Source organism: Cricetulus griseus, chromosome X (assembly GCF_003668045.3).
Source record: "Cricetulus griseus strain 17A/GY chromosome X, alternate assembly CriGri-PICRH-1.0, whole genome shotgun sequence".
Classification (NCBI taxonomy): Eukaryota; Metazoa; Chordata; class Mammalia; order Rodentia; family Cricetidae; genus Cricetulus; species Cricetulus griseus.
This window is the reverse complement of record NC_048604.1, coordinates 35574409-35646497: the sequence shown is the minus strand read 5'-3', so window position 1 is coordinate 35646497 and position 72089 is coordinate 35574409. Positions and strand designations below refer to the sequence as shown.

The 72089-nt window shown below is 39.6% G+C and overlaps 1 protein-coding gene across 1 annotated transcript; it reads right to left on the bottom strand.

The window, feature by feature from the left end:
* Positions 1-24159: 24159 nt before the first annotated feature.
* Positions 24160-69258, bottom strand: Lhfpl1 (LHFPL tetraspan subfamily member 1). Its single transcript, XM_027433673.2, has 3 exons — positions 68644-69258; positions 49160-49258; positions 24160-24858 (listed from the first exon to the last, which is right to left on the bottom strand). The coding sequence occupies exons 1-3, from the start codon at positions 69023-69025 to the stop codon at positions 24677-24679; spliced, it is 663 nt and encodes a 220-aa protein (XP_027289474.1). The 5' UTR covers positions 69026-69258; the 3' UTR covers positions 24160-24676.
* Between the last annotated feature and the right edge of the window lie 2831 nt (positions 69259-72089).

Sequence of the window (72089 nt, the reverse complement as noted above, 5' to 3'; positions counted from 1 at the left end):
CTCTCTGTTTCTGTTAGACTGTTCTATTTTCTACCCTTACACTCTAAGCAGTGAGAAACTCAAATAAGAATAAAGGGCATTTATCTCACTTTGAGAGGCTGGGCTTTTTTTTTTTTTTGGTGCTGCTCTGGAACTCTCACTCTCCAAACTAAACAGCTCCAAAAAGGTATGAAAAGGGAAGCAATGAAATTAGGAATAAAGCACAGAAGAGCAGAAGGAAGAAGAATGGAGTTGGAAGGAAAGCATGAGCAAAGACTACAGAGGCCACTCACTGGTGGCCTCCTTTCTGAGCACAGGAAGGAACCTGGATATATTTTGCAGAGTGTATACAAAGATAGCCTGTCTCTGGACAAAGACCCTGATGGGAACTGAAAGAGGAGTGTGCTCATTTCTACTCTCATGGTTGTATTAAATGTATAACTTCATCATCTGGCTCCTAATCAGCCCAAGAATGAGGTCAGCAAGTGCCTAGTGGTTTATTTTTATTTCTGATATCATCTTCCTGATCCCAGAGGGAGCCCAGCATGGCTTATTTAAGACCACACGATGTGGCTGTTAAACTCGTGAATGCCTGGGGGACTTTTCCTGTCCATTGTAGGGGGAAAGAGAGAAGCTTAGCTGAATATTGCATCTCCATGGCCTTCTTCCACATTGAGCAATTGCTTCTCACTCATTCATCATGATTTAACAGTTCTGGAATACTAACTAAACTCCAAGACTTTGCACAGGGGACTGTAAATCTATGCCATGAAGAACATAATCTATTGTTCCAAGATCTCCATGATTTTAGGACAAGATGAATCAAGAATGAATTTAACCAATAATGACAAATGTGGCTCAAAATAGCACCCTCAAAAGTGCAAGATGAAAATTAAAAAACAACAATGCAATACAAATGTAAGCAAAGCAGAAATTTTTAGCAAAAAAGAAAGTGGAAAACCCCGGCCTCATACTATATATTCTTCACCTTCCTGCCACCAGAAAGCATTTTAAGGGTTTGTGTGATTAGATTAGGCCACCTGGAATAATATTCCTATTTCACAATCAACTGTGCTATATAATATAACTATGGAAGAGACAGAACTGACAACCAGGGAACCTGCATGGATGGGACTGACCTAGGCCCTTTGCATATATGTTACAGTTGTGTAGCTTGGTCCTCTTGTGGAACTCCTAACAGTGGGAAACAGGGGCTGTCTTGTGACTTTTTTACAGGCTTTTGGGACCCTATTCCTCAAACCAGTGGCCTTGCCCAACCTTAACACAAAGGGAGGTGCTTAGTCTTACTGCAATGTGATATGCCATGATTTGTTGATACTCATGGAGATCTGCCATTTCCTGAACAGAAATGGAAGAGAAGTAGACTGGGAATGAGAACAGAGATGTGGGGACTGGGAGGAGATGAGGAAGAAGAAACTTGGACCAGGATGTAAAGTACATTTATTTATTTATTTATTTAACTATCTATCTATTCATTTAAAAATGAAGTACATGCAAAATTATGACAATAAAAAGTACAGGATGGTGTGAGCAGCATCTCTGTTTAGCATCTTGGAAGGTCAAAATCAAGTTGTCAGCTGAGCTACAATTTCACTGGAAGGACCAGGGTTCTTCAAAGCAAAGAAGGGTAGCTGTGGAGCAATTCAGTTTCTTCCAGGTACAAGATTTATTTGCTGGCTGTCAGCCATTAGGCCACTCTTGGTTCTCAGAGGCAAGCAGCATTTTTTCTCATATAAACTCTTCCATATTCAAACTGAGAACAGCACTTTATGTCCTTCCCAATTTGTAAAGTTGATTTACTGTATCTTCTTCCCCTCCCTGCCACCAGAAAGCATTTTAAGGGTTTATGTGATTAGATTAGACCACCTGGAATAATATTCCTATTTCACAATCAACTGTGCTATATAATATAACTGTGGAAGTAATATTTTATCATACTACATAGTAACATTTGTCTGGGAGTATGAGAGTACAATTTTAGAATTAAGCCACAATAGACTTTGATAATCGCCCATGGAAGGCCACATCCTCCCTGGAGAGTGGATGGGGGTGGGATGGGGAGTCAGTGAGGGGCATGGGAGGATGGGAGGGAAAGGGAACTGGGATTGATATGTAAAATAAGATTGTTTCTAAATTAAATAAATAAATACATGAAAGGAAAAGAGAATTATGCCACAACAAGTAATAAGAAGAAACTTGCAATAAATATTTAAAAAACAAAAAACCAAAATCTTATTATTATTGTAAAGGGGGAAAAAGCATTGAGGAAAAACCAAAGCTTTCAATAAATGGAGAGATATGGTCTCAGACAGAAAAAAAACTTGCCTACATGCATGTATGTAAACTTACACAGTCTTCTACCTTTCCAAGTTAGGGTTATCCCCAACCTCTCATTTTTTTTGTAATGATTCCAGAACCATAATAGGTCTTACTGTTCCCATCATTTCAGAAAACAGTGTTGCCCTTGAATTGAAAACACAAGAGTGACTGAATTACAACTGAGTCAGAACATTATTTTAAGAACATATTCTCCTTTATAGTTGTTCAGAATAATAATAAAAAAAACATTTTCTTTGCTTGGTTTTTTAAAAATGTTCAGCTATACACACTGCTGGTATGGTATTCATTTATGCATAATAAACAATCTGAAACCCCAAATCTCTTTCAGTTGCAGATATTTCTATTCATCACAAGGCTCATTGTTTTCTAGTAATTTAGGAATAAATTACTTTCTGAATGTTGTCTCACTTGGTAGTCTAAAATATCAATACAAAGAGATGGCAGTATACATGGCTGAAGAGACCAATTAGGATAGGCTAGAAGTAGTGACACGGCTGAAATTGAGATTATGTAGGGACTGAAATGTATGCACAGTGATGAAGAGTTACAGAAGAATAAGAGGTAAGGCTTATTCTTTGCATTCTAAGATGCAAAATAAATATGAGGATGTTTGTGTGGCTGTATGAACATTGAGTTATATGAGAATCGTTGTCCTTTCCTTTCTAACAGCAAAGGAATGAATTATAGAATCTCATCTCTGTCATTCTTCCACCCTATATCCACATTATGCTTTACACTTAGCACAGTATGAGATAGGAATATTGTAATTTTCAGCCCAGTCTTTCTCAAAAAAATGATGTGGGGGACAGCGACAGAAGAGGAAGAGGGAAAGAAGGAAGAGGAGGAGGAAGAAGAAAGGTGAGGAAGAAGAGGTGGAACAAAAGGTAAAGGAGGATGTGAGCATTTTATGGACTCTTTTGAGCTTTTCCACAAAGCTCAAAAGATTCCTATAAAAAGAATGAGAATGCAAATTTAAAACAATCTCTTTCCAAATTTGCTAATTGAAAACAACCTAGTTTGGCAAGAGTTTAAAGTAAAGAAAGATAATTGCATTGTTAATGAGTTAATGTTCTACACAACCGCTGACTCAGACTTAAAAAGATAGCACTACAGGACCACGTGCTAGGGCTGGCTTGGCATGCAGAGGTACAAAAGAGTTTGGCAACTTGAAAGGAAGCAGAGTGTCAGAGAAGAGGAAACTTGCATAACCAGAAGAAAGATCCTTTTTCTGAGGTTGGGTGCCGAAGGTTCAGAGCTTGGTTCAGGATCCTGGAATGCTACTGAGTCAGAATTCCGTACAAATAATGAGAGCATGTCTGACCTGGAAATGAAAGGTGAATTACACAAAGTTTCAACATAAAGCACTTTGCATTTACAGAGACAATATAGAGGAGGCAAGAGATGTAGCATGTGGGGAGGGCACACAAGGAAAATTAAAGAACCAATGAAAACGGTTAGAATATTATCGTATCTCAACATACAGTAAGCTGAAGGCAAAATTCTAATCAAGTGTCTTTTATTTAATTAATTAACATTTACCTTGGACATTCTTATTGAGAAATGAAGTATAATTTGAACCCTGAATGGTGGCACACACCTGCAGCCCCAGCACTTGGAAGGCTGAAATGGGGAAATTACTAGTTCTAGCTTAGACTGCCTCAAAGAAAAAGGAAGGCAGGAAGGCAGCCAGGAAGGGAGGGAGGGAGGGAGGGAGGGACGGAGGGAGGGAGGGAGGGAGGGAGTGTTGGAGGAAGGAAGGAAGGAAGGAAGGAAGGAAGGAAGGAAGGAAGGAAGGATAGGGGGAGGAAAAGGAAATGAACTGTGTGTACTCTATGATAATCTGCCAGTTACATATGTCTCATGATCCAAAATCCTTTGGAGGTTTATTAAACACAATTTCTAGGACATGCTATAAATCTATGAGTTTGAATTCTCACAGACATTCTTTAACAGAAGCACCGTAGAACTGAGGGAAGAGCTGGGCCCTGGAGCATGGTTCTCCAAAGAGGCAGAAAGCTCAGTAACATAGGAAATAAACAGTAATTTATACAAGAGGTTCTAAAGCAGTCAAATGGAGGCAGATATCATTGTTTTTCTTTTCAGGTAATAAAGCAAAGATACTGACTAGTTGACCAAAGCTACATCTAATTAGTGAGAACCAGAGTTGTCATTCTTGAAAGGCATTTTTATTTGTAGACCCACTATCTTGATTATATTTTATTGTAAAGTATTAATGATTAGTTCAATGATTCAGAACATTAAAGGAGAAGGAAAGGGGTCCCTCTATTAAGTTTGTCAGATATACATGTATGAATTAGTATTGATTGTTAATTTGATCTAGACTTGTCAGGGAACAAAACTCTGGTCATATATGAGGATTGTCTACACTGAATTAACTGAGGTAAGAATACATACCATAAATGTGGGTGGCACCAATCCATGGGTTGGATCCAAGGACTAGAATTAAAATGAGAAATCTAGAGGAGCACCAACATCCATCACTCAGTTTCCTGACTGAGTGCAAGGTGACCAGCTTCCTCAAGCTTCTGACCCCATGACTTTCTTCCTGTGAGGATTATATTTGAAATATAAGGGGAAATGCATCCTTCCTTAAATTACTTTTGTCATGTATTTTGCCTCATCAGTATATAAAGTAACTAATACAGAAAAGTAGTACAATATTGTGACAAACCTAGTGGTGTGATTCTTAGGCTCTTGGACTTGATTGTGGAAGGAATGTGGAAAAGTTTGAAACTTGAGGCTAAAATGCCCATGTAGCAGACCTTAATTGGCCATTCTGGTGGGAGACTGGAAGATCACATTGCTAAAACAATAAAGGCCTGCCTCATGAGGTTATAGAAGGTAATGAAGACACTATTGGAAACTGAGATAAGAGGAAATTTTTGCTACATTCCAACAAAGAACCTGGTTGCAATCTGCTAGTGTCCTTAGAAGTTATGTGAGGGTAAATGAAATAATAATGGACTATTTTCTTTAGGAATGATACTTTCAAGAAAACATAGCATTGAGGTTGTATCAGGGCTACAACTCAGTGTTCAGATTCATATCTGTGGCAAGAAAGGGCAAAATCAAATGAAATTGTGATGGTTAATGAGGAAAGTTATATGAGAAATGTTTAAATCTTGGACAAGAAGTGTGCAGAAGAAAAGTGTCTGAGTGCTCCAACATATTTTACTCCCTGCATATTGTTGTATGAGACTCTGTGTAAATTCTCATCTATTATAAGAAAAACACTCTCTGATGGAGGGTGAGCAGGCACCACTGTGTAGTTATAGCATTATATCATCAGGAGTTACTTTATTAAAATTGTTAAAAAGAAAATTCACCCTTTTCATTGGGACAGTAGGAATTGTACCATGAAGGCAAGAGGATAAAATTAAAGGCTTATGAAAACAGAAATTAGTTTTAATGGAGAAAGCCTGAATTTATAATGTCAATGAAGATGTTGCCTGCTTGAAAACTAACGAGGACCTCAGAGTTCCAGCCTTAGTGTCCTTCCACGTCAGAGTCTAGACTTGGCTAAAAAGATCTGGGGGCAAATGAATTAATTCATACATGTGTCATTCTCATAATGTCTCTTTATTCTTCAAAAATTCTGCCAAAAAGTTCTCTCTCAAAATATCTCTCTTTAAGATTTCTCCTCAAACTTCTGGAGGCATCACTATCCCTGACTTCAAGCTCTATTACAGAGCTATAGTCCTGAAAATAGCTTAGTATTGGCACAAAAATAGACAGGTAGACTAATGGAAGAGTTGAAAACCCTGATATTAACCCACACACCTGCTAACACCTGATTTTTGACAAACAATCCAAATATATACGCTGGAACAAAGAGAACATCTTCAACAAATGGTGCTGGCATAACTGGATGCAAACATGTAGAAGACTACAGATAGACCAAGCCTTTCTCCCTGCACAAAACATAAGTCAAAATGGATCAAAGACCTCAGCATAAACCCAGCCACACTGGACCTATTAGAAGATAAAGTGGGAAATACCCTTGAATTAATTGGTACTGGAGACTGCTTCCTGACATAACACCAGTAGCACAGACACTGAGATCCACAATTAATAAATGGGACCTCCTGAAACTGAGAAGTTTCTGTAAGGCAAAGGACACAGTCAGCAAGACAAAATGGCAGCCCAAAGACTGGGAAAAGATATTCACCAACCCCACATCTGACAGAGACCTGATCTCTAAAATCTACAAAGAACTCAAGAAGCTAGTCTCCAAAACACCAAGCAATCCAATTAAAGAATGAGAAAAGGAAGAAAAGGAAGGATATAGAGGTCACGAGGAAGCAGAAAGGTTGAGTCAGATATAGATTAGAAGAAAGGACATATGATAGACATGATTTTAGTTGAGGGTGGTAGGGGAGGAAGGAAGGGAGGGATAAGGGAACTGGGATTGTCATGTAATTCAATCTTGTTTGTAATTCAAATATATAAAAAATAAAAGTATACAGTAGATTTTTCTATGTGTAGTTATCTAGTTGCTTAGCATCATTTGTTGACTGCTGTTTTCAACAATATGTATTATTGGCCTACTTGGGGAGGTGCTTAGACTTACTGCAACTTGATATGACACATTTTGTTAGCATTCATGGAAGACCTGCCATTTCTTAAATAGAAATGAAGGAAGGAAGAGTACATTAGAGTATGTGGGAACAGAGCGGGTGGAGGGAAGGAACTGAAGGGAGAGAAAGGAAGGGAAACTGAGGCATGGTTCTAAAATTAATTAATTAACTAATTAATTAATTAATTAAAATTTGGTGACTGTAGAATGTAGGTTTATATCTGGGTCTTCAATTCTCCTCCATTAATGAATGTGTCTGTTTTTATGACAATTCTATGCAGTCTTCTTTAGTATTACTTTATAGTATAACCTGAAATCTGGAGTACTTGTTATTGTTAGCAATTTTGTCTTTGTTTTGCATTGCTTCAATTGTCCAAGATTGTTTTGGCTATCTTGAGTCTTCTGCATTTCCAGATAATCTTTCATATGGAGTAAGAATGAATACATTTTATTTCCAATAAAATTTAAGACTTTTTTTTTAAAAAAAGATTTTTCCTCAAAAGTCTCTAAAAATTCTCCCTCTAAAAGCTCTCTCTTAAAGTTCTCTTTAGAGGTTCTTTTTGATCCCACAATGTTTCCAGTTTATATACCCATAGACACAATTAGCAATTCTCTGTCAAAAGCAAGGATACCAGACATGCATATCTCCCAAGGACAGGAAGATAAATAAGGTATTGAAACAAGTGGGGCAACTCATGTCTCCGAGGATGTGTCTTGTAAAATGTCTGGACCAACTTAAGTCTCAGAGGATGTGACCCATAAAACGTTTGGGCATATCTTAAGAGGTGGCAAGGATTAACGGATTAAAGGGCTATGATTTCTAAGAAGGAAGAAGAGGAGTTAGTACATAAAACTACAGTTGTCTGGTTAGTTAAGCTAGAAGTTTGTAATTCATAAATGTAGAAAAAGAGGAGGGGAAGCGAAGGTGGGCATAAATGAGTTCACAAGACCCAAGATAAATGATTAACAAGTATTTATTAGGGAAGCACTTACACAATTAATGGTAAATAACCACTGTGTTCTTCCTGCTCCTGAAGATGCAACCTCTACCCTTCTGTAGTTCCGACTACCATCCAAGAGAGCACGCCAACCCCTCCTTTTGCTTAGAAGCGGTCACATCTTCACACCTGAAACCACAACCCTAGGATGTGGCCACCATCATATGTCTCCTGGTGAAACAAGATGACACTACATTTCCCCTGTTGGTGTAAATAAGAGGCTTTTAAGCCTGATACAAAACTATTAACAATAATAACAAATATCAAGTGTAGTCCAGAAATGTTAAAAGATGTACAAATTTATAATACAACCAACAAGAGCAACATTAAGCTAGAAACACATACTAAATGTCCAGACCCAGGGTAATGGCAATAACAAGGCTACTCTGATAGCTGTCTTATAATGGAAAGTGTGTCTTGTGTCCAAAATGTTATAGCTAAGAAAAGAGAGGACATAGTAATGACTATCTAGTCTTCAACCTTATCAAAGACCTGAGAAGGAAAATAACATTACTAGGGGAATTAGGAAGTACAAGCAGGCAACTTCCTAAAGGTGCAAGAAATGAAAAAACTTTAGGCTATCTGGACAATCATTCAAGGTCTCACAGTAACATTGGGGCAATCTACAGACTAGCGTATCTGATAGACCATATCAGAAGCAGGAAAATTTGAAAGACTGTCATTCCCTGACTTGGCAAGGTTCAACAGTCTGCTTTTATTTATCTCTTGCTTGTCCAGTTAGGACAGTGTGCCCAAAGTCAGTGTTCAAGACAAGGGCTATTCTTTGCCCAAAAGGCCAGTATTACCAAGAAGAAAACAAACTCCAAATGGAGTATCATTGGTGCCCACCATATGCACAAGAAATGTTCAGTGTTGCCAGCAGAATTGTGTCAATGTCAACAGAGTTCTAAATTTTTTTTGCTTTTCAAGACAGGGTTTCTCTGTGGCTTTGGAAGCTGTCCTGCAACTAGCTCTTGTAGACCAGGCTGGTCTCGAGCTCACAGAGATCTGCCCGTCTCTGCCTCCCGAGTGCTGGGATTAAAGGCATGTCCCACCACCACCGGGCCAGTTCTAAATTATTAAAACACTTAAATGTCATATTCTGTAGGTCTTTGAAATGTTTTAAGATCAAGTATCTATGCTGAGTACTTCTCTGAGCATATAGAGAACCTGACTAACATAACTAGGTATAAGAAACATGGGTGACTATAATCTGTAATTCTCAAAAACATACATTGCTTATTGACTGAAGATTCCCATATATAATTTAAACAATCTTTAAACAGATGTGCAGCATAAGAATAATGACCTCAAATTTGTAACTATATACATATATATGTAAATCTCTAGATCAGAGGTAGAGCTAAAATATCTTGATCAGAGGTATAGTACAGAACTATATAGTACAAAATGATGAAAATATCCTAAGTTGTATCACTATAAAAGTATCTTAAGTTTATGTAGAAATATACATGTATACAATACGATATTTCATGGAAGGTTTACCAAGATTGGAAGAAAAGATTGTGTCTAAAAGAGAAGAGGTTAGTATTCAGAACACAGAACATTTGGAGACGCTACCGTAAAACACTTTTCACAAATATCCAATCTCACTTACATATCATAAACAGCAGAAAACAGGGCAAAACTGTAAGCCCAATATTGCCTTTGGAACTAATTTCCTCACTTTTCATAACCCTGTTGGGAGCTCTAAAGTTCGACATTTGCCTAGAAATAAAGACAACCAAGATAGCATGTAAAATTAGTTTCACTGAGCACAATAGAAAGTGTATCAATGAGGTTGATTAGCATCTTAAATGGACAAGACAATCATGACATTCAAAATAAAAAGGTCAAGTTAGCTTTGAAGGTACTATTTCACTAAAACTATCTTCAAATACTCTTTTCCAATTTCATGGTGTATATTTGTCTGTATGTTCCCTCTTACATGTCTGTGGCTTTTTTCTGGATGTTAGGTTTCTCTATAGAACCAACATCAATACTATCATCAAATAATGCAATCTGTTAAGTTTTATCATACTATTCCAATAAAAGTGGTGATGCACAAATATTCTGAAAAAATTAAAATCAATGACAAAACAGTATTTTTATGTATTTCCAAACTTTGTATAAAAGGTACACTGACACCATTCTGCAAGTTACCTTGCTGAAAATGTTTACAGTTACCCCAACATGTGACTCCAAGTCACTCAATTTTTTATTTTTTTATTTATTTAAATTCTTTAATTGCCACTCATATTTACATATCCATCCCCCCATTCCCTCACCCTCCCATCCTCCCATGTTCCCCACCAACCCCCCAACCAATCCCCCAACTCCTCCCCAGGAACAGAGAGGCCCTACACCAGGGACCTTCAAAGTCTGTCATCATTTGGGGGAGGGCCCAGGCCCTCCTTGCTGTATCTGGGATGCAACAGTATCCCTCCATAGGGAATGGGCTCCCAAAGTCCATTTGTGCTCTAGGGTTGAAGACTGACTCCACTTTTAGAGGTCCCATGGACTGCCCTGGCCTCCTAACTGGCACCCACAGTCAGTAGGCTTGGTTCGGTCTGATGTTGTTTCTCCAGCTTTATGACTAGGACCTCCATTCTATCAGTAAATCAGGTCCACTGTTTCTGCAGGTCTCTCCAGCCCTGTCTTGGCTCCTTTGCTCATCCTTATTTCATATGGTTTTGGCCTCTTCTACTAATTCTTGTACAGGATGTTCATGAATATAAAACTTCCAGCTTTAGGTATATTTGTACCCTCATTTTCAACTTACCAAATATTAACATTTTTCCTGTGCAAGGTCTATAGCAATTGTTGTTAGCTTTTGCAATTAATTTGGCACAGCCTAGAGTCACCTAAGAAGAAAGTATCTATTGAGAGATTTCCCAAATCAGTTTGGCCTGAAACTTATTCTTAGGGGTTTTACTTCATTGTCTATTGCTGTAAAAGCACCCAGTTCACTGTAGGTGGTACCATTCCCTGGGCAGGTAGTCTTGTACTGCATAATGATAGCTAAGAGTGAGTCTATAAGTAAGTCAACAAGCAGCATTCCTCCAAGTTTCTGCTTCAACTTCCCTCACTGTATTACTTTGACCTGAACAAATAAGGTGAATAAACCCTTTCCTTCCCTAACTTGTTTTTGGTTGCAGTGTTTTATTACAGAGCAGAAAAGAAAATAGAAAAGCAATTTATATTCCAACTAGTTTGGATAATTATTTCTCATCAATAATATCAATATATTTTCACTAATTTACCAAATGAATGATTATAAAACAATGCTTCCTTGAGATTAAATCAGTTGCACTAGTCACTGACTTACTGTTACATTAATTTGTATTTCCTGAGTTTCAGACAGTTAAGCAACCAATAAAGTTTTCTCATCACTAAACTTCTTGATTATATACTTTGCCTGTGCTTTTTATTGAATTGTTCATTTTCCTTTTTGGTATGTGGTTCTTTAAGTACATTAGGTAGATTAAGCCTTTGTTGTAAATATCTTCTTTACAAATATTATTTCCAGCCTTAGGTTGGCCCTTTATTTTTGTTTATGAATATTCAGTACTGGTTGGCCGGAAGCACTCCTCTAACTCATCCTCATTGCCTCAGGCAGCCTTAAGTAGAATGCTGCCTAGCAACATGAGAAAATGGAAAGAAAGATTTGCAAGGGCTCATATTGGCAAAAATGCAAATACTTCAGGTTGGAAGTGGCATATGTCACAACTCTGGCAGCACACTGGCCAGAACTAATCACATTTCCCCCCCTCAGCACAAGGGGCAGAAAAATCAATCAGACATTTTCATTGAAGAGACTTTTATTATTTATTTAGCAGAATTAGATATATTGTTTCTTAGATATACAGCTTCTGCCTTTTGTGTCTTATTTGGAAATCCTTTTCTACTGATAATTATAAGTGTGTTTTCTCTTTTATTTAGTGATATTTTGAGTGTGTACATTTCTGTGTTTCTCTCTCTCGTGTGTGTGTGTGTGTGTGTGTGTGTGTGTGTGTGTGTGTGTGTGTGTGTGTGTGTGTGTGTGTGTGTAATTGTGTATGGAAGTCAGTGTCGAGTGTCTTCCTTGATTGTTCTTCACCTCAGTTTTGAGAGAGAATTTTTTACTGTACCTGGAGTTTGGCCATTTAGGTAAAACTGCCTGACCAGCTGCCCTCCTGTTTCTGACTACTCAACAGTAGGATTGCAAACACACACCACCGTGCCCAAATTTTACACACATGATGAGTATCTGAAATCAGGATCCATGCTTTTTCAGCAAGCACTTTACCAACTGAATCAACTTCCCAGACCCTTATAAATGTGTTTTCTTATATTTTCTTTGTAAATCAAGGATTATTTTGATTTGAGCTGTTAAATTGTTAGAACTGGTGGCCATCATGTCAAACAAAATAAACCATACTGAAAAAGACAAATATCTAATGTGTTCTCTCATATGGGAAATTTAAAACACACATGCACGGGCGTGTGCACTCAAACTCAATCACACACACACACACACACACACACACACACACACACACACACACACAAGCATGTACACACATATGCACATGCAAACATGCACACACCATGAAAGTAGGAGAACTATTCAGGAAGAGCATGGACACTAACGGGAGGAAGTGAAAATAAGAAAGGGTAATGGAGGGAAAAAACAATATTATTTTTCCTGTCCATCTGGACTTGAAATTTTTGTAAGTAGATATGTTATGCATATATATTTTTCTGTTTTATTGTGCAAATGAATAGCATCCCAGTATTTGCTGATTTGTCTAGCCTTCAGTGATTTGAAATATTTTTCTCATAGATCTATTTTCCTATAATCATGCATCTATTTCCTGATCTTCTAATCTCTTCATCTATTTGTTTATCTGTGGGTTAATATTATATTTGCTAATCATTAAAGCTTTATGTTGTCTTGATATCTGAACACAAATGTGGAAATTAGAATGTAAATTACACAGAACAAAAATGGGTATTTATTGGAACTACATTTAATTTACATATTCATTTGAAAATAACTAATATGCTTTAAGATGTGAAATCTTTCCATTTTGAAACCTCCTCTTTCTTTAATGCTTTGTAAATTTTGATGCATTTTGTGTAAAATTTCCTCTACAATGACTTAAGATTTTGGTAGCTATTGTAAAAGGAAATATTTTTCATTCCTTTTCCCTTATTTAAATTAAAATGTTTCTAAAATTGTATTTTTTAGCCTGATATTTCTTGAAGGCTTGAGAGAGAGGTTTATCAGGATAGAATTCTCCAATTGAGTCTGAGCTCTACTAAGACCTCGTTTTATCACTCATGTCTTAGGGTGTTAGTAGTACAGATAAGAGAGGTAGGCAGATAAGAAGCATATCTTGAAAGAAAACTTGATAGGCTTGCATTCGAATAGGAGGACTCATAAATTCCTCCTAGCATTTTTAAATTGAGAATTTTATACATGCATATAATGTGTTTTGATGAAAATCACCCTATTGCCTCCACTATAATTCCTCCTCTATCCCACTACTATACCCTACTAACATCATTTTCTTTCTTTTTTAAAAAACCAATTGAATCAATTTAGGGCTGCTTTTATGTACATGGATGTAGGGCAATCTACTGGAGCATGGGGAGTGTCACAATCACTGAAGGAAACTTACCTTCTGTCTTACTTAGGGTTTCTATTCTGGCAATGAACGCCCTGACCAAAACGCAAATTGGAGAGGAAAAGGTTGTATTGGGACTACACTTCAGTATTGCTGCTCATCATTAAAGGGAGTCGGGATGAAAACCCAAACAGGGGAGGAACCTGGAGGCAGGAGCTGATGTAGTGGACATGGAGGGGTGCTATTTACTGGATTTCTCCCCATCATTGCTCAGCCTGCTATCCTATAGAACCCAGGATTATCAGCACAGGGATGATACCACCCACAATGGTCTGGAGCCTCCCCCATCAATCACTAAGTAAGCCAATACCTTACAGATGGATCCTATGGAGGCATTTTCTCAAGTGAAGGTCTCTCCTTTCAGAAAACTCTAGTTTCTGTGTCAAGTTAACATAAGGATAGTCAGCACAACTAGCCCCTTATCAACTTGACACACAAACACATAACTATTAAACTGCAACCTTTCCTTTATTATTCATCCCCAAGATCTCACATTAAAAACATAAATAAGTTTAATAAAAGTCTCATAGATTTTACAGATTTAACCACATTAAATTTTCAGTCTCTTTCATATATGTGATATGTCAAAGTCCAAAACTCTTTTGTCTTTCAGATGTGGGCTCCTTTTAAAAATCAAAATTAAATTAAATACCTTCTCACTTCAAGAGGGAGAACCTGGGCACCATCACAATATGAACAAAGCAAGACTGAACTCAAGCAGTATATATAACTCAATGTCTAATGTCTAGGATCAACTCATGATCTTCTAGGCTCCTCCAAAGAGCTTGGATCACTTCTCTGGCTCTGCCCTCTGCAGCACACAGCTTGTCTTCTAGTCTTTGGCTGGCTTCACACCACTGCTGTTGCTGTCAACGGTGGTCACACCATAGTACTGGAATCTCCATAATGCTTGCATCTTCTATCACAAGTGGGCTGAACTTTCATCAATATCCTCTCCTTGAGTCCCTTTGTGGTGCAAAGTCTCAACTTTTCCTCATGACCTGTTCAATCCTGGGGCTCCCACTGCTATTCTGGCTGTAACTTTACCAATGGCCTCTCCTACCATCTCAGAGTGTCAAACCTCAGCCCCTCTCCATGACCCCTTCATTCCTTCAAAACCACTACTACCCAGATGACTTTTATATTGCCAAGTTCAGCTGCCATCTTGAGAGACTATCTTGGCTGCCTCTAGAACACAGTGTCTGTATGCTGACTCTCAGGAAACATACAGAAATCTTCTCCCAAAAGTTTTCACCTCAATGGCACTGGTCTCTTCTAAATCACAGATAAATTCTCAGCTCCATCTGACCAGCATGGAGCATCTCAGCAAAGCAAAGGTTTTGGTTTAGTGGTTCTGCTTTCTTCATATTCTTAGCAGAATCTTAAAGCAAAATTGCAAACAGCCCTGATAGAGTCTTTAAATTTTCCTGTGAAACTTCGAAAACTGGACTCCATATGCTACATTGCTTCCAAAAATTCTTATTATCCAGGTTCCCATAGAACATCCCACTGAGCTCTCAACACCCAATGGCTCTTCTAGCCCAAAGTTACCAAGTCCTTCCATGGTCAGGTCTGCCATACTTTCACTCCCACGACAGCCATTAATTGCCAACAGATTCTCAGATAGGGGTGGGAGTCCTGAGCCCTTCCTATGCCCTTGCTGGGATGTTGTGTATGTTGATCTTGTGCTTGTTGCCACAATCCTGTGGTTTTATGTGTGTTAAGACCTTATCATATAAGCAAATCATGTGTTGCTATAATTGTTCAATCCCTCTGGCTTTTACTATCTCTGCCCTCTGTTCCATGACCATGCCTGATCCTCTGGAGTTGGAAGGGGGTAGATGTTCTTGTAGGTATCCAATTTAGAGCTTCATACTCCAAAGCCTCACATTCTTTTCACACTGACAAGTCACAGATCTCTATATTAGTCTCCAGCTACTGCAAAAGGTTTGATAAGGGATGAGAAATGCCCTAATCAAAGAATATTATGATAACAGCTTTGGGACTATTTAAATAATAGGTACATTTCATAGAATAATAGTATTTGGTTTTCTCTTAGAGCCTCCAATCTACCTATCCAGTCATAGCTTTTAGACCCAGTTAATACTATCAGACATGAGTTCTATCCTGTGGAGCAGAATCAGAAAGTGGTTGGTTACTCCCACACTCATGCCACTCTTAAACCAGTGGGCATATCTTACCAACTCAGTCATTATTGTACTTCATAACTGGGTGTGACTGATGACATTTCTCTCCAGTAGTGCACACAGCATCTTCTAGAACTCTGAAAGCTAGCCAGTAGGAATGAAGCTTCCTGACAGTCACTAACTTAATTTCCCCAAGTCCTATTATTCAAATATGTGCTGTCCTCAGCAGTAGGTTCTTTCTATCATATTCCTGAGGATCACCAAGAACAGTGATAATAGCCTCTAATATTGAAGCAGTTTGCTATGGGACCTTTGCTGGTTAGGTTTTTGTCAACTTGATACAGGCTGGTTTCAGCTACAAAGAGAGAACCTCACTTGAGAATATGCCTCTATCAGACTGGTCTATGAGAAAGTCTGTAGAGGTATTTTCTTGATTAATGATTTATGTGGAAGGGCCCTGCTTACTGTGGATAATGCCATTTCTGGGCCTTTGTTCCTGTACTATACAATAAAGCAGGCTGAACAAGTTACAGAGAACAACCCAGTAAACAGAACTTCTTCATGGTCTGGACTTCAATTTGTGCCTCTTGGTTATTGCCCAACTAGAGTTTCTCCATGGGCTTGCCTCTATGATGGACTGTGATCAGAACATTTAAGCCAATTCCTACCATTCCTCCACAACTTGGCTTTGGTTACTATGTTCATCACATCAATAGGAAACAAACTGAAACAGGACCCCAGGCATCAACATCTTGAAAAGAGTTAACACATACCAAGCACTAGGGCTTTTATTTGACAGCCTAAGATGTCTCCTCTCAACCTTTTTTTGCAGCAATAACTACAAGGAATAGTGGAGAAAATTACTGACTTCCTTTAGCACAGGTTAACATAATATATTTAAATCATTGCCTCATAAGCATGTAAATGAGATATCCTGAAGGTATTTTGTATGTCAAGAGGAACTATGTACACTGGAAATTTTCAATATGAGGATGTTGCACACAGAATGTAGCTCAGTGACACAGTGCATGATTAGCATGAACAATCCCTGGATGTGATCATCAACACCCCTCCCAAAAAAAAGAAGTTAAGCAGAGACAGAGTATAAAAGAGAAGTGCTGTGCAATAAGGTACCCTGGAAAACCAGCTCAGATTCGTGTCATTTACTTATAAAGATAGCGCTAAATAGAGAGGAGTTTTAGAAAGCAAGGTGTGGTGACTTGAAAAAATACACCTCATCTTATAATAGAGGGAGACATTCTAGGTTTAAAGAGAAATCAGGCACTAGGGAAATGTCTGGAGAGCTACAAAGATGACACCAACTAACAATCTAAGCAACAGAGGAGAAGCTACCTTAAATGCCCTCCCCTGATAATGAGATTGATGACTAACTTATATGCCGTCCTATAGCCTTCATCCAGCAGCTGGTGGAAGTAGAAGCAGACACCCACAACTAAACCTTGAACTGAGCTGGAATCCAGTTGCAGAGGAGTACTGATGAGCAAAGGGGTCCAGACCAGGCTGGTGAAACCCACAGAAACAGCTGACCTGAACAAGGGGGAACTCTTGGTCCCCAGACTGATAGCTGGGAAACCAACATGGGACTGATCCAGATCCCTGAATGTGGGTTTCAGTGAGGAGACCTTGGAAATCTATGGGGCCCCTTGTAGTGGATCAGTACTTATCCCTAGCATAGGAATGAACTTTAGGTGTCCATCCCACATGAAGGGATACTCCCTGAGCCTAGACCCAAGGGGGTGGGCCTAGGACCTATCCCAAAGACATGACAGACTCTGATGACCCCCTATGGAAGGCCTCACCTTCCCTGGGAATAGAAAGGGTATGGGATAGGAAGGGTGTTAGTTGGGGGCGGGGGCAGGGGAGGAGGGGAGGGAGCGGGAACTTGGATTGACATGTAAAACAATCTTTCTAATTCAAATTTTAAAAAATTAAAAAAATACACCTCATAGACTTACAGGAAGTGGCACTATTAAGAGGTGTGGCCTTGTTGGAGGAAGTGTGTCACTAAAGGGTGAGTTTTGAGGTTTCAGAATCTCAAGCCAGTCCTAATGGCTCACTGTCTCTTCCTGCTGCCTGTGGATCTGAGTGGTGGTGGTGCACACATTTAATCCCAAAACTTGGGATGCAGAGGCAGATGGATATCTGTGAGTTCGAGACCAGCCTGGCCTACAAGAGCTAGTTCCAGGATAGCCTACAAAGCCACAGAGAAACCCTGTCTTGAAAAACAAACAAACAAAAAAGATAGTCAATAGAAAGCCGCATGTTTTAGGAAGTTTAGAAATGGAGAGAAGTTAAATAAACTAATTATAGGTCACACAACTAAGAAATACTTAGGATTAGACCTAGATCTGTCTGGCTATAAAACCTGAGCTATGCTTGCTTTGCCTTGTTGCCTAAGAGGACAGTCTTTTAATGAACATAATAGCAAGAGATGCCTTATCAAGGAAAACTGCCCCAAATGTGATTCTGGTAGAGAAGGCAGCACGGTTTTTCTGAAAGGAAGATGTTTAATTCTTCGTTTACCCTGTTTTGTTCCTCTTGAACTTTTTCCTGCTTCCCATCAGTAACTTCCCAGCAACTCTTAAACAGTAGAGGGACTATATAAAGGGGAGCCAATACCAGGGTGCGGTCCATGTGCAATCAGCCTGGCATCAATGTCACCCTCCCAAGTGCTGTCTTCTAGGGCTTCCCTTTGGAGATGGAGAAGCAGCAGCATACAGCACTGCAGTCAAAACAAGGCAAACGTTTTTGTCTCCTCCTACTTCTGCCTCTTTACATATCAGCTGCTCCATATAATGAAAGTCTAAATCATTTGTGTGCACACATAGCAACTATTTATTTGCTGTTAGCTTTGAGGACTCAGTGGGGGTTTGATGCATTTAGAAAAGAGATCAACCCTGGGAGAGTCTAATCTCATAAGTAGACAAAAAGAAAATTGAAGCTGAAAGTGCTTCTCTCTACATCTGAGGGACAGGCCAGGGATAAATTATCCTTCAGATCTACCCCCTCCAGTTTTGAAAATTTTCTCAATCCAAGGACATGGAGTGGAGATGACTCCTTGGAAGGATTCTGCTTACTAGGCCTGGCTGGAGATTGATTGTAAGCTCTAGAAATAGCATACCTTTCCCCCCAGGCCACCAAGTAGGATACCTTCCACCTCTTATAAAATGCATCCATGATTACTTTCTTTGAAACTTCTTTTTTCCCTCATCACTAAGCTGTCTTGGGATAAAATCAATCTTGAAACTGATGCACATTTGCATTGCTATGGAGAATGAATCCTAGACTCTAAAAGAAAACATTTGCCATGGATAAGATGTGGTTTTTCTCTCAACCAAAGGTTCATGAATGGAAAACTTGGTTTAAGGAGAGGGTTCTCTTTCACAGGTTGGACCCAGCAGGATGTTCTTGGGTGTTGTGGTATATATTCTTGGAAGGGATTAAAGTGCTTCTCTTTTGGTTTCCATGACAATAAATTACTATCAAAACCTGAGTCCAAATTTTGAGTCTATAGATCCTGTAAGAAGGTATCCTCTAAGTTCAACTGTTGCCATCCATCTTCATATCATACTGCCAACAGAGCCTTGAATAGAGCTGAGCCAAAGCAGGCATCATGACCTTGAACTTTGACTACTGTGAGCTGAACATCTTTCCTTGACAAATAGTCAGGCTCAGTCTTCTTAATATAGAGATGTTGGCTACTAATATACCCCGGGAACATTCTGAAGGGATCAGCATCCTCTATAATGTGGCTCTTTTGACAATTTGTAAAGTGTCTGATTTACAGAAGCCTTCTTGTTTAAAGTTTGGGGTCTGTGAGGTCCCTATTTCACTGTTTCAGAATGCCACCAGACCTATGGTTTCTTTTTCCTTTCCACACCATTGTAGCTAGGAGACACAAATTTAGTATCCAAGAGTATTCCAGACCACAGGTGAGGGTAAGGGGGAGGGAGAAAGTAGGCAAGTCCAACGTTTATAACAAAAGCATGCGTGGTGGAATGGAACCAGGTATACGGAGGGAAACTTTAAATTTATGCTGACAATGTCGTTGTTCAGGACTGATTGCCTCATAAGAGGAAAAATCCTTTACAAATATGTTTCCATTTTCCTAGAAACATATGGAAATGTTCTGTCTTCCATCTACAACGCATTTTTATGGAAACAGCAAGCAGCATGAGGCTTTATTATAGTTGTTTAACGAGCTAACCCCATGTTAGCTCTGGTCTTTCATCCATCCACCATGGCAGATGCCTAGGAAAGACAGCTCAAGGCGTCTGCATAGGGATCTTATAAGGCTGCGTGAGGGGAGTGTCTAGGGGTACGCACATGCTCAGGATTGGTGTGGCTCCAGGCTTGGAGAGTTTGCCCTGTGTTGATTGGTGAACTGGTTGTTATGGCCCATAGGCCCTCCCAGGGTGGTTGCTATGATCTGCATCATTGATGTGCGCTTGTCCATAAAGCACACCCAGAGCCGTAAAGCATAGCACCACCAGCTAACTTCTAATTGTTTCCTTGTCACGAGGCAGGCATCTGACCTCCTAGTGACTAAGACAAGGTCAGACAAGCATGCTACAATGCATTTTAAAATCTTCTTTTTCTTTTTGCTTTCAATACATCCCCACTGCAGTTTTCTCTCCCTCCATTCCTCATAGTCTCCCTCCTCAAGGTTCTTTCAAATTATCACCCTCCTTCTCAGCACTGCCCTCCAAACCCTACCCCAGCCAGTGCAGCTACTTCACTGTGTTTGGATATCTGGGCTGAAAAGGCAGCTAAACGATAATTCTTTGGAGGCAGTGTGATAGGAAATGTTAGCTGGGGTAGCACAACCCCCCAACATAGAGTAGAGTTGTTATTTTCCATTTACCCAGATATCACCAAGCACCATTCTTTGACCTTGCCTGCCACACTCTGTCCCAAAGGAAGTTGACTTCAGTGGACAATAGCAAAGATTTCCTTGCCATCTAGCATCTGGCTAAGACTGGCTAATGGTGAGCACTGGATGAATATCAGAGAGCAGGAAGAGAGTGAGACATGTATTCCTTCCCTTTGTGTTCCAGTCAGGCAGAAACTGCATTGTGCTATCTAAAGCCACAATTCCTGTCAGGTGGCCCCTTCCTTTTCTTCCAATACAGTTATTGCCGGGTTCCAGTAATGTCATTTCTTCCCTTTACTTCTTCAGTCTTAAAAATGGGGATGACAACCCTTCTATTGCTAGAAATTTTATGCTTGTCAATTTTTATTGCTTGCGGGTACCCTTTACCCTACACATAATATAAGTGGTTCTTTCACTACGCTTATCTCACCTGTACTACTTGTTTATTGCCAGTGTCTGTCCCAGGATACTAGTGTATACATTCACCTGCACACATTCTATCTCATAGAATTCCACACTTTTCCATAGCCTGAAAAGTGAGGTCACCTAGTTGAGTTGCCCTTTCTAAGAGAATGATCTGTCTTTTCCAGACAATTTAACATGTTCTCCATAGATTTCACTCTTATAAATTAAGATTGAATTACAATGTTTATAAAATACATATGAAGATTGAGCTGGTTAGTTTTGTTGTAGCTATACTAAATCACTTTACTTGGGTAAGTAGATGCTATGAACTCAGGGTACACTGATTTCCAGAAAGTTTTGTCAACATGCTTTACCTCAAACTTTAAATCAATCTGTGTTCTAGGAGGAATTCATATTCAACATGAATTTAAACACCAGTTGTTTATGATCTATAATCTCCATCTTGATATCACCCATATATCAGAGTGATCATTCTGAACTTTTACATGGCCTCACTTACATATGTTGATGAAGAGTTGACTTTCTAGGCACAGAATTGAGCATCTCTTATCCAAAATGCTTGAAACCTTTTTTCAACTTAAGAAGTTATTTATTAAACAAGTTAAATCCAACTAAAAGTGTATTTAAAAACGGTGTTGTTGGATCATTTTGAAATTTGTACTTGAGAACAAAAACTAATGCTTTAGTGACATGGGAAATCATAAAAACACACAACCATATAAACTATTGAAATATGAAACCAAAATACTGCACATATGTTTTAAGATGTCACTAGTATACTTCAGTGAGGGCCAAATTACCTATGTCCAAGATAATAAATAACAAATAAATAGTCCTGTTTAAGGTATCATATTTTGTTTTGTATAGTAATTTTTGTTATTTTGCTTTTCTGAGACAAAGTCTCATGTATCTCAAGCTGGTCATGAACTCACTATGCAGCCAAGGCTGGCTTCAAATTTTCAGAGTTTCTTGGGTTTGGAATGTTGGCATAGATTATATAAGTTGCTCATTCTTAATCATCCCCCAAAAATCCATAAAATGGGAAAATAATCTGGAACTTACTTTTGAGGACAAGAACATAAATTAGTAGACTCAATCTATATATTTTGTTGTATTCATCCCCTCTTTCCATCCTTCTGTCTCAGTTTATTTATTCATTTTGCACCTAGATTATGTAATTATCTTTAGCATCTCCCTATCCTCTTTACTTCTTTGCTCTAGATCTTTGAAAGAACACAAATGCACTTGTGTCACTTACTTTTCATTGCCATCCTTTAGGTTTAAATTCGAAGTCATTACCTTGGGTTGCACAGAATCTGGCTACTGTTCCCTGCTGACAGCCTCATCTTTGTCAATTTGCTTTTAAGCTTGGTTTTCATCCTCACACTGTCCCTGTGCTTTTGCACTTTTACCTCTTCATCTTTCAAATCATCACTTTAAAAAAAATTTCCTGCTTTCTGCTGTTCCTCTGAGAAAGCAGGCAGGTCTCTCTCTCTCTCTCTCTCTCTCTCTCTCTCTCTCTCTCTCTCTCTCTCTCTCTCTCTCTTTCTCTCTCTCTCTGCCACGCCCCTCCCTCCCTCCCACCTTCCCTTCCTCCCTCCCTCACTCCTTCCCTCTGCCTTCTCTCCAGTCCCTTCTCTCAGTAAACTTCCATGTTCACAAGGACAAAACTTCCCTATGATCCTTAAGCCACCAACTTAGTTTTGTGGCTTCTCTGTGATCCTTTAGCTCCTCAGCCCCCACCTTACCTTTCCTAGCACTTAACACATTGACAATCATTTATTGACATGCCTGTTGATAACTCACCACTATTCATTGTGGGCTGAGAAACCGTTTTCATCATTTAAGCCTAGTGCTTGCACAGAATGTCCAATATTTAAGAAATTCTTCCTAAATGAATGACTAAATGAATCAATTATGAGTTGAATGGAGTGTATGTTTGAATTTAGTTACATACATGAAGCAAATATAAGAACTCTGACTCTTTATGGGATGGTCTACAATTAAACAGGGCAGGGTTTTTTTAAGATTTTCCCCTCTAGATGGACCAAATCCAAGGTGGAATATTTACGAATAGAAACAGATGAGCTGGCCTTTTGAATTGCAGTCCCTCCCTAGTCCCTAAAGCTGGAGTTAGGGAATAATAGCACTGGCCTTAATTAGCTGAAGGAAGGGGTGAGACTAACTTCCCCCTGGGAGACACCAAATCTACACCATCCATCAGCCTTGATCACAGATGGGATACAAGCCAGGCCTAAAAATACTTCAGCTCTAGGTGACATCATGGCTGTATTCTTTCACATCTAACTCACCCCAGATGGCAGCGAGATGATTTGAAGAGCAGTCATAAAGCAGGCAGAGAAACTTATATCACACTACAGATGATTACTGTGACAAATATCATTGCAGACTTCCTAGTCACATAATAAACTTGGGTAAAATTTTCAAGGAGAATACAACAAAAACATCCTTGCCATCATTGCCATGATTGCATATTTATTGAACACCTCACAAATGTTAGACTTTACTCAATATATTCAATGAACAACATTTCTGTGTCTAGAAGGGATTGGGGAACACTCACCGTTATATTTTGATATCAATTGCTCAGGACTGTTCCAGACCCCCTGAATGAGGAGGTTAGTTTGGAGGTCTGGGCAATCTATGGGGCCCCTGGTTGTGGATCAGTATTTACCCCTAGTACACAAATGGACTTTGGGAGCCCACTCTACAGACTGGGATACTCTCTCAGCCTAGACACATGGGGGAGGGCCTAGGCCCTGCTCCAAATGATATGACTGACTTTGAAGATTCCCCCATGGAAGGCATCACCGTCCCTGGGGAGCAGAAAGGGCATGGGATAGGGGGTCGGAGGGGGGCAGGAAAGGAGGGGAGGGAGAAGGAACTGGAATTGACATGTGAAACAAGCTTGTTTCTAATTTGAATTTTTTAAAAAAGATTAGAAAATTAACTCCTATGACTATTCTAAAGCATAATGTGCAAAGTTTATATGCAAGCAAACATGATTAGTGTTTTCCCCGCTGGAAGTTACCCTTCCACTGAGCTTTCTCATGCATGAGGAGAGAGGAAAATGGAACAAAGTGTAGGCCTGAGAAAGTCACAAAAGTTTTGCATAGTGATACTTGAGATAGTGGGCAACCATGAATATCAGAGGGAGAGCCATGCAAATGAATGGATGGGAACCAGCTTGGTCCATCTCCTAGTGCCCCTGAATACAACTGCTCTTTAATAACATCTAAGGTTTAAAGTAAAAGGGAAGTAAGGGTTATAAAACTAAGGAGTAGCTTGCTTCTACAGTTACTTTTCAAGAAAGGATCTTATTTTGCATAATGGGTCTCAATGGGACTTGGGTGGTCAGTGGAAACTCTTGTCAAGTGACTGAGACACTCATTGTGCTAGATGAACTGTATAAATCAGCATGGGCTTGTGGTTTTATGGAAACATGAAAATGAATGCCAAGTGATTACAAAGCATGCAAGCAGTAGGCTACACTACTAGTAGGTGACTGCCTTGGCTTAGTACCTCTTTATGGGTTCACTTTCCCCTGTTCCCACCCTCTTCAGTAAATCCTCTTTCAAGGCTTAAGGTTTGAGGCAGTGATCAAGCTCCATGGCATAAGAATTGGTATTCCTCATGATGCTCTCCACCAACATGACTGGCTTGGGATTTCTTCCAGCAAAGCAAGAGAGCCAGGTACAGATCAACATGGCTGCAGCAGCTCCGCCTCCAGCACAGTAATAGGCCCAGCCAAGTCTACAAGTTCCTGTGGAAACAAGGATAAAGGTTGATTTGTCTTATCATATATCTTTTTGTTAATAAACTATAAACATAACCTCCTGAAAGTATATTTTAATTAAAACATCATTACATAATTTCCCTCTATCACCTTTGCTTTCTTGCAAGCTCTACTTCCCCCTCCTTTCTGGCCTTTTCCCTCATTTCTACTGGGGTGTGTGTGTGTGTGTGTGTGTGTGTGTGTGTGTGTGTGTGTGTGTGTGTGATTTCAGTGAGGACCACTTGGAATTGGATAACCAACTGTGAAATTGCTCCATGGGGGAAAGACTATTTCTCCCCTACCGTCAATATCCCTCAACATCCCTTAGTTCCCTGCAGTTCTTTGTCTAAGAGTGGGGCTCCATGAGCTTTTACCCTTATAAAAGTATGTTCTTGACACATATTCTTTGGGATATGATGGTTAAAGTGAGGACAGAAAATAGTGATGGAAGCTTTCTGTTTCCTTCTTTCCTCCATGGTTGTTTGCTGGTCTATGATTTAACAAGACTGTACAAAATTATATTTCCTATTAGAGTAGGAACCTGGAGGTGACTGGTGAAGGAGGTACCATTGCTGAGATACTAATTGCAATGATGACAGGAGAAAGCTAATAGAATATCAAACATTATACTACATTCTTTACACGTGTACCTCATTGATCATCACAGCAACCTCATAACCCAGATACTCTTGTTATCTTGTAAATGATGTCACAGACACGACACATGCTGTGAACAGTTACACAGCTAGAAAGTGGTAGTTGGACAATGGCCCATGCTTAATGATGCTTCACAAACATCACATTTTTAACCAAAGAGATATATTACCATACATGCGCTTCTCTAAAAGATCCCTGTCCTGAATCACAAGGAGATGAGACAGACAAAGTCAATTCCCTTCTTTCTTACTATAGGTCTCTATTTTAACCTAACCTTTTAATACTTATTAGAAAGTACACATTGTAATCAAAGTTAAGCTTAAAATGGAGTAGTTTCCATTTGAAAGGTAAGAAGGAAATGACACATGCCTAAACACATCTACCTCACCTCTTGCCATTTTATAAAAGTAGGTCACTTTGTTTGACAGATCTATGCTTTTAGTAAAAGTCTTTCAGGAAATACTAATGCCCAGAGAAGGAGCTATTATTTAATGAGTTATTAGAATGACTAACTGCTGAAATGAAATGCTCAAGCAAGTAGGACTCTAGAAATGGTGGTAGGTACCTGATTATACAAATTTGTGATGAGGTCCTGAGGAGAGAGATAGGCAGTGATCCTTATCCCTATAATCTTGCAGAAAGCTAGTGTGACTACATCAAGTCCAAGATGCCAATACTGATGCTTCTAACAATTTGTATTTTCAAGCCTACATTTGAACAAATACCAATTATTTTTGTTCATATGGTACCCAGTACATCTGACATTTCACATCAAAATTGTTGATATGTCATGGAAAGAGTCTCAGATGGGTTCAAGTTTTCAAGCTTTGCATTTCCATTCATGCCTTCTAGTTCATAGCAAATTTCACCTCAATTGTTCTTACACCACCAAGTAATTGCTTGTACTGGCTTGTTTTACATCAATTCGACACAGCTGGTGTCATCAGAGAGAAAGGAGCCTCAGCTGAGGAAATGTCTCCATGAAATCCAGCTGTAAGGCATTTCTCAATTAGTCATCAATGTGGGCGAGCCCAGCCCATTGTGGGTGGAGCCAGCCCTGGGCTGAGCAAGCCAAGGAAAGCAAACTAGTAAGCAGCACCCCTCCATGACCTCTGCATCAGCTCCCGCCTCCAGGATCCTGCCCTGTTTGAGTTCCTGTCCTGACTTCCTTGTATGATGAACACATATATGGAAATAGAAGCCAAATAAACCTTTTTTTTTACCCCAACTTGCTTTTTGGTCATTGTGTTCCATCACAGCAATAGAAACCCTAACTAAGACATTGCTTGTGCCGTCTCTTCTACAAAAAATACCACCTTTTGTCTCCTTGTTCACTGATTCATATCTTATACAGAATACTATTCAGGAGTTTCCACTTACTGGAAGCCTTCCTTGATTCATTGAAGGTCCAAGTTTTCTCAACCAATAAAGATCTATGAATCCATCTGAGTATCTCATATATTGCAATTTCTGTTAAAGAAAATATTGGAAAGAAACCTTTTTCTGATGATTGCAGTGTTTTTACCACAGTGAGTATAATTTCACTATGTCAGATCTACTCTAACAGTATTTTGGAGCCTGGTACACTTTCACTTTCACACATCAACACAAAACACTCTTATCTAAATTTTCAACTGCCATTGAAACCCCAGAGTGATATTCTATTGATGTCTTCCTATCATATTCCTGTTTGTTCAATGTTCTATAATTCATAAGATCTCATTAATTACTTCTTAGAAGTTTTTTGACCTACCTAAGTCAAAGTTCCTCACAAGAGGATACCATACTACCACCTTTCCTTTATACTGTTCTTGAATAGCCATTCCCTTATCTCCCATCTTGACATGTGCCAAATGTCAGTCATTCCAAGGAATAGTACTTTGCCAATAGACCAAGGAAATAATGAAACTTTTCCTAAACTCCTGTGGCCCAAGCCAAAATAATAATGAAAGATTACCAATGCTATCAGAGAGGTGAGAGGGGAATTTTAAGCACTTTTTAAATTGCTATTTTAAATTAGCTCTTATGGTTTGAATGACATGGCCCCCATATGCTCATATATTTAACTAGTTGGTTTGTAGTTTTAGTGGAACTTTTTGGGAGTGATTAGGAAGTTGGCCCTTGTTGGAGGGTGTGTGTGACTGTCGGTTGAGCTTTGTGGTTTCAAAAGCCAATGCCATTCTCAATTAACTCCTATGCCTCACACCTGAAGTAAGTTCTCAGCTACTGCTCCAGAATCATGCCTGGCTGATTATACCCATGCTTCCACTGTAATGGTCATGGACTCAAATGGTCATGGTCCAGATTCATGAGCTTGCACATTAAATGCTTTCATTTTTAAGTTACCTAATAACTAAGATATTAGCATACAAAATAATTGGCTTTATTATGATATTTTAATACATATGTATCATTATACTTTGTTCTAATGTCCACATGTCCCACTACCCTCCTCAAGGCTCCCTATCTTGATAGGGCATAGCTTTGATAGAGACGCCTCCTTAGAGAAAAGAATGCATCTATCTCTAAAATGGTTTCAACATGAAAAAAACAACAGTGAACTGTGGGTAGAGTACATGGCAGTTTATTTTGACGTCATCTGCCAATATTTCTATATTATTTCTTACTTTATTTTTCCATAGATGTGAGGGGGCCTTCTGAAATTCACTCACACATTCTAAATAAATGCATTGTAAATTACAATGAAAACTGGAGCTGGGCAAACCTTCTTCAGCTATCATCATATTACATACATTGTTGTAACCATTTTAAAGACTGGAATAAGGCTTAGGCATTGTCTCAAATGCAGAAAAACACAGCAGGAATTTAGACCACATCTCTAATCCCCAGTCCCATATTATGCATCCTTATGGAGATTTTAGCCTTACTCTTAATCTCCCACAAGGTTACCTCTTATGGCTTGATCAGATCTAAAGAGGAGACCCAGTAATCAGTTTACAAAATACTCCTGGTGAACCTTTCTTCTAGCTTCTTGAATTAAAATATGCTAACATTGCAGAATAGGCAGGAACCATCACTGAGATGGAGCCTATCCCTGAGGTGTACCCATTAATAAGCAACGTCACACCCCTCCACATCTCCTTATCTAGCATAGAAATGGCATCACACTTCTGTTTCTTCACTCTCCTGTCAGGTCATCCCCTCATTAGAGCAGCAGGAATATTTTTATTAAGCACATGCACTCTGGGACCAGAAAAAGACTTGTTTCTTAGAATGAGAATAATATATGCATGGCATGGCATTACTCTAAAGCCCTAATCAGTAAGAAAATGGACAGTGTGAACAGCTCTACAGGGTAAAGATATGCCAAGAAAGGGCCTCAGTAAGCCTTTCAGAAGAACCAGTTACCACTGGCTGGTAAGCCAATGCCAAGGTGCTTTTATAACCATCCCAAGTGCATTTTGAATTTCCTCTCACAGTCTTCTAAGCCACTGAATAATGTCAAAGTCCCAGCCTTCTGCTGTGCAGGAAGCTAAAGAGAAACAAAAGAAATAGATCTTGCATCCCCTACATTCCTCATGATCCTACATCATGTTATTTCCCTGAGTGAACAGGGAAAGTATATATCTGGAATTGCCAGAAAAGAAAGAAATATTCTAATATTCATATATATGTATATATATTGGAATTATTATTCCACTTTACTAATCATTGTCAGTTACTCCAGTAAGTGCTTGGACAATGATAGAAGAGTCCAACATGGAAAGATGAAGATATAGGGTGCAATACCAATGGGATGCCACTCTTCACTTCTAACCATTTTTAAGGAATTCCACCAGACTGTCATCAATTCCTAAACTCTATTTCTAGATATACTGTTGATACTTATATTCTGTTAACCAATATTTACCTAATAGAGACTATGTATCAACTTTTTAAAGACATGGTCTCTCTTTGCTGCCCATGCTGGCTTCAAACACTTTATATGGATCAGGCTTGCCTCAAAATTGCAATACTCCTCCATCCATCACCCAAGTACTTGATCATAGGCATACACCATCAGTCTTAGATAGTAACCAATATTTTGAATTCTGTAATTTCACTTGATTCTCACAGCTATCATACTTAAGTCTGTTCAAGTGAGTTCCAAGAAGGCAATGACTTAGTAAACTTAAAAGTCTCAGAGGCAAGGTGTCAAGGACAGGCCTGATTTAAAGTTCAATAGATGCTTTCAAGTTATACCAGGAGAAAAAAAGTTAGAAGATACAAATTAATATGATATTAATTTTATAGGAAGGAACAATCCATCATGTCATTTTTCTCAGTCCTAGTAACCCCCTTATAGTGAGTATGAAGGCCAGAAGTCAACATAACTGTCTTCCTTAATCACTTGACACTGAACCTAGAGTTTGTCAGCTTGGAATAATTTAGAGATCCTTCTGTTTCTGTCTCCTCCGTCTAGTGGGAAGTAAGCACTTTAGGCAGAGAGAACAAGGTTTCATGAGTGAGAAAGAATACAATGTGTTTAGAAGTAGTTTACCTTCCAGACATGGGGTAAAATTGCCAATGGCATCCTACTGTAGATTGAATTTGTAATATCCTTCACAGGATTGGGTGTGTGTGGTCCCCGAATTATGGTGTTATTTTAAAGAATTTGGAGACTTTAAGAGGTAAGATCTGACTGACAAAATTATCATTAGTGGTGGGGTTTGGAAAGCTATCACACCTAGTTTCTGTCTGTTCTGCCTGATTTCTAGGTCTTGACAAGTGAACAGCTGTCATGGCAACTCTACTTTTGCAAGATGATGGACTGACTCTGTGAGACAAAGTAAACATTTATTCCCTGAACTTGTTTTTGTAAAGTATCTTGGTTTAGCTAGGAAAACGTAACTAGTAAGATGAGCCAAATGGATAGTAAGAGAGAGGATAGCTCTGACCTTTCTCAAAAGCACTGTGGAACAACGGACTATTTTGTTGTTGTTGATGGTGGTGGGTTTTTTTAAACTAAGGGATGATTTTATAGAGCAAGCCTTCTCAATTACATTGTATATTTATATTTCAGGGTGGAAAATTCTTTGTTTAAAGAAAGGATGTTCAGAGAGCAGTTGCTCTAATCACTGTACCACTCTGGCTTCTACCTATTCGTTGTGCACAATAATTTTTTACTTCCTCTACTTCAGTTTCACTCATATATATATAATATATATATATATATATATATATATATATATCTGTATTTGTAAATATCTGTGAATATATATATACATATATATTTGTAAATATATTTGCATATACACACATATATATTTACAAATTTAAGTGGGGGAGAAAATTGTTGCTTTCCATTGAGAACCATTATGTTTGGGAACCTAAAAGTATATGGAAAAGGCTGAAAGTACGTGGGGACTTCATAGAATAACCATTAACGTCCAGTCTAGCACACTGTACACAAGCGTCTAACGATACACAAATTCATTACCTATAACAAAAATCATCTAGCCAAAATATCAGTTGTTATTAATACTGAAGAACCCTCACCTGTGTTCAATACTTAAATTTTCTTCCAAATGCATCTTGATAACTGAGGGATTAGCCCAACAAGATGGTATGTTCTCAATTCTGAATAGCTATGCTTGGTTCTGTCTTGACTTGGGAAGTAGCTGCACAAGAATGACAGCTGGGAAACACCAGATAAATTTCTAAAGGTATTAAGGGAAAAATACCAATTTCCTTGGAGCTAGGAGACTTTAGACTTAGGAAAACATCTTTTAATTCCACTGGGACTAAACTCTACATTAAGATGGGGGAAAGTAATTAAGTAGCTCCCTAAAGATGGGACACTGGAACTGGATTAGTTCTTAAAATCTCTTGAGAAACAATGACGCTTATTGTTCTTTGCCCTTGAATCGAATGTGCTGCCTCTGAACCTCTGTTCTAAACTTGTTCCAGGGCCCATGTCCTCAGAAAATAACTCTAGTGAGTCGGCATCACACCTAGAGTTTTTCTGCACATCCGTACATGGGTGTCTGTGAAGAGGAAGCTTGGGTGGCAGGATAGGGGAAGAGAATAGGCTCTTACTGCAAATTAGCTTTATGCAAAATTTCTGGATGAGCACTAAGATACGTCTGTTCCTTTTTGTGTGCTCCTGCATCAGTTCTAACACCCTTTCTGAGTCATTCTATTCCAGTGTTGAGTTTGCTGTGACAGAATCCCTCATCGAAGTTATTAAATCATCACTCAGCAGTGGGCCTGACATTTAAATAAAGACATGTTGCTTTTATTCCAAGTTGCAAATCAATTTGGATTAGAGTTTGAGACTGTTTCCTTTGATTCAGCATTGAATTTCTAGTGCAGAAAAGAGGGGCAGGGAAAGGCAGTGTATGCCACTTAATCTGGTCATCCTCTATAATACCCCAGTACTATGCTTTTTAGGAGAATGATGCCTGACAGAGCCCAGGAGTTATGATGAGTCACTGAGAGAAGTTAGATCCCAACTAATGCTTGTAGTGTGGATTAGCAATGGGATTGTAGATTAGCAGTAAATGCTATAGATTATCAGTGGGTACTGTGGATTAGCAGTGGATAAACAGTCAAATGTTCTACCCCTGAGCTATACCCCCAGTAGATACTCTGGATTAGCAGTGGGTACTGTGGATTAGCAGTGGGCAGTGTAGATTAGCAATGGGTATGGTTGATTAGCAGTAGGCAATATAGGTTAGCAGTGGGTATTGTGGATTAGCAGTAGGTACTACAGTGGATATTGTAGATTAGCAATGGGTGTTGTGGATTAGCAATGGATATTGTGGATTAGTGGTATAGGCATCAGACTTTGGAATCAGAACAGGACAGAATCTGAAAGTCTGCTCCTTCAAGGAGCCATATTCAGAATGAAAGTTTAGAAGTAAAAAAAAAAATCTCAAAAACTTGCTCAAAGAAAGATGTCCTTAGAGGGAGAAGGGAAGAGTGGTGATGGTGGCAGACATAAACATCAAGCAAGGTTAAGTATGTCTTTTGAGTTTCCTGTGTCTAGTCTTGTAGAAAATTATCTGATGCTATTCAAGACCCTGAATGGCTACAGAAGCAGTGATATTGCAAGCACATAACAACAACGAAAATCTTAAAATCTGACTAGGGCTATGAGATATACAAAACTTTCAGATAGACTAAAGTTTGACTTGGTGTAAATGTTACTAAGAGTTAAGCTCTGCACTTTGATTCTAAGAATGACTACTATAGGAAAAACCATGATTGTGACCATGCATCAGTTGTAAAGTCCTGAGTATCAGTGTGGTATCAAAGAACTGGGAGGAAGGATAAGATTGTAATCAAGATGGGAGCTCCAGAATAGAATGTGAAGGGATAAAGCTGTGTGGAGAAGGAGAATAATTCAGGAATATAAAGAGCAATTCATGTTTCTGTACAAAAGAAATTTATCTGGGTGTGGTGGCACATACCTTTAATCTCCACAGTGGGGCAGCAGAGGCAGACAGCTCTTTTGAGTTTGAAACCAGCCTGGTCTACATAGTGAGTTCCAGGCCAGTAAAAGCTACATAGTGAGACCCTGTCCCAAAAATCAAAACAAAACAAAAAGATGAAATCCAAATTGTAAAGATTCTTGGCATCAGTAGAATGAGGAAGTGTTTCAGGGAGATTGCAAAGAAAAACATTGACATCTTTTTCCCCATTTGATATACTCAAAAGATTTGGAAAATGGTAGAGATTATGTTTTAGCTGGAGATGAACATAAAACGTGGAAGAAGGTATACAATAAAATTTACATATCTTCTTCACCCTTGTCTCCAGTATAAAGGGGGGGGGGAACGATAAACAAGAATTTTGTTTGTCAGCCAACTCAGATCCTTTAACTGTGTTCCCAAGGTCAAACTGGGCTGTTAATATTGATCTCAAGGGAAAGACTCTCCCTACAAAGAGACTCCCAGACATCCCATAGACATCAGTGAAGTAGAAAGTGAGGAGGAGGACTTGAAAGGGATCAAAGAGTAGAAAGAGAATAAAGATCTCAAACGAGGCAACCAGAAGAGGGTTAGAACACCATGACCATGGTACATGAGGACAAAGAAGGGAAAACTGAGTCTTATAACAGACCTCTTCATAATGAGGACATTATTTTTCCAAATCAAATTCAGCTCAGGAAAGCTAACTGATCTTCCTATGACTGTGGCCCACCTAATTTAATGACATTCAGTCACAACTTCTCTTCCAAGCTGCTGCTTGACGTGTAGGGTAGAGATGAGGAAGACAAAGGCTTGCCATTTTCTAATTTGGTATACTCTTGCCACACAGGCCTGTTTCTTATGGCAATAGAAGCAGTGCAGTTTTGAAAGAAGCCAGTTGTCTCCTTTGTCCCATGATGACTTTAGATATCAGACTTTCAGGGTTTCTATAGGAAGCAACACAAGGAGATTTTTCAATGGAGCCAACGCTAAATGAGCAGAGAACTTTCTCCACTAGGTTTGAGCAAACAATGATGAATAATCTTCAAAGAGAATACAGACAATGAATTCAAGAACAATTTCCAAACACCTTACCTCTCCCACCACAGTTCCCAGTAAAAGCCAAGACTATGAAAACATCTCTTTACTCACACTCCAAGCTGGGTATGCATGTCACCAGCAGCCCAGATTGGAGGCCCAGAACCCAGTGAATATTCCAGAATTCTGCCAAACTCCCTTGGCAGAGAAAAAAAAAAACAACAGAAAATCTCATTTGTTTAGGTATTGTTTAGGTAAGCACATTATTGCTGATAGTACTAACTTTAACCCAATCAGATCTGCTAATGATTAAGATATTCTGGGCTCACAAACCGAATGCTCTAAAGGGGAAAAAGAAAAGACCAGACCTGTGGCACTTTCAAAGAAGCCAAATGCTCATGATGAAAGAAATGTTCTTTTGTCTGTTTTTTCTCTCCCAGACGCACATTTCAGCCAAGCAAATTGATTCCTATTGAAACCTCCCTTGCCAACCTGCATTTCCTGTTATTTGATTTCTTATATAGTTATCAGTTTCTGTGCTCTCTGCTCATCTTTTTCTTCATTGGCGAGAAGCATGCCTCAAACCAATTTAAACTTTGCTTCTCTGTATTTCTTCAGGCTAAACCCCCACTCCTTAAAAATTGCCCATATCATCATGTTGCCCTTTGTACAGCTCATTAAGTCTACCTAAGGCAGCTTCTTAGAAGAGCTTTGGACATACTCCCTAAGGAGAGAAGTCAAAAACCAGCTAAGCCAATATTGGACAGCTTTCATTCAGCATGAACTCTCTAGGACACTTGGCTTCCAAGCAATTGGTCCCTCTCCTCTCAGACCTGCTCAATAGCCCTCTGCATGCATCCACTCGAACTTTCTCAGCACCCACCAGTAACTGAAACAGAAGTCATTAATATCGGTCAAATACTTCCACATGCCAGGCACTGTGGTAAGCTCTTTAAACGGGTTCTTCCATGGGTAAGATCAAAACCAGTGAGTAGCAAGAGGAAATGTTCTACTCGTGTGGCAAGTGCTGTGATGCATAGTCATACAAGAATGCAGATGAGGGAGTGAATCCAGTGGAAAGGGAATGTGGAGATTCTGAAGAAAATGAAGAAGTTAGCAGGGCGAGGAAGGGAGAAAGAGACATTCTTATGAAACAAAGTGACAGCTGTGAAATTGCAGCATTGGGAAGGAAGTGGTATTTTCAGGCTAGCTAGGCAAGAGAAGAAGATAGTGTGAATGGAAATCATGGCCATGGTCCATGCAGGCCCCAGTGTGGAGTCTGGACTCCATCCTGAAAGTGTTGTGGAAGGAACGACTGGCAAAGATGGAGGGTGGCATTAGATATGCATTTCATTAATATCACTTGAACCGAAGAGCGAAAGAAATCAAGGGACTTGTGCGTAGGATCTTTAGGAATCTAAAGACTTAGGAGAAAAAGAGGAAGAAGGACAAAGAGATGGAAGGGGCAGGAAGAGATGATTCCGGTAAGTCAAGTGAGAAGGGAAACAAGATTCCAGAGTTCTCCTTGTGTGCCTTAGCATTGTCACATTTTCTGCTGTTGATGTCATGCATTTGGATTAACATTAGCATCAGTATTTGTTATATGCCTGTATAGTTTTTCTCCCCAAACAAACTACATACTCTTTGGACTTGCATTTTAAAGCAATTTATTTAATATTTTATATGTAACTAATGTGCAAGGTATAATGAAGTATTATCTCGATGTTTGAGATATCCTTAAATACCAAGAATGCTAAAGGGCCAGACCCAGAAACTGGCCCCATCCCAGGAGTCAGGGATGAGGGAATCCTCATTCAAGCAATTTACTGAGACCTACACTGGCAATGCCAGCTTTCTGCATTAGCCATTTCTATCCAGACTTTGTCACCTAACAGGTATAGGTCAATAAGCTTCAAACCCCTCAGTAATAACAAATTCCTCAAATTGTACAATCCAATATGAGTATAGTGCTTCCTAGTTTACAACCTATCTTTTGCACCCACTATCCCAGTTAATCCTGTTTCCCTGAGCTCTGTTGATTCACTAATTCACAGCTGTAGGCAGGAATATTATTCTATAAGAAGGAATTAACAGAGAGATGAAGTGGCTCTCAAAGTTCCCCACTTAGTCAGGAGGTACAGAGACTGGGATTATGCAGGTTTGGACCTGGAGAGTCAGTGTGGTCCAGGGAGGAGAGCCTGTCATGGCAGTTACAAGGAATTGCATTTGAAAGCATGTCCTGCCCCCTCCAAACTGGATCCTCAGATGCAAGTCTTTTAGTCTTTTTGAGCTTCCCTTCCTCATGGGGAAAATAGAAGTGGCACTACTTACTTTACAACACAACTGAAGGGTCAACTATGATGGCACATAAAAGAAAAACACAAAACAAACAAACAAACAGAGCATCTAGTGCAGAGCCTAGCATGAGTACTTTGCAGATCTCCCCTTTCTCACTCACAGTTCCTACAAATACTAGAGAGGACCTTAAGATGGAGACTTCTAGGCTTCTCTACAGATCCTTGCACCCATATGTTTGGGGACGAATCCAGGGGGATCCACTGGGGCTTGGAGTGGGGTATATCATTAGCCCATTAGAGAAAATGTGGAAAAGAATCCACAATTTATTTAGAATTTACCCTGTTCTTGCTACTGTGGTCGGGACTTTCATTTGAGAGATACGTTTTTATCTTGGTCACCATTTCTTACAATTCACTTAGATGAGCTTTAGTGACAACTGTTCACAAGAAATAATATGACATAGCCCTAACATATCCTTTTCCCCTGTAACTGTAACCTCAGCAGGGAATTGCTCCAGTGTTGCAGTGGGACTTGCTTTTTTCCTTGGTAACCTACTTCACCTTATAATCAAACCTCTGGATTAGTCTGACCTATACCAACAATAATCACAGCAATACCCATTGCCGTTCTCATTTGCAGGGTGTGGGCCCTACGCTGAACATATTTTGTACATTATCTCACTCTATCCTCACTGTCAGAGCCCTGTGACTTGGGTGCTGCTGTGCTAACATCTGCTCTTAAAAATAGAATCTGAGATTGTGCTTTTAAACAAAAGCTGCAGATAAAGTATCAATCCTCAGTAGTAGGGAAAAGACTAGCACACAATAAAGGTGAAAGCGGAAGTGGAAACTGGCATTGAAGCTTACAGAAGCAACTCCAGGGCAGGAAATGGAAGCAAAAAATTCTGATTCACATTCTCTAAAGTGAAGACCAGAAGTTCTTGCTAAACAGGATGAATTTGCCTTGCTTTACTGCCATCGTGTGGTTGTGCGATGTATAGACAACCAGCTCATAGACCTCTGTTTCTGTTAATTGAGCCTAGGAGGCCCTCAGCAAGTCAACAGGAAGTAAGGCCAAGCAGAGGATCTGCCCTTCAGGCCTTTGTAAGAGCCTTCTCTTCCTCTGGAGTTGCAGAAATAGAAGTGTAGCAGGGAACTAATTCAGGGCTGAACACCCTTTCTCACAAGGACTATTTCAGGAAGGAGCAAACTGTTTATAAGCACCATTGTTACTTTTCCTAGTCAAAATGAAAATAGCCTCGTGTTCCCTGGGATGTGTAGAGAGTTGTTACTTTAAACGCCTCATTATTTTGAATCTAGAAGATGGTCATCGAGAAGATCTAACAGATTAGCTTTCTAATTTTCACCCCTCACTCACAGGGATACTGTTTCAAATTGTCTCTGCACGTATCTTCCATGCATAACCAGAACCATTTCTGAAGATAATTGACATCTCACATTGCAAGTGAAATGCGTCATCTATGGTCCAGACAGTAAGGTAGGGATACAGCCATTGAACCATGTAAACGTTTGTTAGGCACCAGAGATGTGCAGTCGAATGAAGTTGTTCCCTGGCCCATTGATTCCTTCCTGCCTCCTCCAGCTTAGCCCAGTTTTCTCCTCTGGATGGAGATACATCTCTGTGGTCATTAGTGCAGACAACGGTGTGATTTTCAGCAATGCCTGAGCCCCAAATTTTCAAGGACTCTCAGCATTCCAGCTAATGCTACCCCAAAGGATAGTGGCTCTGGGCAATGCCCTTGGCTAAAACCATCTCTCTCACAGACTGCTAGCAGCAGTGTTCTTGAACTTTCCATGTTTATAATATGATTATCCTAAGTACATTTGGTTTTTTTGCTGTATGTTTTGATGTATACCACCTGATACTTTGAGATATATGTAATAAAATAATTACTTGTCAAATTAACATATCCATCTCCTATAGTTATATGTATGCTAAAACCACTTGAAAATCTACCTTTCTCTGGGAGAACAAAATAGACAATTATGAAAATAATTATGATTAATGGAATTCAAATCACAGCAGGGAGCTGAACAGATATATAAGGCCTCCGATTTTCTGAAAGGTGGAGAGACATTCAGACACACAGCCAGGCTTTATTACTAGAGCTGGTAACATGGCTATCCACCCATCTAGTTCAGTGCTCTCTACATACAAACAGGGAAACCAGGTCTCAGAGTAGGAAAGTGATGTGCCCAAGCAAGCTTCGGAAAACTGCAAACAGAGTAAGCAGGTGCACCAGAGAGGCTTCCATCTCCCACACTCTACTGCCCCACTGTGGACATGAGGATGGTTGCTAAGCTGCCTGATTGTGCTCTGGTGAGCACAAGACAACAGACTGTCCACACCAAAGGAAACTGACAGAAAGGAAAGGTAACGGGAAATGCCTGGAAACTGAACCTACAATGCTCAAACTCCAAGTCTCCATAAAAGGCTTTGAACTGGCAAGAATGGACGGAAATGTGGAGAGAGCAAAGGAAATGAACCCCAGAGAAAGGAAATTCAAGGAGCACACACATCGCCTTTGGTTCACCTATATGACAGGTCCTTCCATGCTTCCCTCCTTCCCAAAAGCCAAGTCTGGGGCATTCACTGCAAAGAGACTCTCTGATGAGTGGGCCAACTGTCTGCTTAAAAGCTACATTAATGTAGCATTGTGCTTTGCATGTGATTATTACTACCCTAGATCACCTCGATAATCCTACAAGGATAAATACTGTTACCAAACTCCATTAAGTGAGATACTGAGAGGTTAAGGAGTGTGTCCAGATTTGCACAACTAAGTGGTAGGGCTCATATTTGAACACAAGTCTTGCACGCCTAACTTTGTGCATCGATTCTTCACTCTATATAGGTCACAGATTCTAAAGCTGTTAATAATTATCCTATAGGGTCATGTAACAAAATATGGGAGGGTAATGAAAACCTTAGCAAGAGCAAATAGCTTCTGAACTCACAATGAGCCCAAATTAATTCAAAATCAAACAGGCAATGAATCCAAGGTGTTTCTGGCACCATTTTGCCCAAACTGCATTGTGCAACTTCACTGCAGTCGTGGTTCTGAATTTACAACATGGTACATTTAGCACTGCACATGCCCTCACCTCACACCATGTGATGGCAATAAGCACAGCCAGAAACATGGGCTTGGGTTCAGTACTGTTGCATGTTATAAACCACAAGAATTTTACTAGAGAAGCAAAGTTTGCTGATCTTGCCGAAACAGTGATTTAATTAAGGAAATGGAATCTTTTAATATTTTCCTACCACGATTCTTTCCATTAAACCATTAAAGTCGTATATCTATTGATTTTATTGTGTTCAGAAAGTTTGGTTTTATAAACTGCCACTTCATGCATGGGGTCTACACAAGTCTAAACCAAATGGGGTCCCAGCATGGAGATGGCAACTAGATATGAGATCTCATCCCTCATCAAGAAGCTATTTAATTGACAGCTGCTCACAAAGGGAAAAGAAGTTTTCTCCAATGGAATCTTACTGGGTATACAAACCACTCTTAAGACCAGATCACATGCCCAGCCAACACAAAACAAACTCAATGATATCTTTAGAGATGTTTTATCTCATAATGTTCTGTTTGGGCTGTTTTTTTTTTTACCCTACCCATCTTTTGTGTATCTATTGCAGTTTCTGATTTTGTCTTTGTATGGAATTTGTGTGTGTGCATATGTATGTCCACATGCATATGTGTTTCTTTAGCTATTTTTCCTGCTTATTTGCTTTAGTCTTGTTTGTTTGTTCTTTTTTTATTGGTCTGTTATCTAAAGAAAGTGAAAAAGAAGACATGTATGGGTGGGATGGTGAGGAGAATTTTAGGATGAACTAAGGAAGGAAAAACCATGATCAGAATATACTGTATGAAAAACAGTTTTGAATAAAAATTTGATATAGCAAGACAAAACTAAAAACTACTGCTTAAGTTGCTGAATTGAGTTTCATAAGAAGTCAGTGAAGTTTGGCTTGGCGTTAGACCAGAATTCACAGCAGCTTTTGAAATGGCCCTGAACACGCTTTGCTATTTTGTGCTCCATATTTATGTGGAGTTGGACTCCAAGTGCTGACAATTATAAAACGAAAATACCGATCAATGAAAAAGATGGAATATGCTGTAAGTCCTTTCATATTAAATATTCAGGAAAACTTTTTTACTTAAAAGACAGCACATCACTTCATTAGTATGCAAATTTGCTTTAGTCTGTAATAAACGGTAAAATCATGTATCAAAACTGTTTTAAAATGAGTTGATTTATTATTTATTAGTAGTAGTTTGACGTATATATCTACTTTATATATACATACTTGGGTAGTATGAAATTTTCTTCAGGAAATTGGTTCATGAGTAGAAAATTTAAGAAGATATGTATATATATAATATCTTTTTTATAATTGATTCTTTTTCTGAAAACTAAGGCATGATCTATTAGGTTCTTTTGTCATTGCTATGGCCAAATACCCGAGAGAAAGGACCACAGAGGAAGAAAGACGTCTTTTGACTCAGCGTTTAATGAATAGAGTCCCTCATGTCAGGGATGGCATGGTAGCAGGCAGCTTGCACACAGCTAGGTAGATGAGGATACAGAAACAAGAAAAAAGCTGCTATTCCTCTGGCTTGCTCTTTGTTCTTTTTTATTCCGGCTGGGACCCCAGTCTGGGGCACTCACTGTTCTACTGCATTCAGAGTGAGTTTTCCTCCCTCAGTTCAGCTTCTCTGAAACACCCCCATAGATGTGCACAGATGTGTTTCCTAAGTGATTCTAAATCCAGTCAAGTTGATAATAAGGGTTAACAACCACATGTGAATCCTTTCACTTTAAAACTGGCATCAGTATAATGATAATGATGATATCATACAGGAAATATTGACAGACTATCACATGCCAAACACTGTACCGAATGGATTTCATAAATGACTTCACATAAACTTCACAAAACCTGTATAATAACAAGCTCACAATTATTGAATGGGTTGTCCTATGTCATATATTTTTTTATTTATTGTGCTAAAAAACACTCACTTAAAAAAAACGATTTCTTTTTTAAATGTGTTTGGGTGTTTTGGCTCCATGTATGTCTGTTTACCATATATATGCATGACGGGCTCTCATCAAGGCCAGAAGAGGGCAATGGATCCCCTGAAACTGGAGTCATGGATGATTGTGAGCCAAAATGCAGGTACTGGGAATCAAGTCTGGGTCTTTTGAGGGAACAGCCAATGCTCTTAACCACGAAGCCATTTGTCTAGTCACCCCCACCCCCCAAAAAGTCACACTGCTACCTTTGAGCAATCTATATTTAGTTTTCTTCCTCACAGGTTCTGACCTTTTCCCTGCTTCCTATTGCTTTTGATGTCAATTCAAGACTAGGTGAAAGATAGCTTGGAGTGGGGATAAATACATTATCTTACTTAGCATTAAATTTTTTAGACATTCATCTTTGTGGAATCAATTCTATGAACTCTTCATTTAATGGCAAGAGTCCAATTAACAGCAAACCACTTTCCTCAGCTTTCATTTAATTGATAAAATAAAGTTCGGAAAAGGCGTTGTACTTGGCAAGGCTGTTGTTTGGAGCCTTTACCTGTCTTTCCTCTTCTTAATGAATGAGTAATTTCCTCAACCCCCAGAAACTGGATCACCATTGAGCAGCATGGCAGTGTGCTAGTTTTAAGCCATTAGTCACTTAAGAAAATGTCATCTGCTTTTACCAGGCCTTAATAGCTATAATGATTGATCTACAAGGTTGATTCCACCATATGCTTCAGTACAAATTCATAGTTAATGTTTGTAGTTTTTGCCTTAAATATTTAATTATTTGTTTCATTTTAATGAAGAAAGGAAGAAAGAGTTAGTTCCCCAAACTGCTTAACCAACAGCATTGATGAGTAAGAGTCAGCAGAGTGAGCTTAGAGCAGACACCAGAGACTATTGGAATGGCAAGCATATTGACAGAATAGGAAATATTTCAAGATAAAATCTTAGAAGCAGGAAAGGCAGTGGGCAGGAGTCAAATGTAAATGAAAAGATTTGACTTTCCCTTTGGATTTGTGTGGAGCTTTTTGTTTTGTATTTTGTTTAGTTTGATTGATTTTTTGAGACACTGTCTCCCTCTGTAATGCAGAATTACCTGGAATTTAGTCTTTCTGTTCCTTCTGCCTAGTAATGGAATTGTATGTACACGCCACTATGCCTATCTTGCAATAGCATACTTTAGTCTTTGGGGGCTGTTCTTTTTTTCCATTTTTTTATTTGAATTAGAAACAAATTTGTTTTACATGTCAATCCCAGTTCCCTCTGCCTCCCCTCCTCCCCTACTGCACCCCCCAACTAAAACCCTACCTATCACATAACCTTTCTGCTCCCCAGGGTGGGTGAGGCCTTCCATAGGGGGTCTTCAAGAGGTCTGTCATATCCTAGGCCCACTCCCGTGTGTCTTGGCTCAGGGAGTATCCCTCTATGTGGAATGGGCTCCCAAAGTCCACACCTATGCTAGGGATAAGTACTGATCGACTACAGGAGACCCCATGGATTTCTGATGTCTCCTCCCTGACACCCACATTCAGGGGGTCTGGATCAGTCTCGTGCTGGTTTCCCAGCTATCAGTCTGGGGACCAAAGCTCTCCGTTGTTCAGGTTAGCTGGTTCTGTGGGTTTCATCAGCCTGATCTGGACCCCTTTGCTCATCACTCATCCTTCTCTGCAATTGGATTCCAGTTCAGTTCAAGGTTTAGCTGTGGGTGTCTGCTTCTACTTCCACCAGCTGCTGGATGAAGGCTATAGGATGGCATGTAAGTCAGCCATCAATGTCATTATCAGGGGAGGGCATTTAAAGTAGCGTCTCTTCTGTTGCTTAGATTGTTACTTGGTGTCATCTTTGTAGATCTCCAGACATTTCCCTAGTGCCTGATTTCTCTTTAAACCTAAAATGTCTCCCTCTATTATGGTATCTATCTCTTATCTTGTTTTCTTCTATTCTTCCCCCGACTCAACCTTTCTTCTCCCTCATGTCCTCCTTGTACACCCCTTCTCTAAGCATTTGTCAGAGCCACCCCCAAAACCAATCCACCACTTTCTTTTAGGAAGACTGAGATAAGGAAGGCATAAGTAGATATTCCAAAAGACCAGAGTAAGTTCCAGACTGTGTATGAAATTAGAATATATGGAACATAAAAATTTGTATGTCTCTCATTTTTATGAAGTCTATTGGTACAATTTGCATGTAAATCTCATCCACAGGCATTTTAAAAGTTCCCAATAAATGTCCATTCCATTGGAAATATCTTCCAGAATCCTTTGGTTGTTTATTTTTTATTTTTTGCTTATACTAAAAGATTGACAGGGGAATGAGTTTGGAAGTAGGGTTAGAGACACATGATACAGAACTGGGTTATTTTCATATTTCAGATAACTATCCATAAAATAATAAATTCTCAAGTGTCTCATTATATGCCTTCACTAATATAGAGGAAAAATAGCCATGTTACCATGTACAGGACAGTGGATTTGAAAACAAACTCTAGTCAGTGTTCTGCCTTTAAGTTCCTGAATAACTTTACATAAATCCCTTTGCCTCTTCATGTCCCAGGGTTACGTCATTTTAACAACAGCATGTTATGATCAGTTATGCATAATGTTCCTTGCTTGTTTATTGTCATAAAAATTTACTAAAATTTTGTTGTCATAGGAAGTTTCAAAACAAAGACAAATAATGAAAAGGAAACCAAAGTGATATTATTTATACTTTAATATGACCATCTTCCTAAGAAACTGTAAAACACATGCAAAAAGACATAAGAATAAATAAGCTAGCATTTTCCCTCCTCTTCATCTCAAGTCATCTTCAGACCCCACTGTAAATCCCACAAGCCAATGCTGTGTATCAGTTAGACAATGAGAATATATTGTAATATGGTTCATCTACAGATGCTACAGAACTTACCTGAGAATTAAGTGTTAAGATAGCAGTCTTTTCATGCAAAAAGAGCTATGTTCCATTAGAAGTATTTAGATTCTTTAGGTTCTTACTAGGAGTCCTCCATTAGGGGTAGGATTTCGTGTCTACTTCCCCTCGTACAAAGAGTAATAGCCTGCAGCATTCTCAGATATACATGGACCTTTTATCCTGCATCACCTTTCTCAAGGTTTAGGGATCATTGTGGAAAGAGGGTGGGAGACTGTAGGATTTAGCATCAGAGAATGAATACAAAGAACTCATGATGGTTATGACAGTATACACAAAACCTTTGCAAACAATAGGCTGCTATGGTCTTGATACTGGTTGTCCCCCAGAAAATCATGTGCTAAGAGCATGGTCCCCAGGATCAATGCTGAGGTAAGGGAACCTTTAGGAGATGAGGCTTAGCAGGTCATGAGAACTCCGCCATCATAAATGGATGAATAATGTTTCAAAGGACCATTTCAGACCTTCCAAGAGCAGATTAGTTGCCAAGAAAAATCAACCTGTCATAACTGAGCAATCTTTGCTCCCTTGTGTCCTTGCACCTATACCTGACCCTTCTGCACATATCCAATTCCTTTTCTGCTTCCCCGTCATGTCTTGATATCTTCAGTTGAATCTTTTGTCTTTGAAGATTACCCAGTAACGGGTGATCTGCTAAAGCAACACAAAATCGTCTAAGACATAGGTTAATAACCCTTTCATGGAAGATTCAAGGAAGATGTAAAAGGTGGCTATGTGGATAATAAATGCCACATAGGAGTTTGTATTCGTCAATTTTATGTGTTGGGAATTTCTAGGACTTAGATTTAACCTTCCCTTTTACTCATTTTCCATAGCTAAACAGATCATGTAAAAGTGACTTCATCTGTTTGTAAATCTCACCTTCACAAGGTGATAGTCATTATTACCACAATACTTTATCCTTATAAGTGTATCATATATATGTTAAGAACTCCCAATTTCTAAACTTGAGACTGGATTACTCAGTGATGTACAGACCACTTGCATGACATTAGCATTTAGGCTACACAGAGACATCTCACAAACATCTGAACTGAGTTTCCCTTTTTCCTCTTCCCATTGCAACCACAGCTGTTTCTCCTCTTGTCTTCCCACTTCTTGTCTTCTCAAAGCAAACCTAATACCTTCGAATTTGATTAGCATTTTAAAATACACAGCTGTCCCTCACTATCTACTAGGGATTGGGTCTAGGAACCCACACAAAATCTGCAGATGTTCAACTCCCTGATATAAAGTGGCATTTTAGTTGCATTAGTTCACTATTTATACACATTATGTATATTTTAATCATTTCTAGATTACTTATATAATAAAATGTAAATTTTATATAAATAATTACTATACTGCATTATTTATAGAAAAATGAACAAAATGTACATTTGTAATACAAGTGAAGTTTTTAACAAATTTAATTGTCCATAGTTGGTTGAATCCAAAAATACAAAACCTATCCTGAGGATTCAAGGGGCAACTGTATTTCTCCATTTAAAAAATTTCATAAGTGGGTTCTATATTTCCACAATCTCCCCCTCACTCTCCTCCTTCCAAGTCTTTCAGCAACTCTCCCCATCAAGTTCATGATCTTTTAAAAGTTTTATTGTTTTATGCATGCTTGTGTATAGACATGCATTCATACACGCATATATATGAATTACTATATAAATACCACCTCCCATTCATTTAATATTGCTCATATGTATATGTTTTGGGGGCTGACCAATTGGGAGTGAAGGTGCATCCTGAAAGAAGATGGATTCTCCCTCTTTCAGAAACAGCTATTAATTGCCTATAGCTCTTCATCTTAGGGTAGGGCCTTGTGAGAATTTCTCCATCCATGCTGGCATGTCAACTGATGTTCATGAGAGACAACTCTATTTGTAACCACTTTACTTTATTCAGATAGCTGATGCCTATGTTTTTATTTTATTTCTACCTAGTCGAAAACTATCCTCCCATCTGACATCTTCCACTCTCGCCACCACCTTCAATGGTATTCTGTGCAACTCTGTCAGAACCACCTTTCTAGGATGTAAACCCCATCATCTCTCTCCTTCACAAAATCATGAAATGCCTTCACACTGTAGGTGGGGTAAGTCCCTATAAAGTCAGATTGCTGCTCACAATCCTCCAGTTGTCTGTTACACTCCTTGTCACTCACTCAGCTTCAGCAATTTCGACCTTCCAGTTCTCCAACATCTAAGTCAGTCCCACATTATAGAATATTATCTTTTTCTGTGTGTAGAACTCTCTTCTTCCTGCAATTCTCCTGTTAATACTACTAATCTCTCAGTTTCCTTCTTAAAAAAAAAAAAAACCAGCACACTTTGTTAAGGCGGTCTCCCCCAATATTTCCCCCAATTGAAATAAGAATGGCCTCTATTATTCTCTCTCACAGAAACTGTCTTCCTCATCACAGCAGGGACAACACTATAATGTGGCACCACAATAGCAACTGACCAAGAACAGATGCAAAACATTTGGATGCTAGCCTGAGAACTCAAGGGTGTGAGGTCAAGAAACTTGGACTGAGTAATCTGTTTCTGGGCCTCTTGTTCCTTGTCTTTAAATTGAAGAGGTGAGAGCAGATGGGTTCATGCAAAAAAGTATCACTTGATTATGAAAAACAGCTAAGGACTCTTCCATCACAGAGCTTCCATTCTATTAAGGAAAACAAATAAAAAGACCAAATAACTACGTGTTATGTTCTACAAAGAAAATCGATATATAAACACATGGTGGTAAAGGACTTTTGAGGTTGTAGGGTGTGCGTGTGTGTGTGTGTGTGTGTGTGTGTGTGTGTGTGTGTGTGTGTGTGTGTGTGTGTGTTGTATGCACATGGAAAGGTATATCCATGTAGAGGGTGTAAATATGTGCTAATGTGTGTTGCGTTGAGAAGTCAGTGGTTGGAGTATCTTCCTCAGTCATTCTCTAGCTTCCTTTTCTTGAAACCGTGTTTCCACTGTATCTTGAGCTCACTCTTTAGCTAAGAATACTACCCAGGAAGCTCTAAAGATCTGTCTGGCTCCATGTGTTGGCCATAGTACTGGAGTTGCACATGTGCTGGCTACGCCCAGCTTTTTGTACTGGTTCTGTGGATCTGAACTCCGGTTCTCAGGCTTACATGGCAAGCACGTTATCCATTGAATCACCTCCTAAATCAGAGGTCATAATGAGAATAAACAGCAGCCCAAACGAATAATACGTAAATCTCTTTTTGTTTAAATAGTCTATGATTCTGTGTAAAAATATGCTGAGTTTTCTAAGCACTATAAAGGGAATTGATGCTTCATTAAAACTGATACTCAGTTCTTTGTTTATTTGGTGAAAGGATATGAAAGTGATGTTTTTTATTTTCTCAGAATAATACTAGTATATAAAACCAAACTCACAGAGTTGTCTGAAAATAAAATATGATAATAAATTAATAATTATAACATTTATAGCATAATCACCATTTTGATTATATACAGCATTTAAAACCTTTAAATTATAGATAATAGTACCTCTTCTGGAGACATTGGGGATATTATTAGAGCAGGATATATAAAAATTATGTTTTAAGGTTTTTTTCCTTGTGTTATTACTTATTTAATATTTAAAGTATTAGGCTTCATTGGGACATTTTCTAATGTACATGTGTCAATACACTTTGCACTTAATATCCTCATCCACTATCTTCCTCCTACCCCTCCCCCCTTCTGTGAGTCCTCCTCCTCCCTTCCAGTCATTCTGTTTCCTGCTTTCAGTTTACAAACATGCCATTATCTTTTTTTTTGCTCTTTTTTTTATTCCTCCTCCTCCCCTGAAAAATCCTCCTTTTAGTTTTTATTTTTAATTTTTTAGTTTTTCGAGATAGGGTTTCTCTGTGTAGCTTTGGAGCCTATCCTGGCACTCGCTCTGGAGACCAAGCTGGCCTCTAACTCACAGAGATCCGCCTGCCTCTGCCTCCTGAGAGCTGGGATTAAAGGCATGTGCCACCAATGCGCAGCTCCTCTTCTTAGCAACACCTAAATTCAAATCTAGATTCTACACAAGGGAGAAATATATGATATTTGTCTTTGTAACTTTGGTTGATTACCTCAAGTTCCATCCATTTTCCTAAAAATATCAAAATTTTGTTCTATTTCATGACTGAAAAACTCCATTGTGTTTCCAGGTTATATTTCCTTGTTTTACATTTTATTTCATTTTGATCTGCATATTCATTTTGTACCTCATTTTCACTATTCTTATATTGATGGATATTACATTGATTCCCATTCTTCTCTTTTGAAAATAGTGCAGCAGTAAACATATATGGACCTGAATTAAATTGTGATTCTATTAACTAAAAGCTCCATGCTCTATTTACTTTTTGCTGTCCTCACTGGTTATAATACAATGCATGAAATATAATAAGTTCTCAAAAGCATCTAATTGTTATTAACATTGCTTTTATTCTGCTCTAACCACATAAAGGTAAACTAGAAAGGAATATGAATTCTGAGAATAAGTCTCTCACTTTCTGTCTCATTCTTTTATATTCCTCCTCAGGTAAATGATGGAAAATAACACATACCAAAAATTTGTCTGCATGCCAAATATTTCAAATTTCTCGATAGTTAGTTTCTCTACAGTAGCCATAAGATCCTGGATAAAAATGTATAGATTGCATAGAGAGAGAATTAAAGAAACAGAAATTTAAAGCCAACCCTGAGAAGTTTAAAAAGGTAAAGGAATGCAGACATACCCACTGCCCCCTACAAGCTGACATATGACAGACATAGGTAAATGCCATTAGTCACAGAGGACTCTCCAAGAGGTAAACATTTGAAGCCAGTTTTCACATAAACCATCACTGCCATTCTGGCCATGCCACCTTACCTAACTGAAATTGATTGGAGACATTCCCGCATGTTTGCATTACCTCCGGGCTGTTCCATCCTAAAGGATATAGTGCACAGCCTGAGCTTATCAGCAACCCTGGAAAGCAAAGCACACACACAGGTAGAAAAATAGAGCAGTCTTTCTGTCATCCTAACATCTTCCCTGTACTGCTTCACGTTAAATTCTTCCTCCCCCATTCAAGTCTGACACTTATTTCTAAATCGCTGCATTTCCTTTATACTGTCAATTCAGCAAGATTACTGTGTCATTTCATAGGTAGTGGAGTGAGATAGATAGATAGATAGATAGATAGATAGATAGATAGATAGATAGATAGATAGATAGATATAGATGGAGAAGTGAAAAACTCATAAAGACAGAATGGTATAGGAAATTAATTAAGATAGATTGATTTACTCTTACATACACTTATAGTCACTTTTTCTCCCTTGGTCATACAAGGTCTTATTATGAGGCCTATTCTGGCATCAAACTCTCTATGAAGCTATATAACAGAGCTACAAACTGCATCCATGTTGAGGATGCTTCATGTAATAAACAAGGTACTATACTCCCTCTTTTTCAAAATATTATTTCAACCAAAACCCAAGCCTTCTTTGGCTTCTATACTCCTGTAAAGATTAACTTTGACAGTCAACTTGGTGGAATTTAAAATCACGTAAAAGACACACTTCCAGACATGTGTGTATGACCCTTTCTAGGGAGGCTTAACTTAGATGGGCATTTCTACCCTGAATGCAGATCATACCAGTTATTCGCTGTGTTGGTGTGCTAGACTGAACAAAGAGGGGAAAATATGAGCAGCTGCATTCATCTCCCTCTGCTTCCTGACTGCAGATACAATGTGACCTACACTCCAGAAACCACTGCTGGGTAAAACAGCTTCTAATTGAGAGCTGAAAAAAAAAACTTGTTTATGGTTCTGTAAGTTATTTCTTCACAGAACAAGAAAAGGAATTAAGAAAACCCCATTCACTTATCTCCCATTGGCTTAGGCTTTTTGGTCATTATAGGGAAATCCTATGGACCTTTAATAAAAACAACTCTTCAAAACACAGTTGTAAGTCTGGATTTACTTGCCATCATACTGTGCTAGGAGCACCAGACTCACATTTTATAACCCACAACCCTACCAGGCCTTTAGTGGCAGGAATTTGGAACAAACATTGGTACTTGACATCAAATGAAATCAAATTCATTGGTTAGCAAGTAATGGGTGCCACTGTAGCCAAACCTCAAGAAATAAGCATGACTAGATTTTGAATTCTGAAAGTTTTAATTAATGGATACTGGTGCATAATGGTAGTCTACGTACTTTTGGAACCTAAGGTAGGAGAATTATGTTTCAGACTGGGTTACGTGGCATGTTCAAGGGGCTAGCCTGACAACTTATGGAGATTGTGTCCTGAAATAAAGACAGGATAAACAGGCATGAAAAAACATAGAATTGCTGATATAATTCACAGATGGCACAGACATTGGGAAAAAATAAGAATAGGAGGTAGAATCAGTCTCTATGATTGAAATCTGGGGAAGTAAAGCAAAGCAACTGGTAGAGCAAATGATTAGGTAGAATAGTGACCTGAGCCAGATACATCAAAGACAAATCCCTTCCTGTTGATAAAACTGAAAACATAGAATGCAAAAGCTGGTTCCTTTTGATAGGTAGCTGTTCCCAATTTCCTAATGTTATGCATATTCTTCTTTTCCACTGAGAAGACTCAAGTGAATCTGGACTATTTGCAACCAAAATGGTCCCACCTAAGGGACGAGGAAAAGACACCTGTAAGGAACACCTGTGCTGACAGGAAGCAAGAGACTTGTAGAGCATGGGAACAGATGGGTGAGCCGTGGTGACTGAATGGCAAACCTGCAAGTTCCAGAGTCCTGATGTCAGCCAGACAGTGAAAGGAAGGCCATCCCATGAACTTCTGGCCTCATTTTCACTTTTCATTCTTCACTCACAGATATCCTAAGAAGTTCAAGAAGCCTACTTTGTCTGAAGAAGGTATCAAATTGAGCAGGTTGAGTTTTTCTGGCATGTAGCTATCAGCTTTTCTCTGTCCCCAGTGAGGCTACAGGAGAAATGAAGGATTTTTTTTTTTTGTGGTTTTTCCAGACAGGGTTTCTCTGTAGCTTTGGAGCCTATCCCAGTACTGGCTCTGGAGACCAGGCTGGCCTCAAACTCACAGAGATCTGCCTGCCTCTGCCTCCTGACTGCTGGGATTAAAGGCCGGCGCCACCAACATGAAGGATCTTAACATATAGTAGAAAGGATTTAAATACAGAAAGAGGAAGTACTTTCCTGACTGACAGTGAGAAGTATAGAAAGTTAAGAAAGGCTCAATTAGCCCTTTCCGTGGACTCACCGCAGACCAGGTGAGCCACCCCTTGCTTTTACCCAATTCTCGTCCTAAGCGCCATCCACCCAGATCCCTCCAGGCTCGTCCCTGCTTGAAACAGACACGCCCAGGCAGGGTGGAGCTTCCTGAATCTGGCTCAGTTCAGGACACTCTTCCTTCCCTTTCCGTGGACTCACCGCAGACCAGGTGAGCCACCCCCTGCTTTTACCCAATTCTCGTCCTAAGCGCCATCCACCCAGATCCCTCCAGGCTCGTCCCTGCTTGAAACAGACACGCCCAGGCAGGGTGGAGCTTCCTGAATCTGGCTCGGTTCAGGACACTCTTCCTTCCCTTTCCGTGGACTCACCGCAGACCAGGTGAGCCACCCCTTGCTTTTACCCAATTCTCGTCCTAAGCGCCATCCACCCAGATCCCTCCAGGCTCGTCCCTGCTTGAAACAGACACGCCCAGGCAGGGTGGAGCTTCCTGAATCTGGCTCGGTTCAGGACACTCTTCCTTCCCTTTCCGTGGACTCACCGCAGACCAGGTGAGCCACCCCCTGCTTTTACCCAATTCTCGTCCTAAGCGCCATCCACCCAGATCCCTCCAGGCTCGTCCCTGCTTGAAACAGACACGTCCAGGCAGGGTGGAGCTTCCTGAATCTGGCTCGGTTCAGGACACTCTTCCTTCCCTTTCCGTGGACTCACCGCAGACCAGGTGAGCCACCCCCTGCTTTTACCCAATTCTCGTCCTAAGCGCCATCCACCCAGATCCCTCCAGGCTCGTCCCTGCTTGAAACAGACACGTCCAGGCAGGGAGGAGCTCCCCGAATCTGGGTACAGGCCACTCTTCATTCCATTCCCGGCGACCGATCCACCAAGAGGCCTAACGCCATCAGAGTGAGGAGGCTACGAGGAGAGGCAAAACCATCCAGAGCTTCGGACATTGAATTCCTGGCCCACACACACTACAGAGTAACAAGAGGAGATAGAGAGATCCTACCTGCACTCACTGGAAAAAGATATGGGAAGAAGACAGAATAAGAACCCGCTCAACAACAGAAAGACCAATATGACACCACCAGAATCTAGGGACTCCACTCCAGCAAGATCTGAAAAGCCCAACACAGTGCATGAAGAAGAGATGGACCTCAAAAATTATCTGAGCAAGATGATAGAGACCTTCAAAGAGGAAACAAGAAAATCCCTTAAAGAAATAGAAGAAAAAGTAAGCAAAAAATTACACGATATGGAGGAAAAGACAAACCAAAATATTCAAGAAATAAACAAATCTCTTAAAGAAGCTAAAGAAACCCAAGATAAAACAACCAAACAAGTGAAGGAAGCTCTTGAAACAGTTCAAAACATGAAAGCTGAATTAGACACATTAAAGAAAACACAGAATGAAGCGATGCTGGAAATGGAAAGGTTGGATAAACGAGCAGGATCTAAAGATGTGAGTATAACTAATAGAATTCAAGAGACAGAAGAGAGAATCTCAGCTATTGAAGACTCGCTAGAGGATATACATTCATCAACCAAAGAAAACCTCAAGACCAACAAATCCCTAACACAAAATATACAGGAAATATGGGACACCGTGAAAAGACCAAACCTAAGAATAATAGGTGTAGAAGAAGGTGAAGAAACACTGCTCAAAGGTACAGAAAACATATTCAACAAAATCATAGAAGAAAACTTCCCCAACCTACAGAAAGATATGCCTATGAAAGTACAAGAAGCTTATAGGACACCAAACAGACTGGACCACAAAAAGAAGTCCCCCCGACACATAATAATCAAAACTCCAAATCTACAGAATAAAGAAAAAATATTAAGAGCTGCAAAGGAAAAAGGCCAAGTAACATATAAAGGCAAACCAATCAGAATCACACCCGACTTCTCAATGGAAACTATGAAAGCCAGAAGGTCTTGGATAGATACACTACAAGCACTAAGGGAGCATGGATGTCAACCCAGACTACTGTACCCAGCAAAACTTTCAATCACTATAGATGGAGAAAACAAGATTTTCCATGACAAAAACAGATTTAAACAATACATATCCACAAATCCAGCACTACAGAAGGTTCTGGAAGGAAAACTCCAACTCAAGGAACATAACTACATGCACAAAAACACAGGCAATAGATAATCTAATATTGCCAAACACAAAAAGAAGCAGGAGAGCAAAATCCACACACAATGACACCACCAACAATAAATCCAAACCAAGCAAGAACCAACGAACAATGGACATTAATATCCCTAAATGTCAATGGCCTTAACTTACCCGTAAAAAGATATAGGCTAACAGAATGGATACGAAGACAGAATCCATCTTTCTGCTGTTTACAAGAAACACACCTCAACTTCAAAGACAGGCGATACCTCAGAGTAAAAGGATGGGAAAAGATTTTCCAATCAAATGGCCTCAAGAAACAAGCAGGTGTAGCAATCCTAATATCTAACAAAATGGACTTTAAACTAAAATCAATCAAAAGAGATGAAGAAGGGCATTTCATACTCATCACAGGAAAAGTCCATCAAGATGAAATCTCAATCCTGAACATCTATGCTCCAAATACGAAGGCACCCACATTTGTGAAAGAAACATTACTAAAGCTCAAACCACACATAAAACCACACACACTTATAGTAGGAGACTTCAACACCCCCCTTACACCACTAGACAGGACCACCAGACAAAAACTTAACAAAGAAACAGAGGATCTGAAAGAAGTCATGGCCCAACTGGGGTTAACGGATATCTATAGAGCATTCCATCCAAACTCAAAAGAATATACCTTCTTCTCAGCACCACATGGCACCTTCTCCAAAATTGACCACATAGTAGGCAACAAAGCAAACCTCCACAATTACAAAAGAATTGAAATAACCCCCTGTATCTTATCAGACCACCATGCATTAAAGCTAGAATTCAGCAACAATACAAATGGCAGGAAACCTGCAAACTTTTGGAAAATGAATAACACCCAATTGCACCATTCCTGGGTTGAGGAAGAAATAAAAAAACAAATTAAAGACTTCCTAGATTCTAATGAAAATGCAGACACAACATACCCAAACTTATGGGACACTCTGAAAGCAGTCCTAAGAGGGAAGTTCATAGCACTAAGTGCCCACATGAAGAAACTAGAAAAAAGTCACATTAGAGAACTGACAGAACAACTGAAAACACTAGAGCAAAAAGAAGCAAACTCACCAAGGAGGAGTAGACGCCAGGAAATAATCAACCTGAGAGCTGAAATCAATAAAGTAGAAACTAGGAAAACATTACAAAGAATCAATGAAACAAAGAGTTGGTTCTTTGAGAAGATCAACAAGATAGACAAACCTCTAGCCAAACTAACCAAAAGGCAGAGAGAGAGCACACTAATTAACAAAATCAGAAACGAAAAGGGGGATATAACAACGGACACTGTGGAAATCCAGAGAATCTTTAGGTCATACTTTGAAAATCTGTACTCCACAAAATTCGAAAATCTAATGGAAATGGACAGTTTCCTGGATAAATATCACTTACCAAAATTAAATCAAGATCAGATAAACAATTTAAATCGACCCATAACCCCTAATGAAATAGAAGCAGTCATCAAAAGCCTCCCAACCAAAAAAAGCCCAGGACCAGATGGCTTCACTGCAGAATTCTACCAGAAATTCAAACAAGAGCTGATACCAATACTCCTCAAACTGTTCCGCACAATAGAAGCAGATGGGATATTGCCAAACTCCTTCTATGAGGCTACAATCACTTTGATACCCAAGCCACACAAAGATAAGAATAAGAAAGAGAACTACAGACCAATATCTCTCATGAACATTGATGCTAAAATACTCAATAAAATATTGGCTAATCGAATCCAAGAACATATCAGAAAAATCATCCACCACGATCAAGTGGGCTTCATCCCAGGGATGCAAGGATGGTTCAATATACGAAAAACCATCAATGTAATCCACCATATAAACAAACTGAAAAAGAAAAACCACATGATCATCTCACTAGATGCTGAAAAGGCCTTTGACAAAATCCAACATCCCTTCATGATAAAGATCTTGGAGAGAACAGGAATAACAGGAACATATCTAAACATGATAAATGCGATATACACCAAACCAATAGCCAACATCAAACTAAATGGAGAGAAACTCAAAGCATTTCCTCTAAAATCAGGAACAAGACAAGGATGTCCACTCTCTCCATATCTCTTCAATATTGTTCTTGAAGTTCTAGCTAGAGCAATAAGACAAGATCAGGATATCAAAGGGATACAAATTGGAAAGGACGAAGTCAAACTTTCACTATTTGCAGATGACATGATAGTCTACATAAGTGACCCGAAAAACTCTACCAGGAAACTCCTACAGCTGATAAACACCTTCAGCAAGGTAGCAGGATACAAAATTAACTTAAATAAATCTGTAGCCCTACTGTATACAGATGATAAACTCAATGAGAAAGAAATCATGGAAACATCACCTTTCACAATATCCACAAGCAACATTAAATATCTGGGGGTAACACTAACCAAAAAAGTGAAAGACCTGTACAATAAGAACTTTGAGACTTTAAAGAAAGAAATTAAAGAAGATACCAGAAAGTGGAAAGATCTCCCGTGCTCTTGGATAGGCAGAATTAACATAGTAAAAATGGCAATTCTACCAAAAGCAATCTACAGATTTAATGCAATCCCCATCAAAATCCCAACACAGTTTTTCACAGACATTGAAAGAACAATACTCAACTTTATATGGAAAAATAAAAAACCTAGGATAGCCAAAACAACTCTTTACAATAAAAGATCCTCTGGAGGCATCACCATCCCTGACTTCAAGGTCTACTATAGAGCCATAGTTCTGAAAACAGCTTGGTATTGGCACAAGAATAGACAGATAGACCAATGGAATCGAATTGAAGACCCAGATATTAACCCACGCACCTACGAACACCTTATTTTTGACAAAGGTGCTAAATCCATACAATGGAAAAAAGATAGCATCTTCAACAAATGGTGCTGGCACAATTGGATTCGAACATGCAGAAAATTGCAGATAGATCCATACTTGTCACCATGCACGAAACTTAAGTGCAAATGGATCAAAGATCTCTCCATAAACCCAGCCACACTGAATCTTTTAGAAGAGAAAGTGGGAACAACCCTTGAACAAATTGGCACAGGAGAACGATTCCTGAACATCACGCCAGAAGCACAGACACTGAGGTCTGCAATTAATAAATGGGACCTCTTGAAACTGAGAAGCTTCTGTAAGGCAAAGGACACAGTCAGTAAGACAAAACGACCACCCACAGAATGGGAAAAAATCTTCACCAGCCCCACATCTGACAGAGGTCTGATTTCCAAAATATACAAGGAGCTCAAGAAGCTAGCCACCAAAACACCATACAATGAAATTAAAAAGTGGGGTGCAGAACTAAACAGAGATTTTTCAACAGAGGAATCTGAAATGGCTGAAAGACACTTAAGAAAGTGTTCAAAATCCTTGGCCATCAGAGAAATGCAACTCAAAACAACTCTGAGATACCACCTCACACCTGTCAGAATGGCTAAAATCAAAAATACCAATGACAACCTATGCTGGAGAGGTTGTGGAGAAGAAGGAACACTCCTCCATTGCTGGTGGGAGTGTGAACTTGTAAGACCACTTTGGAAATCAGTATGGCGGTTGCTCAGAAAAATGGGAATCAATCTACCTCAAGATCCAGCCATTCCTCTCTTGGGTATATACCCAAATACTGCTTGTCCATACAACAAGGACATATGTTCAACCATGTTCATAGCAGCATTGTTTGTAATAGCCAGAACCTGGAAACAACCTAGATGCCCCTCAACTGAAGAATGGAAAGAGAAAATGTGGTACATTTATACAATGGAGTACTACTCAGCAGAAAAAAGCAATGGAATCTTGAAATTCGCAGGCAAATGGATGGAACTAGAAGAAACCATCCTGAGTGAGGTAACCCAATCACAAAAAGACAAACATGGTATGTACTCACTCATATATGATTTTTAGACATAGAGCAAAGGTTTACCAGCCTATAATCCTCTACCCCAAGGAAACTAGAAATCATGAATGACTCTAAGGGATAAATGGACCCCAGGAATGGGAAATGGCATGAACTCCCGAGCTAATTGAGAGCATGAGGGTAGGGAAGTGGGTGCTGCCACAATAAGAGCACAAGATGAAGAGTAGAGGAGAAGAAATGGAGGAGCAGATATATTGAGTTGGGGGAAGAATAGAGGAGAGAGAGCAGGATGAGAGATACCATATCAGAGGGAGTCACTATAGGTCCGAGAAGAGATCTGGAACTAGGAAGATCTCCAGAGACCTATAAGGATGACACGATCTGACAGTCTGGGCAGTGGAGGAGAAGTTGGCCTAGAAACCCTTCCCCTAGAATGAGATTGATGAATACTCTCTATGCTATTCTAGAGTCCTCATCCAGTGGCTGATGAGAGCAGAGACAGACATCCACAGAAATACACTGAGCTGAAATCTGGAACTCAGTTGAAGAGAGGGAGGAATGAAGAACGAAGGGGTCTGTACCTGGTTGGAGAAACCCACAGAAACAGTTGGCCTGAAAAAGGGAAAGCATATCGACCCCAGATGCTCTTTGGGAGGACAGTACAGGACTAATCCAGCCCCCTGATCATGGATGCCAATGGGGAGGCCCCTGCACTCCTGGGATTTTTAGACATAGAGCAAAGGTTTACCAGCCTATAATCCTCTACCCCAAGGAAACTAGAAATCATGAATGACTCCAGAGGGAGGTGGACTGGCGTTTTGCCCTGGGAGGGACTTCGAGAGCCCATCCCACTTGAAGGGATTCGCTCTGTCTCTGAACACATGGGGAGGGGCCTAGGCCCAGCACAGGAAGATTTGGTGGACTTGGTGGAACCCTGGTTGGGGGCCCTACCCTGCCTGGGGAGTGGCGGGTGGATGGGGTGGGGGGTAGGTTGGAGGTGGGGGAGAAGGAATGGGGGTGGGGGGGAGAGGGAGAGGGAAAGTATATGTGAAAATATTAACAATTTAATAAAATTAAAATTAAGAAAAAAAAAAAAAAGAGTCCAGAATTCAGGCTTGTCATAGTGGCACATGCCAGTATTCCCAATACTTGGGAGATGGAAGCAGGAGGACAGGAGTTCAAGGGCAGCCTTGGTTACATGGTAAATTCAAGTCCAGCCCGGGCTACATAAAATCCTGCCTCAAAAACATAAATAAATATAATTTTAAATTAAAAAAAAAAAAAAGAAAGGCTCAATTAAGGCTTTAATTCCCCTTCAAAGGAAAGCTTACAATCAGAAAGCATTCTTACCTGTCTTGTAGTTTTCCAAGAAATGAAACTTGGTCACTCAGAGACCTTTCTCGACTTTGGAATTTATCCAATGGCAATAGAACAATACCCTTTCTTTTCACCCTAGTTAAACTGAAATGCTGTAATATGAGACAGTTCAGAGTACCCACAATGGGTAGAGACCAGAGTGAAAAGGAAAAATGAGTCCTTTCTTGTTTCCATAGAAATAGTTACTAAATACTGAGAAGTTGGATGTGGTGGCTCTTGCTAATCCTAGCAATCTGGAGACTGAGACAGGAAGATCATCATGACTATGGAGATTGCACTACATAGGGAGTCCCAGACCAGGCATAGCTACAATGTAAGGTCCTATCTGAAAGAAAACAGAGACAAGAAAGAAAGAAAGGAAGAAAGAAAGCAAAGGAGGAAGTGAGGAAGGAGGGGAGGAAGGAAGGGAAGGAGGAAGGGAGAGAAGGAAGGAAGGAAGGAAGGAAGGAAGGAAGGAAGGAAGGAAGGAAGATAGGCAAAGAGTAAAGAAAGACAAACTGAGATTTCCCATGCTCTCTAAAGGGAAACTTCTGCTGAAGGAATTTCCTCAGCTAGGTTGGGAGATAATGTGAGATATCTGGTATAGTCAATAGCATCTTTTCTATTCTAAGACATTATGCTTGTTTTTAAATTTATTTTGTATTTTTATTTTGAGAGTTTCACATATGACTATTATACTGACATTGTTTTCCTCCTTGCTCTCTCCCCTCCAACTCCTCCTGCCATAGAATTCTGCATAGAAAAAGAGCTTTAGGCTCAGTGGTTAAGAAAAAGCCCTTTAGATATCATGTCGGCATTCCTGAGATTGTGCAACTGGTCATTAAAAAAAAATCACCAACCATTACAGGCTCTATTGTTCTAGAGTTCAAATTTTAAAAATGACTTTTGGGAAGACAAGCTGTACCCCACCTTAGGAATTTTGCAAGCATGAGATCTGGACAGAGAGCAAATCCTGACACCTTAAGAGAACAAGTTCTGGAATCTGCCTAGACCTCAGTTCAAAGTTCACCTGATCTCATGCAAACTACTTGAGGTCTCTCTCTCTGCCTTGGTTCCCTCCATTTTAAGATGGAAATAATAACTACTATATCCTATGCATACATTTCAATAGCCAACGAGATTAATAAATAACAAGTGACAGATACTAAAAGTGCTCAACTAAGATTTGTTATTATGAAACAACTGACTTTCCTCATGGTTCCTCTCCCAATTTCTGACCACATTCCTCTGTTAATCGCTTCCTCACTTTGTCTTCATAACAAACAGCTGAAAAGCCAAAGGTTGAACAGTACTCCATTCAAAAGCTGCCAAATTCAAGTCATTATCTTGCAATTTTGCAGAGGTATCTAGTGACAGACCAGGGGTCTCTGTGAAGCATAGGTCCTGTCCCAACCATACTCTGCCTGAACTACTCCCCCAAGGCCCATCGCTCATACTGTCTTTTAGATGGTAAGTACACTAGAGTATAGACACATTTCATTCACATATTTGATTTATGGCTGACACTTAGTCTCAATACATTTTATCATAACTGGAAAATTTTGTCCCGGGGAGACACACTAAAAAGAAAAGAATAAAATCACAGGGTAATCCTTCCTCAATTAGATTTATCCCAAACATTTCTCCTTCTCTCTTTGGGATTGTAACTAACAACAGGGAAGTCATTTGCCAGTGCTGGAACCTGACCTTCCCAAGACAGTGGCAACTGATTAAAAGTGTACATTTGATATTTTTTGTTTTACTGTCTTTTTGTTTTGTTTTGATTTGCCTTTTTCGGCTTTAGAGGTTTAACTTTTTTTGTTTTTTTGGTTTTGGGGTGGTTTGTTTTTGTTTTTGTTTTTTGTTTTTCAAGACAGGGTTTCTCTGTGTTGCTTAGGAGCCTATCCTGGCACTCGCTCTGGAGACCAGGCTGGCCTCGAACTCACAGAGATCCGCCTGCCTCTGCCTCCCGATTGCTGGGATTAAAGGCGTGCACCACCAATGCCCGGCTAGAGGTTTATTTGAGAGAGAGAAAGAACAAGAAGTTGAGTGGGCAGAGAGTTGGGGATGAACTAAGAGGAATTGGGAAAGGGGAAAGAACATGATCAAAATGTATTGTATGTAAATTTTAAAATAATAATTTAGAAGAAAAATTAAAATAAATAAAAATGTGCACTTGGATATATACCAAAAGGACTCTAAATCGGCATACCACAGAGACACCTGCACACCCATGGTCAATTGCAGCACTTTTCAGGGTATCTAAGATATGAAACCAGTTTAGTTCAATCAAATGGGCAAAGAAAACATAGCACATTTACACACAATGGGATTTTATTCAGTCATGAAGACAAACAAAATCCTGAGACTTGAATGAAAATGGAGTAAGAATATACATTCTTAAAATTCCCTGTGATGTATCAATATTAAAGCACAATCATAATTGCAAAAGAAAGTGATTTGATGGCAGACAAAAAAAAATAAAACCCTAGCCCTGCCACATATGAGATGTAGCTCTGGTTTGCACAACCACAGCATGTTCTTGCTAACTCCTACTTTTAGTGCCTTTCTAACCATAAGACACCTACCCCTACTGGGTATGATGGTGCACACCTGTAATCCCAGTACTCAGTAGGCAAAGGTAGATGGATCTCTGTGAGTTTAAGGCCAGCCTGTTCTATATAGCAAGTTCCAGGCCAGTAAGGACTATGTGGTGATAACCTATAAAAAAGGAAGGAGGAGGAGGAGAAGGAGAAGGAGAAGAGGAGAAGAAGGGGAAGGTAGAGGAGGAGGAGAAGGAGGAGGAGAAAGAAAAGAAGGAGGAAAAGAAGAAGGAACAAGGAGGAACAAAGAGGAAGAAGGAGGGAGAGAGAAGTCTATTCCAACTTGATTTCACTCACCACTAAGAAAGCAAAGGACACCTTTTGGAGGGTATTGCTATCCTTCCTCTCTCCTACTGGAAAGAGCAGATGTCCACTGGGCCACCATCACACCTCCCCTCCTAATGTAGCAGCTAACACAAAAGCAAATGTATTACTGTAGTTTGAATTCCCTGCAGTGACAACAGAAAGACCTGGGTTGATCAGCTTCTGACACACTCCCTTTAGCTAACTTACTTGTGCCCCAGACCCTCAGTCACCCAGAATGATTATTTCCTACAGCCCGACAGCTGTATAACCCTCTCTCCAGCACATATCCCCAATGGGTTTGTGCCTGGTGTTTATTTATGGGCAGTATTAGCCTTCGCATTGGGTATTACAAACCTGCACCCTTCCTTCCCATCCATAAGTGAGCAGCCATTTCGCTAACTCCCCACCACTACCACCAAGTCCTCTGCCTTTCCAATCAAGACTGTCAGGAAATCGAGAATGTACGATGCTGAATAGAAGCATAGTAGCTTCTAAAAGTTTTAAACTTGTTCAGAGTATTTCTCTCACAAAAAATCTCGAGAAAAATATAACTCTGAGAAATGTAAAGTCGGTACTCTGAGTATATCTGTTTTCCTTCTAGTTAGTCTTCATTCATTTGACCTGATATTCTCTTTCAGAATCATAGAATAGTTTATATCTGCTAGAGATGGTGAAAGATCAATGGAAATTTCACATACAGATATTAAAATTGGGCCTGGCCTTTGAGCAATGAGTAAATATTCACAGGTAGAAATAGTTACAGAAAGATGCAATTCAGTGAGACACTTGCCTTAAACACTTTGAGTGTATTCTGGAATCTTGCTAGGAACCTTTGCAGTGGAGACTTGGGAATGTGATTAGGGTGTGTAAAATGCTTCAGCTACGCTGACCTATTGTAATTCTGGGTTGTACGTATGTTCAAAACATTTTGTGGTATATGTTTAAAAGTAAATCAACCTGGGAGGCTGTGTGCAAAGCAGATAACCAGAGCCCTGGCCAGCACTCAAACACACAGGAATCTGCATCAACAAACACTGCAGGTACTTCATATGTACATGGTTCATAGTCTGCTCTACAAATCAATATGCTAGCATTTATTTCTAAAGGGGAAACAAGGAAACATTAAAAACACCTGTGAAGCCCCACGAAGAATCAACAGGTAAAGGAATGTGATGCCAGGTTTACTGACCACAGTTCAATGCCCTGGGCCCATATGACAGAATGAGAAAACCATAGGGAACTAAGTTCTTCAGGTTGTACAGAGAGAGAGACAGAGAGAGAGAGAGAGAGAGAGAGAGAGAGAGAGAGAGAGAGAGAGAGAGAGAGAGAGAGAAAATCAGATATACAAAATAAATGGAGTTTAAAAGTACTTTTAGAGCCCAAACTGGAAGTTAGAAAAACCTAACTCAGTTTGCTATTTGACTCTTGCCTGGTAGGTAAATCTCCTTGACTATGATTTTCAAACCCAAGGCAACTTTAAAAATCCTTTCTCAGCATAGGAAGAAGAAATGGCTTGAAGTCTGGTGACACATCAGAAGAAATTCATGATTTCAAGAAAGGTTAGTGGTTTTCTTTTCATTGGAATGGAATCAATTCATAGAGTTGCAGGTAGACTAGATTGTGACACACTTTATGGTGGTATGTCAATAAGGTAACAGTAAATGTAATAACTATACTTAATGTTTCAAAATAGTGAAATAGTGGGATTGCAATGTTTGCAACCTGAGTAACTGATAAAATGTTTGCAATGATAGAAATGTTCATAGCCCTGATTTGGTTACTACACATTGTACATATGTATTGAAAGATAACAGCTTTCAGCAACACAGTATCATTCCTGAGATCAAGCTCTCTGTTATCTCAATTAAGTGCCAACATTCATTCAACTGGAAGCATCTATTGTCATGGCCTTACACATGGAAATGTACTGGTGACTGTCTAGGTGTGTAAAATTCTGTCCCTTTAACAAAAAGTATATGTCCAAGGCACTGGGCTGTTTGGCAGTTTGGAAAAGGCTCCACATCAGAGCCACTGGGGATAGTTTTCAAAACTCAGAGCTTTCCACCTGCTGCTGCATATATCAAAATGGAAAAATAACCTGGAGAGTTGGAGAGTTCGTGGTCTTTTAAGCATTCCAGGTGATTCCAATCCATTTCCCCTCCTAGAAAGATTCTTGGCTTACCTCAAGTAACCTGATCCAACATCTTACACTTTTTTTCCTGCCAAGAAGTTGCTCATATTTACTTCTCACCTATTCTTTCTTTGTTTAGTTCTCACTGAAGAGAAAGGAAAATTCACAAACATCTTCCATATGTATACACAGGAGAATGTGAGTAATGATTGTTTCCTTGGGGACGGACGGCCAGCTGGTTAGAAGCCTCAGCATCCCCAGTGTTGAAATAATCTCCTGGCCAGATGTTTCCTTCACTGGTTGGAACAGGGCACATAGGTCCCAGTGGAAGGCTCTCTGGACCCTAGCTTGGCCAGCTGGATCAGCTGCAGGTGGAGCAAATGGGACCCAAGGGCCCCATCAGGTCACCTTGCTGAGTATGAGTCAGGCCAGCAGCTCTTTATTTCTTCCTGTCTCTCCTATTTCCCACCACTCATCTCTGTGGGCAGCTGCCAGACCAGGGAACAAGAGTCAGGCTGGGGGAGGAGGGATTTCTTAATGGATCCTCCATCTCTTCAGTGGTTTGGGGTCTGGCAGAGATAATCCAGACCTGAAACAAATTGGCTCCTCCCCTGATACATTTCGGTTAATGCACTAGCTGCCGAGAAGCAGTCAGGCTCAGGGCAACAAAATCAATTTCCCCTAGCAGCACAAGAAGCGCAAATCGAACACCCAAAACTCTTTCTCTTCTTATTTATTAATTTACTTGTTTGTTTATTTATTTTTTATCTGTCTACTAGGCATGGAGCTCTAAATGCTGCCCATGGTTGGCTTCCTGCCACTGAGGAAGTCTCTCTCTCTCTCTCTCTCTCTCTCTCTCTCTCTCTCTCTCTCTCTCTGTGTGTGTGTGTGTGTGTCTCTGTCTCTCTCTGTCTCTCTCTCTGTCTCTCTCTGTCTCTGTCTCTCTCTCTCTGTCTCTCTCTCTGTCTCTCTCTCTGTCTCTCTCTCTCTCTCTCTCTCTCTCTCTCTCTCTCTCTGACCCAAGAGCTCTCATGAGACATAGGAGTAGTCAAATGAATCCTAGAAACTCTGGTGATCCAAAATGTTCTTCCCTTTCCCTTCATATGGTATACAGCCTTAACAATCACCAGTCTCTACAAACGAGGCCTGGATGGCTGGTATCTGTCTGGGTACAGACAGGGAAAGTACAGAAGTCTAACCGTCTATTGCAGTATCATTCCACTGTCTGGGGATAATCCAGATAACACAACCTTGCTCCTTTTTCCTTGAACTAGTATACAATGCATTCTGTCTCATTGCATTGTCTTCAATTATAATGCGTGTTGATCTTTTTGGACTATTCCCCTCCACCCCCTCTTAGCCTTGTACCCTTCCACCTCCAATAGTCTGTGCAGTGGAATAAATTTTCTGTGTTTACACACCCACATTTTCATTATGAATTCATCTGTTGCTAAGAATCAAAGTTGATTTTCTTTTCATGCTATCATGAACACTAGCAATAAACAAGGATATATATGTGTCTCTGTGGCAGAAATATAGGTGTGTACTCAATAATAGTATACTATCTAGATCATATGGTATTTCCTATCATTAGTTCTTTGAGGAAACTCTAAGCTTATTTCCATAGTGGTCTCAGCAGTCTGAACTCCCACTAGCTGTAAATATGAGTTCTTTTCCCACATTCTCATCAGCATTTATTGTCATGTATTTTCTTGATGATAGCCGTTGTCACTGGGGTGAGATGGATTCTCAAATCAATTTTAATTTGCATTTCCTGATGGCTAAGGATGTTGACCACTTTAAAATATTCATTGGTCATTTGTATTTCTTTTTTTGAGAACTGCCTGGTCATTTCATTAGGCCATTTATTGATTGACAGTATATATATATATATATATATATATATATATATATATATATATATGTTTCATTTTTTTAGTTCTTTGTATAGTCTATATAATAACTCCTTGTCTGAAGTATAACTGGTAAAGAATTTCTCCCATTCTGTAGGCTTTCTAATCATTCCAATGATAGTTTTTTTAGCTGTGCAGAATTTTTTTTATTTCATTTAGCCCCATTTGCCCTTTCTAAGATTATTATAGATGCCACTTTATTCTTTATTTTAAAGATACTGAACAAGATGTAAACACTGTAAGTATATCCCTATGAACAAATGTCTTAGGGAACATAAAGTGGCAGTCATTTGAGGCCAAATGCGATTTACTTTTGACTTCCTTTCAAATGATACCTGTCACCCAGCCAAAATTCTGTTTCAGACATCTTGGAGATGTCAAAATCCCCATTATCATTCCACATCTTGCCTCAAAATTTTTCTTCAAATTTCTAGATCTGATAGATGAGATCATTGGAGATGCAATATACTGAAAAATTTTGAAGGTTACAGAAGTTTCTATTGGGCTCCAGAGAAGAAGCAAGCTTGAAGGAGAAGGAGCTAATAATGCAGTTTTTATAGAAGCTGATGCTAATTTCCTTCTGGTTTCTGCCACTTTCAAGCCTTCTAACTTTCAGTTGGATGCTCTTAGAAATGTAAGCGAAACTAAGCTGTCACTCTCCTGACAAAAAAGATGGTTGTTCAGGACATAATATGTGTTAATAAATGTCTAGAAAAGAACCAGGCAGTGGTGGCTTACACCTGTAATCCCAGCACCTGGGAAGCAGAGGCAGATGGGTCTACAGAACTACTTCCAGGACAGGTAGGGCTACCCAGAGAAACTCTGTTTCTAAAAATAAAAACAAAAACAAACAAAAGGTCTTTGAAAGAAGAAAAAGATGGAAACTAACCCATGTTCACATTATCTCAGTCCACTTTCGCTTGCTGAGGAAATATGATCAAGGAAATGTTGGGTTAACTTTAGCATGCCCAAAAATATAGGTAAAAAATGAGCTGAAGACTGATTCATGATATTCATGGACCTCTCCAAAAGAAATCAAGTAATTGGTTTCTAGCAATGTTAGCAACATATTTAGTACCACGACATTCAAATGGGATCAAATTCTACTGTTCATGTCTCTAGAAAACTTTTTAGGCCCAAAAATGTAGAAAAATTAAGACATATGAGAAAATAGAGCAATAACACATATGTACAAGATTTAGAGTGAGTCTGAGTCAAGAAGGAACTAGAAAGCCAAGGGCTTCTCAGTGGCACTTTGTCCCTGAATTTTAATAACCGAAGTTTCTCCAGGAATAACTAAATACTCTCTGTGGGATGGAAGATACAGAACCAATTCTCTCCTATCACTACTCCATTGGGAGTAATATAAGTTCACTACCATCTTACTCCAAGACCACCTAAATGCAGTCAGTCATTGGAGAGAAGAATGGAATGTAGATATGAATCATATTTCCAGTGGATATATTCAATGGAATTGAAACAGAAAAATTCATCTCATTTGCACAGGCAGGCACAGGTCCATGTCATAAAACAACTGGAATCCAAGCATCCTGACCTTTCTTACTACACTGTGAGACCAATGGAAATGATGATGTCAATGGAGTAGATGAAGACTCCAAAACTTGTCACAACAACCTTCAGCTGTAGGTTCTACCAGCAGTTCTTCCAATGCCCCATGGAAACATACAAAATAGTGCAAATATTCACATACCTTTACCTATCTAAATTTAGTTTTTATTCTTAATTCAAACTGAGATAATCCAATCCTCTTCTTGCAATATTCAATTTTGCATTATGCTCTTTTTAGACCACCCTCTAGCTACCTGCATCCCAGGATGACGGCACTAAAATGAAGGGGAGGCTGAATAAGGCAAAGAACAAAACAGGATAGGTCAGAGTCATAAGAAATCTGGGTAAATTTATTTAATGGCTACCAGATGAGGCTAATCTTGGAAATAGACCAAAAGGTATTCATGTGTAGTCTGTCTAGAAAATAAATAGCATTTTACTACTATTAGAGGTCTATTTCTTTGGTGGGGATATTTAGCACTTGTGTGTGTGTGTGTGTGTGTGTGTGTGTGTGTGTGTGTGTGTGTGTGTGTGTTTATCTGATCATTGTCCTCTGAGATAACTACCAAAGAGAAACGTTTACAGAGATCAACTTTATTCAGGAGCAGTAATATTATATTGGACCATTGTGCTGGTATTGGAAGGCAGAATGGATATGAGTCTTTTAAAATTTTTTGCTACATTCAGAAGTGTTCTATTGCATACACTGTAACTGTGTATTAAACTGTAAAGTATGTAATGAATATATTTTTGCTTGGTATTGTTTTATTGTTGATTGATACATAACTAGAAGAACTAAGTCTCTTCTCATTTTAATTTGTAGATTTAGAAGATAAATAATGAAGCACTGTTGACTACAGTCTTCATACTCAGCTATAGAAACAGAATGTATTCTTCCCATGCAACTGTATTTTGGTGTCTATTGTTCAATATCAAGCACCCTACTGCCTCTATTGATCACTGTTCTTTTGTCTTCTACTTTGACATCTATTTTAGATAATATTACTATGTTCACACCCTGTAAGTGACAAAAAGGAGACAAAGCTATTGCTATCAACTCTGTCTAGTATCTTATTTTGCTGTGAATTCTCAATGAGTTTCAAGAAAATTCTCATTCACAGCTTTGGACTCAGAGTAGAAGAGGTGAGAGTGTATTTTACCATACTGCCATATTCCCCACTTCCATCAACCCAAAGCTCCACAACCTACTCAATCCCTGTGACAGTCTTACCTCCTACAAACTGTGCAGCTCCCATGCAACGCCCCATCATTCTAGAGATGAGTTCCTCCATGCAACATCCTAGGACTGCAGCCAATGCCACCAGGAGCAGCAGAGCACAGCCAGCACCTGTCACCACTGTGCACATTTGCCATGCCAGGCTTGGTATGGCGGTGAAACTGGCATAGCGCCCACATTCTTCCACCATGATCAGATTGTGCCCGTCTCCCCGCACAGGATAGTTGCATCTCCTGAATGTGCTGAAAGATACCGGCTTTCCTAGCTGTGATCCAAACAGCCAATATGGAAGGAAATAGCTGGTAGAACTGGCCACAGCAGTAACTAGGGACAGGAAGGCCCAGAAGGTGCCTACCAGGGTAAGGCTGCTCCTCATGGTCTTAGGATTCTCTGAAAGGATGGGAAGAGGAGATGGTTCACAACAGCAAAAGCTACAAGTTACAGTGAAGTCTCCACTGGCCGGTTTTCATCGAGTTGGCAGGTCCTGGGACTCACAGGCGTGCTATGTGGCTCTTGCTTCTGGAGGACATCATTCTCTCAAATGTCATTTGGATCTTTGTGTGATACTGCTTTCCATCGTCCTTTCCTTCTGCCTAGTTCAGGGTTCTATAGTCGCTAAGCTGCAGTGGAAGAGTCACAGAACTGAATTAGTGACTGCTATGGCAATCCAAATGGAACCTCATCAGTCCAATTATTAGTCTTGACACACAATATGGAACCAATCATGAGAAGAGAGTCTGAAAGCAAGGCTGTCCCAAGAGTCCCTGGGGATTCCAGTTAAATGATTTTGTGACACAGCTCTTCAGAAAAATAAAGATGAACCCAAGTCACAGTCCTGCCCCTATTTTAGAAATAAAAGGGCAGTGTAAGATGTTTCATTTTGATCTAGTGTGTCCAGCAGAGTGTGTGTGTGTGTGTGTGTGTGTGTGTGTGTGTGTGTGTGTGTGTGTGTGTGTGTGTGTGTGTGCTTTTCTCAGAAATATCAAAGTGAATCTGGTAAGATAACAGTTGCCTAGTTTTGTACTATATATCTATTACCTGGTCACTTCCCACACAAGAACTGAGGGGCAACTTGCCAACCAGCAGCACTTATGCCTAGACTAACTACCAAGCAAAGCATCCACATCCTTTGCTGGGTACAGTTTAGAAAGCTTCTCATGTCCCAGAAACATATAAGAACCAGGATTTCTCTGGGGAAGCAACATATATCTAGGTGCAAGGGCCTTTCAAAATATCCTTGGAACAAGTAATCTCAGATCCAGGAGACTGGCTTTCCAGTGCTAGTAGACACAGCCCAGCTCACAAATGGCTTTCCCAGACTCTTCTGTCAAAAATCAACCACTTCCTTTCCAATCCATTAACCTGCCATTGCTTTCTGGCTAGTTTCTCTACTAATGCAGCTAGAGACCACACTGTAGTTTGAAACCTTGTAAATGTCTCTAGCAGGCATATTGTGGAATGTTTGAGAAACTTTTCTCTGATTCACCACCACTACTTAGAATTAAAAGTAGTGATGTTGGAAAGGGGGATGCAAAGCACCGAGAGAGAGTATAGGGACTATCTTTATGAAACCACCATAATGCCAGCTTGGGAGACCAACAGGAGCAAGCATTACCTGTATTTGGGGCCTCGGGATCTCTCTGTATGTGATTTTAAAAACATCATCACGGGGTGCTCGGCAGAGGGTAGGCATTGCAATTCATGTTTGCTTAATGAACTTCTTTTAAAAAAAAATCATCCAGTTCCCAGACTGGCAGAGATTTAATGAATCACCCAATTCAGTCTTCTTGCTTTACATATGGGTGAGTTTGGCTCAGGAAGCAGGAAGTGATTTTTTTCCAGACACAGTTACTAAGCAGACACACTGGAACCAGAAACTTGATCTGCAGATTACTAGTCCAGATTTTGGGGAGCACACAGTGCTAACCTGCCCTCCCCTTATCATTTTACAGATGTGAGTATATGGAGGAAGTTCTTTACCCAAGAGGAAAAAGCTAGTGGGGTACATAGAACAAACTAGGGCCCAGGTATTTGTTTCCATGTATTATGCTCTCTTTTCACTCCTTTCTTGATACATATGTGTTTTGTGCAGGAAGGGAGCCCAGACCATAAATTACAGGTGCTTACTTTGTAATCTTAAGGTTTGGAGAAAAAAGTACTATGATCTGGTCCCCTGAGGATGAGGCTCTCTGCCTGAGAGCTGGGGAAATTAAAGAAAGATGTGGTGAGGGATTAAAGGCCAACAGGGGAAGGAGTGGAACGGGTTTGAGTAATTGCTTTTAGAAGGCAGGTATCCTTTACCACAATGAGGTAATGCTTCTACTTATTATGCTGGAGTTTGTAAGACTATGAGAAGCATCATCAGTGCACCATGGTGGACTTCTTGCCTAGACCAGATAGGGAGAAAGAGAAAGCTAGTAAACAGCTACTGGCATCATCATCAATACCTTTTCTGGACCCATTATTTCATGTCCAGAAGTATTAGCCCTCCAATTACAAATAAGCAAACTGAGAGCCAGAAAGTCGAATGATTTTCTCAAGGATTCACAGTGATTCAAAAACAGTTATCATTTCTTCCTCTCCTAACTACAACCTTCTCTTCTTGCACAGTGTTACTCCAATAGAATTATAGCATCGCCCTGTATTATTACACTTAAAAGGCTCCATGGTGTCATATCCACAAAAGTACTTCAAAATAAGGTAAGAATTACAAGGCAAGACGAGAAGCTAAGAGGAATGTCCATTTCTCAAGACATGGTATATAACAAGAGCGCTGGCTTCTTCAAGCCCAGCACTTGTAGTCTGACTCTTGACCTTACCAGATCAATGTCTAGGTTGCTTATTATTTCTGGAGCACATAATAAAAGCAGGCCTAGCTCTCCCATAGAGAGTCAGAAGGGCATGTGGAGTGTGTGTACCCACATTGCTACATGCTCCCAGTTGTTGAGCAGGAAAACACAGTTTTGCAACTGCTTTTAGTTACATCACCTGTAACAGAGTAATCCCCTTTATGACAGCCTTCTAAAGCAATCCAAGTTCATTCCCAGACAATAGTTAAGTCATTTTATTCTCACTCCAATAAATATCGTAAACAATGCTGTCCTTCATTGTATCCTAATGCCCCATACACTTGTTATGTGCAATACCTCTGTTTCTCTGCCCGAAATATCTAGTCATATAGACACACTGCATTTTAGAAATCCAGATATCACCACAGTGCTTCCATTGGCCAAGCATTGATAGGTAGACCATTCTCTTCGGTATGATGTTTTCTTTTATTAGTATATTTTCCATCCCTCTAAATGAGTACTTTCCCTTTTTCTATAGCAAACATTGTCATACATTTTTCTTAGTTCTTAGTTGCTATCATGTGTATCTACTCTGATGTGTTCACTTAAGAATTAAATAAGAAACATTTTGTGCTTATATTTTGCATAGTG

What these genes read in the sequence shown, in the direction of transcription:
- Lhfpl1 (XM_027433673.2), bottom strand. Translation starts at nt 69,025, where the DNA reads ATGAGGAGCAGCCTTACCCTGGTAGGCACCTTCTGGGCCTTCCTGTCC. An exon ending in AGCTGCACAGTTTGTAGGAG is followed by an intron (nt 49,259 to 68,643) that starts GTAAGACTGTCA and finishes TTTGCTTTCCAG; the next exon opens with GGTTGCTGATAAGCTCAGGC. An exon ending in CTCCAATCAATTTCAGTTAG is followed by an intron (nt 24,859 to 49,159) that starts GTAAGGTGGCAT and finishes TTGTTTCCACAG; the next exon opens with GAACTTGTAGACTTGGCTGG.